Source organism: Trichosurus vulpecula, chromosome 8 (genome assembly GCF_011100635.1).
Source record: "Trichosurus vulpecula isolate mTriVul1 chromosome 8, mTriVul1.pri, whole genome shotgun sequence".
NCBI classification, from domain to species: Eukaryota; Metazoa; Chordata; class Mammalia; order Diprotodontia; family Phalangeridae; genus Trichosurus; species Trichosurus vulpecula.
The window spans coordinates 46,752,864-46,824,952 of record NC_050580.1 but is presented as its reverse complement, the minus strand read 5'-3'; the positions used below and the strand labels follow the sequence as shown (position 1 = coordinate 46,824,952).

The window sequence follows — 72,089 nt, the reverse complement described above, 5'->3', positions numbered from 1 at the left end:
TTACTGAGTTGGGGGTGGAATGGGGGGTTGACAGGGTCAGATCAGCACTATAGAAAGATCAGTTTAACAGTTGAGTAGAGGGTGGACTGAAGTAGGGAGAGACTTGTGGCAGGGAAACCAACCAGCTGACTATTCCAATAGTCCAGGTGTGAGGTGATGAGGGCAAAAACTGTACATCATCTAGAGTTTGTATTTCCCCAAGGACCCAGCATAATCCAAGCTACATAGTAGGCACTTAGGTGTTTATTTGATTTAATTTAAAGACAAAGCAACCATTCGGGAAAGGAACTTATAATTATGTGGGAAATTGGTTAATTTCTTCTATTTTTTATCATGGGGCCTAGAGAGGTACCCTCGAAGTCAGGAAGAACTGCGTTCAAGTCACATCTCTGACATATCCTGGCTATGTGTCCCTCAACAAGTCACTTAACATCTCAGTTCTGGGAAACTCTAAGATTATAAATCATAGTGAAAGCACCACCCTGAAGTGGTAGCAGAACTTTCCTCAACTGAAAGTTCTCTATATTGATGCAGTCATAGGTCTCTGAATAAACAACGGCATGATATGGACAGAAGCCCATTGCTTGACTGCAAAGACATAATGAACTAGCATATGTATGATAAAGATGGAGAGCATCTTAATTGGCCAATTGATATCCAGAAAATTTTAATCAACAAGAGCACAGACACATACCTTTAGTCCTGAACTCTGGGATCAAAGGGGCAGACATTTGCTAAGAAAACTACTCTATTTGGGACCTTACTCCCCCAGTGGTTATGATAGCATCTCTCAACACTGCTTCCCATAATTCTTTCTGTTCCCTGTCACATGGAAATGGATTGGGTTGGAATATAGTCACCATGGCAATTAAGTGATTAGGTCAGAGGCTGAGATTAAAATTCACAGGGGTGAGATGGAACTCTATTCACTCTCACTTTTTTAAGACTGGCAGTCTCCCAAGAGAGGACAAGTACACAATTTTAAAATATCTTGGGTTGGGCTGAAGCTGAAATGTCCAAATATTCATTCTATTTTGACTCCTATCAATATTTCCAGTGGTATTGGTGGTGGGGGTGGAAATAGTGGGGAAGATTTATTATGAAGTTCAAAACCTCTTAGGAAAACATGGATTTTCTCTTTGATGGCATCTCAAATCTTTCGAGGTGCCAATTTGTTTAATTTTGATGAAATGCGGCTTGCCTTTTTCAAATAAAAAAAAAAAAGCTTCTTAGCCAGGAGCCATTTAGCCTCTTTTAGAAAACAACATGGGCCCTACCATCAGACATTTATGGAATTCATTTCCCTAGAAATAGACTGGGAGTTTTTTAAATTAAGAGGGGGAAAATGTTTGGAAGAAAAGCAGTTTAATATTTATCAAATGCAAATACCTCTCTGGGTGGTGGGCTTCATGTTTATAAAATTCTCCTCCTTTCCAGGTTTCATTGATCCTCACCAGCTTCTGCCTGGACCCATGGCATTATCACTTTCTGCTCATGTTTGGCTCATTAGTGTCCCACTGGACCCTGAATCAGCCTTGCTAGCTTTGTTGAGGAAGAACTTACTCTCAAGTTGTATGGGGTTCACACACTGTTTCGAGATGGCACAATAAAAAATGCTAGATTCAGAGTTAGAGGACCTAAGTTCAAATCTCAGTTCCCCTACTATATGTTTGACCTTGAGCCAGTCACTTAAGCCCTCATTGGCTTCAGCTTCCTTATCTGTAAAATGAAGGTGCAGTAAGTAGTTGGAGCACCAGGCCTGGAGTCAGGAACACTTATCTTCATGAGCTCAAATCTGCCTTCAGACACTTACTGTCTATGTGACTGTAGCAACAATTAGGCTAGCAGCTGTTGTGGAGATGAAAGACCAACCCAAGCCCAGCAACAAGAGCTTCCAGCCCAGGTTCTTTGATCTGCTTTACTAAGGAAAGGAACGTTAAGGGGTTAACAATCTAACTTTAATTCAACATACAAATGTCACTCACTCAGTTCAGGAGGAAAAGCCAGCAACCTGAACTTCAAAGCAAATACAAACAAATTACAAACGTACATAATATAAACAGACCAGATCGCAATTCATAGTTACCAGGAAAGCATCAACATCTGGGTTCACAAGCCAGAGGCTCTTAGAGCAGCTGCCCAGTCTCCACATCAACACTCCTCCAGGAGTGAGAGCCTCAAGCAATCAGCTCTGTTCTCTCTTTTTTTACAGTCTTTAGACATCATCAAAAGTCATCTGATAGACCCGAACTTAGGTGCATACCACTGGCTCTGGTCTCAGCCACTCCCCTTAAGGCCTGGGGGCTTCCCTGCCTCCCTCAAATTAGGGAACTAGTTTGCTAACCAGCCTGGGGCTTCACACGTAGTAAGACTCAATCAAAGACCCTTAATTAATTTAGCATAATAAAACAGTAAAAAGGTCCCACCTTAGTTCCCAATACAGTGACCCTTAAATCTCTGTGTGCCTCAGTTTCCTCATTTGTAAAATGAGCTGGAGAAGGAAATGGCATGTCTTCTATTCCATAATCTGTGCCACAGATTATGGGGTCACAAAAGAGTTGGACAGGACTGAAAAAGACCCAACAATGGCACAGCAGCAAAACAAAGAGATTCGACTTGATGAGTCTCAGAAATGCCTTCTCCCTCTAGATCTCCAATCCTTTCACTATACACATAATACAGACCCATTAGAATAATATACTAATAGTTTGAAGGTGCCTCCAAAGTCAGAGGTCATCTCATTTCATTCCTGGGCCAGAAATCCCTAACAAGCACTGGCCCAGCCTCAGCTTCCTTATCACCAAATGAAGCATAGTCATCATTCCCTAATGTTACACTTCGCCTCCTTAAATGGATTCTTGTACAATTTCGAGATATCTCTTGCCATTCTGGTCACCCACTCTCTAGATACAGTTCAAGCTGTCGATTTCTTCCCTAAAATGTAGAACTTGTAACTGAATGCAAGGCTCCAGTTGTAGTCTGACAAAGGTAGAATATGGTGGTATTATGACCTCCGTCATTCTACATGCTGTGCTTTTATTGATAGAGACCCCCATAGCTATCTATCACACTGCCAACTCATATATGCTGCCCATTAAAACTCACAGGTACTTTTTTTTATAAAAACTGTTATCAACACTTCTCTCATCCTATATTAGTTTAGTTTAATTTTTAAATTCAAAAGAATAACCATACTTACTAAATTGAATTAAAATTAATATATTTACTAAATTAAATCTAAGAGGCTGCTTAGCAAAATTGGACAGAGTGACAAGGTTGTTGCTGAGCAAACCTGGGTTCAGATTTTACTTCTGACACATAGTGGCTATATGACCCTTGGGCAAATCACTTAACTTCTTGGTGCTCTCAGCAACTCTAAGATTATCAGTTGCATAGAAGTTGATCATGTGCATTGGCAAAAGGTATTTTCTTGACCAGGAGTTCCCTCTACCATCATAGATCATAGATCTGCTCTCTATCCCTATCCTAAATTCAGTCTAAGAATTGGTCCATCATTCTAGATGGAGGATCTCTTTTTGAATCCCAATTTTGTCATTTTACCTATTGAGTATCCCCCTCTTTGAGTCATATGTAGATATGATAAGCATGCCATCTGTCCTCTTATCAAAGACATAGATGAATTAATGTTATAGCTACAGGGACAAGGAGAGAGGCTGGACTTACCAGAGGCACACATGCATTAGACAATTTCATTTAACATTTTTTTCTCTTTTCTTTTTAATGTAAGTACAATGGCAGTGGGGAAGGGAAGGGTGGGTATTAGAAAATGATTGTTTTATACGAATAAAACATTCATAAGTGTTAACAAAAAGATAACTGGCCATAGAATCATGGAATGTCATAGTAGCTGAGATCCTAAAAATTAATCTAGTTCAGTGGTGTCAAACACAAATAGAAATGGATTCTTGTAGCCAAATATTGACTTAGAAAACCACAAATTAGCATTACCTATGTTGTCTTGTATTTTTATTTATTTTGACAAACATTTTCCAGTTATATTTAAATCTGGTTCAGGTCATATCTGGGATTATGTGGCCATTTTGACACTTCTGACCTAGTTAATTTTACAGATGAAGTAAACAGACGAAAGAAGTGAAATGTTCCTCCCATCACACCCCCACAACCATCATATAATTTAAAGAAGAACACAAGACCAGAATCCAGATTTCTGGGTTCCCAGGTCAAGGCCCACATTTATTTAATAGTATCATCTTGACATGGTCTCAGTATACATACTTTCCCTCTCCCTAATGTACTTTCTAACCATTTCATGCATTTTCACAGTCTTTAGAACACCTGTCAGTTGCCTGAGGATAAATAAGCTATTCCTAGAGCCTACCAGTGAAAATAAGGAACCCAGAGATAAGAGGCTTTGCTCACGGCTCACCCATTTGGTTCTATTGATTCACTGTCAAGTGCTCTATCCATTAGTCTAGCTAGTCCCTATTTCCCACAATAGGGTCTCAAATATCTATGACATTTCCCAGAAACTTGAAATCACAGGATTACAGATGTAGAACTGGAAAAAACCTCATTCATTTCCTTTCAGCCTCTAGTCCAAGTGGTAAGGCCTAAGAGGCTGACACAAGGCAAGGAAATGGAAAGACTTCTTTAATATCTACAGAGTGTGAAGGGCTTAATAGAAGGATTTATTGCAGAATTTTTTGATGTATTCCATCAGACTGCTTTGCTATAGTATTAAGGGAGGATGAGGGGCCCACATGCAGGGGATCCAATATGTACTAGATTATATTCTAAATTTAAGACTGTCATTCTCACTTCAGCTTCCCATTATTAGATTGGGTTCAGTCGGTAAGTAACTACAATTCACCTTTTCATTTGTTCATTTGATGGTTAGCACCTACTACATGCAAAGTGCCATGGAGTCCTAATTGTAAAAAAGGGGCTAGAGATAAAGATAAGGTGTTGTGAGAAGAAAGGAGTGTTTGAGATAGAGTACTCTAGGAAAATTTGAGTAGGGAGAAAATGCTTTCCTCTGAGGAAAAGGGGTAAAGCTTCATGGAAAAGGTTGTTCCTCAGCTGAAATTTGTAAGACGAGGAGTGTGGGAGTTGAACATGAGAAAGAAGTACCTTTCAGTCAGGGGGCATGGCCTGCTCTGTGCAAATGTCTGAAGGTGGGAGATAACAACATGTCAAGTTTCGGTAATAGACAGTCATCCATTTTGACTGGAATATGGAGAACACAAAGGAGAGCAGTAGGAAGTAATGCAGAAAAGGTAGTTTGGAGCCAGATCAGCAAGAGACTTAAATGTTAGACTAGTCAATCAACAGCAAACTTTTATTAAGTGCCTACTGTGTCCCAGGTAATGTGCTAAGAGCAAGGAATACAAATACAAGTAGAAAGAAAGCCCCTGCCCTCCAGGAGCTTACACTCTAATAGAGGAAGACAATACATAAGAGGAAGCTGAAGGGGTAGGGAGAAAAATGTGCCCTGCAAGAGCATTTTAGAGAAAGTCCAGAGAGTAGTGTGGAGAGGAATGAGATAGAATTTGCCTAGGCCCCATCCTTAAGTGAAGATTCAGGGAGGAGCCAGCCAATGGGAGGGAGGGCCTGCAGGAGTGAAGGATAGAGCACTTCCAATGTGTGAATTCCACAGCTGCAGTGAGGGTTTGGGTTGAAGAGTTTGAGTTTATTATATAGAACTATGTTTTACATGACTTCATATGTATCATTTATATCATATTACTTACCTTCTCAATGGATGAGAAAAAGGCTGGAGGATGGGAGAAAATTTGGAATTCATTTTTTTAATGAATGTTATAGGCAGAGTACAGGGAGCTACCCAACTGAATTCTTCTAACATTCTCCTCTAAACAACTTTAAAATAATACCTCAAATCAAATTTTGGAGTGGCTGAGACAATAAAAGTCAAGGTGAGGCATTTTTCCAGTCTAAGATAATATAAAAGTTTGGCAAGAGAGGTCTGTGACACCAGGGTAGGGGTCATCTCAGGCACAAATGGCGCAGCACCACCAGTGGGTGTCTGGGGTGGCCTGTGATACCACCAGGAGCTCTCAGCCCAGAGATGGTAACTGGGTCAGATAACTGGTCAGAAAGAGACTATAGGAGAACTTTTGCTGGCACTGTATACAGCTGGTTCTGATTAGCCACTCTACTGCCATCTACAGTTTTGCCTCACAGTTCCTGGGTAGAGAGGAGTGCTTGTGGACAGGTTCAAGGGAGCAGGAGCTGCAGTCCCAGTTTCAAGGTAGAGAGAGACGCTAGCACTTGTCACAGGAGAGCAGTAGACCTGGTCGCACTTCCAGGGCCAAGTGGAGTGCTATCACTTGGAGATGCATAGGAGCAAGAGTCCTTCCTGTGTTAAAAAAAAAAGGAGCACAGACCAAGAAAGCAGTGGCCACACTTCTCCCAGGATCACACCACCTTGGAAACATTGAAAACTTGTAGACCCAAAGAATTAGCTCTGAAAATAGCAGCACAAAGAAGACTTGAAACTTGGGACAGTGCCTCCCCACTCCCAGGTGAGCAGAGCCTAACCTTAACATAAAGTTTAAAGTCAAGAAACAGGTTGGAATTGAGCAAACAACAACAAAGAATTTGACCATAAAAATATACTATGGTGGCAGGAAATAAAAAGACATAAACTCGGAAAAAAAGCAACAATGTGAAAACAACTACAAGCAAGACTTCAAAGAAAAATTCTGATTAGACCCAATCCCAACAAAAATTCCTGGAAGAGTTGTTTTTATTTTTTAACAAAAAAGAAAGAGATAACAGTTGTAGAGGAAAAATTGGGGAAAGAAATGAATGATGCAAGAAGATTATGAAAAGAGAATTAAGACCTTCATAAAAGAGGCACAAAAAATAGTGAACAAAATAAGAAAAAACAGCAAAAGAGCAAAAAAGTTCAGTGAAGAAAAGAACTCCTTAAAAAGCATCCCTATTTAGGTCTGGGGCAGCTAGGTGGAGTAGCGAGTAGAGCACTGGCCCTGGGGTCAGGAGGACCTGAGTTCATATCTGGCCTCAGATACTTGACACACTTACTAGCTGTGTGACCTTGGGCAAGTCACTTAACCCCAATTGCCCTGCCTTCCCCCCTCCAAAAAGAAAAAAAAACTATTTAAAAAAAGCAAAATATGTCAAATGGGGAGAGAGGTAAGAAAGTTCACTCAAGAAAATAATTCCTTAAAAGTTAGAAGTGGGCAAATGATAGCTAATGAAACCATGAGACATCAAGAAACAATAAAACAAAGTAAAAAGAATGAAAACACAGAAGAAAAAATGTGAAATATCTTATAAAAAAGCAACCCGACCTGGAAAATAGCTTGAGGAGAAATAATTTAATTATACTATCAGAAATCCATAATAACAATAATAATATAATAATAATAATAATAATAATAATAATGAAGAACTAGACATCATTAAGAAAATATCATCATCAAGAAATATCAAAGAAAACTATCCCAAAAGCTTAGATTAAAGGGGTAAAATAGATATTGAAAGAATCTAACCATCATCTCCTAAAAGAGATCTCAAAATGAAAATTCGCAGGAATATTATAACCAAATCCCAGAGCTCCCAGGTCAAGTAGGAAACATTGTAAAGAACTAGAAAGAAACAATTCAAATATTGCATAGCCTTAGTCAGGATCACACAAGATTTAGCAGATTCTACATTAAAGGAACAGAAGGCAAAGAAGCTAGGATTACAACTGAGAATAATTTACCCAGCAAAACTGAACACAATTCTTAAGGAGGAAAATGAGTATTTAATGAAACAAAGGAATTTCAAGCATTCCTGATGACCAGAGCTAAGTAGAAAATTAAATATTCAAATGCCAAATTCAAGAGAAATATAAAAAGGTAAATATGAAAGAGTACTCGTAGAAGACTCAATAAAGTTAAACTGTTCATATTCTTACACGGGAAGATGATGCACACAACTCCTAAGATCTTTATATTATTAGAACAGTTAGAAGTCATCTACATAGAATGGAGGCATAAGTGGGAGCCCATTATGTTGGGATGATCTGAAAAAGAAAATGGAGCAAGAAAGTGGGATGTACTGGGAGAAGGAGAAAAGGAGAGATATAATGGGGAAATTTTTCTCATCTGAAAGAGGCACACAAGGATGAGCTTTTATGATGGAGGGAAAATGGGGTACACACACAAGGATATATAAATTATTTTACCCAATAAGGAAATAAGAGGGGAGGGAGATAAGAGATATGGGAGGAGGGGAGGAAATAAAAGGGAGGCCATGGTAAGGGCGGCAGTGGACAGATGCAAAACAAACTTGGAGGACAGACAGGGAGAGAGAGAGAAAGAGAGAAGAAGAAGAAGAAGAAGAAGAAGAAGAAGAAGAAGAAGAAGAAGAAGAAGAAGAAGAAGAAGAAGAAGAAGGAGAAGCAGAAGAAGAAGAAGAAGAAGAAGGAGAAGAAGGAGAAGAAGAAGCAGAAGCAGAAGAAGAAGAAGAAGAAGAAGAAGAAGAAGAAGAAGAAGAAGAAGAAGAAGAAGAAGAAGAAGAAGAAGGAGAAGAAGGAGGAGGAGGAGAGGAGGAGGAGGAGAGAAGGAGGAGGAGGAAGAAGACAAATAGAAGAAAATAAGATGGAGAGAAATACACAGGAAATCATACCTGTAAATACGAATGGGATGAGCTCACCCAAGCCCATAACAGAATGGATTAGAAAGCAGAGTCCAACAATATGTTGTTTACAAGAGACATTTAAAACAGAAAGATGCATAGAGTTTTTAAAAAGGGCTGGAATTAATTATGGTTTCACTGAAGTAAAAAAGGCAGGGATAGTAATCATGATCTCAGAAAAAGCTAATGCAAAAATATGCATAGTTTTAAAAGGTAATCAAAAAAACTACATTTCCCTAAATGGGTAGGAGATAGCTGGGTGGCTCAGTAGCTAGAGTGCTGGTCCTGGGGTCAGGAAGATCTGAATTCAAATCCAGACTCAGACTCACTTGCTATGTGACCCTGAGCATGTCACTTAACCTCTGTTTGCCTTAATCCACTATAGAAGGAAATGACAAAGCATTCTAGTATCTTTACCAAGAAAGCCTCATATGGGGTCATGAAGAGTTGGAAACAACTGAACCACAACCCTAAGCAATGAAGTAATAACAAAAAAATTTAAAACAAGTTTCTCTGATAAAAGCCTAATTTTTCAAATATATATGGAACTGAGTCATATTTAGAAAAATACGAGCCATTTCCCAATTGATAAATGGTTAAAGATAAGAATGGGCAGATTTCAAAAAATCAAAGCTATCTGCAATCACATGAAAAAATTCTCCAAGTTACTATTGATTAGAGAAATGCAAATTAAAGCAATCGTGAGGACCACTTCACACCTTTCAGTAATGAGAAATGCTGGAGGGGATGAGGGAAGAAAAGATATGCTAATAAATTGTTGATGGAATAGTGAACTGGTACAAGCATTTTGCAGAACGTTTTGGAACTATGCCCAAAGACCTATAAAACTTTGCATGCCCTTTGACTCAGCCATACCACTACTAAGTCTGTACTCTAAAGAGCTCAAATAAAAAAGAAAAAGACCTATATGTACAAAAATATTTGTACTAGCTTGGTTGGGTGGCAAAGAATTGGAAATTTAGAAAATGCTTATTAATTAAGGAATGACTGAACAAGTTGTGGCATATGTTTGTAATAGAATACTATTGTGCTATAAAAATGACCAGCAGTGTGGTTTCAGAAAAAATAGCAAGACATATATGAACTGATGCAAAGTTAAGTGAGAAAAATTGGGAGACCACTGTGCGCAGTAACAGCAATGTCGTAATGATTAAACTGAAAGATTTGACTACTCTAATCAATACAATGATCTGAGACAATTCCGATGGACTCATGATGAAAAATGGTGTCCACTACCAGAGAGAGAACTGATGAACTCCGGGTACAAATTGAAATAAATAATATATATATATGTATATATATATATATATATATATATATATATATATATATATATATACACATATATTTCCTTTTTTTGGTTGGGTTTTTTTTTTTGCAACATAGCTAATATGGAAATGTTTTGCATGATTTTACATGTATACTTGGTATCATTTTGCTTGCCTTCTCAGTGTATGGGAAAATGAGAGGGAGGGAGAGAATTTGGAAATCAAAATTTAAAAAGAAAAGAATGTTAAAAATGGATATTTTTTTAAAAAAATAAAGAATATTTAAAAAGTGAATGTCATAAATAGATCATCATGTTTAGCATACGTTAAGAGCTTAGTAAATGTATGTTGATTGATTAATGTAATATGAAAAACTATGAAAACTATGCGTTTATTCAATAAATATTTATTTTGCACTTACAGGCAGCATGATATAGTGAAAGGGTTATTAGGAGTTGAAGGTCCTGGGTTCAAAACCCAGCTCTGCTTCCTTAGAAAGGCAGTGTTCCACTGGGGAAAGGTTGCCACTGGACTTAGAATCAGTAGAAACCTCAGTTCAAACCCAGAATTACAAGATTGTTATGAGAAAAGTGTTTTGTAACCCTTAAAGTGCTATGATAACAATAATAGTAATAGTAACAATATTGGTGGTGGTGGTGTTCAATTGTGTCTGATTCTTTGTGATCCTGTGAACCATAACACACCAGTACTGTCCAAGGGGTTTTCTCTGCAAAGATACTACATTGGTTTGCCATTTCTTTCTCCAGTAGATTAAGACAGGTGGAAGTTAAGTGATTTGCCCAGGGTCACACAAGTAGGTAAATGTTTGAGGCAGGATTAGAACTCAGGACTTCCTGATTTCAAGTCCAAAACTATCCACTGAGCCACCTATCTACAAATGTGAGGTGCTGCTCCTTTCTGAAAGCCCAGAATTCATGTCCACAGAGTTCTAGGTCAATTCAGGTAGGTCTGTTCACTCTTTGTCTGTTAAAGGGTGTCTATCTACTTTTCCCTGTGAGGATTAGTTTCTATGGAGCTGAGGATTCACCACCCAAAATTATCCAGTCTCAGCATCACCTCCCATTTATACTGCATATATCTTGAATGTACATAGTTGTTCACATGTTGTCTCTTTCATTAGAATGTGAGCTCCTTGAGGGCAGGCACTACTTTTTTTTTGTCTTTCTTTGTATCCTCAGTGCTTAGCACAGTGACTGGCCCATAGTGTTTAATAAATTTTTGGTGACTGACCGACTGACTGACTAATGGGAATCTCATGTCATCTGTACTGATTCCTTATAAGGCTCCATTAATTACTATAGCCAGATAGATGAATGCTACCTTAAATAGCAATAAAATTCAGATGAAAAATACCTGGCAGCATTAGCATTCATGGATGAAACATCTACCCTTCTTTTCTTTTAACAAATGCTAAAATTATGAGGTTGCTAAGACAATGTCTTCCTCCACAAAACAACAATAAAAACAACATGGGGTCATTCATGTATTTCTAGAAGTAAGAAGGCTGGCCACAGGGGACTTACCCTCTTAGGAATTGGATGATTTGCCCTCTGAAATCTTTCTCTGTTCTAAGTCAGGGTCTGGCATAGCACATAGAGGGCTCAATGATGCAGAATCTCAGGACAGCTGAGAATATTGATTGTAGACTCCCATGACCAGCCTGCAAGCCCCCATGAGGAACCTGAATAAAACTGTATGTTCTCCAGATAATCCACAAGACAAGAGATTCCCATCAGATTCTTAGACCAAAGGCTTTTCTAAATGTGAATGAGTAGTCTAAATGAATACAGAGAGAGAGAGAGACAGACAGAGACAGAGACAGAGAGACATAGAGAGAGACTGAGACAGAGATAGAGAGACAGAGAGATACAGAGAGTGACAGAGAGACAGAGAGAGGGAGAGAGAGAGACAGAGAGACAGAGAGACAGCGACAGAGAGAGAGAGAGAGAGAGAGACAGAGAGACAGAGAGACAGAGAGATAGTGGGTAAAGATTCTCTAGCTTCAACTCAAAGACTTCCTTGTGATAGAATATCTATAACCTCCTGAGATGGCCTATTCCATTTTTGGCCAGCTCTAATAGAAAGTTCTTTCTTACGTTGAGCATAAATATGCTTTCTTTGCAATTTCTACTTATTGTTTTTAGTTCTGTCCTTTGTAACCAAACAAAACAATTTGCACACCCCCATCAACATAGTCCCCCAAGTGCATGAAGGAAAATATCATGTCCATCCTTTAAGAATTCTTTTCTGTAGACCTAGAAGTCTTTACAAGGCATGATCTCTAGCCCTCAGACAGTCTGCCTGCCCTCTTCCACATGTCCCCCAGGTTGTCTATGACCTTCATAAAATGTGGCACCCAGCAATGAATGAAATATGCCAGAATGGATCTGACCAGGCTGGTTGGATCATCACCTCCCTTATTCTGATCTGACCAGGCTAGTTGGACAATCAGCTCCCTTATTCTGGAGACTATCTGCATTAATGCAGTCTGTGACATGGGTTTCTGGACAGCTGTTGTTGTGGCATATGTGCTTGGTTTTGGTTGTTGTTGTTTACTATTGTTATTTTGTGGATGAAGGCATTGTCTTGGTAACCTTATAATTTTAGTGTTTGTTAAAAGAAAGGAGGGTTAGATATTTTATGCATGAATGCCAATGCTGCCCAGTATTTTTCATTTGAATTTTATTGCTATTTAAGGTAGCATTCGTTTATTTGGCTATAGTAATTAAGTTATTCTTTTATTTCTTATTTGTTCACTCTGCTTTAAATCATACACATCTGATATTTCTTTGAATTCTTCCAATTCAGAATTCCTTACAGTCCATTTATAGTGATCAACCAAACTTTGTTCAAACACTACCCATTTGTTGGGCATGTGGTTTCTTTCTAATTTTTTGCCAAGCCAAATGGTGCCTCTGTGCATATACTTGTATGGATAGGTCTCTTATCATCAATTATCTCCTTGGGATATAAACTCAATATTTTGAATAAGCAAAGGGTATGTCTAAGTTTGTACCTTTTCTTTCAGGATTCCAAATTGTTTTCCAAAAGAGTTGGACTAATTACAGCTCCACCAGCAGTAAATGAATGTCTGTGTGCCCACATTTCCATTGATATTTACTTGTTCCATCTTTTATCCTATTTTCAAGTCCTGTCTATTTATACCCAAAGACTTACTAGCATTAATAATGTCATCCCCTAGAGATTAGTGTGCATATCTCCTTTTCTACATTTGTCTCAGTGTATACATCTTAGCAGTTTCTGCTAATACTCCTGAAGAACAACAACACACTACAATATGCAATTACCTCCCTTGGCACTTAAACGAGACAGTTAAATTAGATAGTTTCCCAAGTCCCCTTCATTTTTTTTAAGTTTATGATTCTATTTTACTGTAATTCTAATAATTACGGATTTACTCATTCCTTTCTTTTAAGAAAAAGTGGTTATTTGGAGAGGGAAAAAGCAAGGAAATTGAGGTTATGTGACTTGCCCAAGGTCACACAGCTAGTAAGCATGTCAAGTGTCTGAGGTCAGATTTGAACTTAGATCCTCCTGACTCCAAGGCTGATGTTCTACTCACTGCACCACCTAGCTGCCCCACATCTAAGTATTTTTTGAGCCCAGGTAGGAGACTTAAATTTATCCATGCTAAGTTGCATCTAGTTTAATTCCATGCATCATTCTAGCCTGTTGAGATATTTTTGCCATCCGTGTTAGTTGTTGCTTTTAACTTTGAGTCACCCGTGAATCTGATAAGCCCCATCTGCCACCATCCAAGTCACTGATAAAAATAGTTAAATGAACAGGGCCAAGGACATATCCCTGAGCAACTCTTTATGAGAATGCTATGCAGGTTCATATCAATTCACTAATCATTAGCTTTGGGTTTGGTCATTCAACCAACAAAATGGTTACAAAGAAATTGGAACTCAACATAAGTGAAGAGAAATTGAGAGCATCTGGCTACCTACCCTCACTGAAGGAATGACTGGGCATATATTAAGGCTTTACTAGATACCAGGCACTGTGCAAAGTGCTGGAAATATAGCTACCAGAGAGTCCCTGTCCTCAAGGAGATGACTTTCTAACAGAGAGGAGACACATAGGGAAAAGGCGTTCAGAGAAGAGTGTCTTGGTTTGGGGAGTCACAGGGATGGTGGATAGACCAATAGGGTAGTCAAGTGACACCCCCTTTTTCATAAGTAATGTAAATATTAATTTGCTTCTAGTTCCCAGAGTAAGAGAAAGAAAAGGGATAGAGGGTGGGGGCATGGTGGAATAATATACTCAGGCAGCCTCAGGTGGGAAAATTACTGAGATAATAAAGTTTGATGCCTAGGGCCAACTCTTCCAGTGAGTTCTCAGCAACCAGGAGAGGAGTTCTAAAGCTTCTCCATGGAGCTCTCATTGGAATAACAGAGTATGTCTTGAAATTATTTGAAGTCACCATTCCCAGGTGAACTCTAGCCAAATAATGATAGTTTAGATCTTTTATTGATACCTAGAATTATATATAAGTTTCTGAAAGACTGCATCATCATCTTTAAATCCTCTCTTAGTGGCAAACACAAGAGCTTGCACATAGTAGTTACTCAGTATAGAGTTTTTGAATGAATGAACAAAAAGCGTGTAATAGTCACCTTGTACCAACCAAGGTCTAGGAAAGACTTCCTGTGGACTCCATTTCTCAGAGGCTTTTTGATGAAGTGTTTCATTCTTCTTTCCTACTCCTTCTCTACTCTGAACCTCCCTCCACACCAAGTGACATATCCTCCTGTGCTTGCTCTCATTTGTATATGTGGAAAACAAAATCTTGACCCCATCTGCTCTATACAGCTTCCAAAGCTATTGGAATAAACGCCAAACCACTACTTTGGAAGCAAATTACCTTGGGATTTAGTTCCTAATCATGTGCACTAAAATGTCATTTCAATGCTTTATCATGACTTGTTCCTACCAAGTGAAAAGGCTTTGATTATGAGCCTAGATCTGTGGCTCTGGCATTCAAGGACTTGACTCATCACATATGGAGAGGCTCATCACCAGAAAGCTGGCCACCAAATAATGATGTTACTGGCTGCCTCAGCCCAGGAAGACCACCTACTAAAGTAGAAGGGGTTATAATCTGTGTCGTTGAGTGGAGAAATGATGAAATCTTCAGTCTCAATTTTGAAAGCTTACCCTTAAAGGAGTAATAAGACATACTATTACATTTTTTGCACTATGATTTTTGCCTTTAGTGGAATATTCCACTTAATATCGCTTTCTTATACTGTTGTCATTGTTACTATCTTCCTCCTCCTCCTCCTCTTCATCTTTAACAAGCATTTATTAAGTGCTTACTGTATGTCAGGCATAAAGTGTAGCTAGGTGGTGCAGTGGATAGAGAACCAGGCTTGGAATCAGAAAAGGTCATTCTCGTGAGTTCAAATCCAGCCTCAAACACTTACTAGCTGTATGACCCTTGGCAAGTCACTTAACCCTGTTTGCCTCAGTTTCCTAATCTATAAAATGATCTGGAGAAGGAAATAGCAAACCACTCCAGTCTACTTGCCAAGAAAACCCCAAGTAGGGTGACAAAGAATAGGACAGAACTAAAAAGGGTGCCAAAGAATAGGACTCAACTGAAATGACTGAACGACAACAACAAAAGTGTCAGGCACTGTGCTAAGTGGGAAGGATTCAAAGAAAAGCAAAATTATGGTTTCTGCCCTTAAGAATCTCACAGTCTAATGGAGAAGCCACACATTAGGTGAAGCAACATTACAGGGGATCACTGCTCAAGTGTAAAGCTGGTGTAAGTACAGAACTCAAGTATGAAATAAAAATCAGCACAAAAATGTGGGAGCTACTGAGTGAATAGAACATGCCGAGACCAGGAAGAAAGCTCATCATATCCTGCTCTACACACTATTTGCTTCCCATTTATCAGACAATACTTGTCCATTGACTCTCACCTGATCATTTTACTTAGTATCTGTTTTTATGACTTTCTGACAGACTCATGTTTTCTTTTGGCTTTCCCCCTGTGGGCTTTGGTGTGGATTTGGTTTATCTGCAGCTACTCCCTGTCTCATATGACCCTGAGTTTTGGATTTATCCAGGCTGTATTTGTGAACTAAGAAAGTCAAGGGTTTCAAGCCCTAAGAGCACTTAATTCTCTAGGACTGGAAATGGGAAGAGCCAGAGTAAAAAGTTCAAGGAAGACTGAGAGGATGGTACCTTGGATTCTTGAAGGGCTTGGAGTATATAGTTGATTGCCTGTCCTCTTCTTGGCAGTGGTTTTCAGGATATATAGCAATCCTACCACCCTCTCTCTCTTTTTTTTTAACAAAATATTATTGCAACCTTTTGCCAGACTGGTAGTGAAATAATCTACACAGATAAGTTGTCTTTTTTAGCTCAAATGTATTCAAATAAAATTAAATTATTACAATTTAAATAACAAGCAAATCTCAGTGGTACAGTGGATAGAACACTGAGCCTGGAGTCAGTAAGACCTGAGTTTAAATCCAGCCTCAGATACTAACTGTGTGACCCTGGGCAAATCACTTTACCTGTTTGCCTCAATTTCTTCAACGGTAAAATGAGTATTATAAAGCACCTATCTTGAAGAGTTAATATTTGCAAAATGCCTAGCAGAGTGCTTGGCACATAGTAGGTACCATAGAAATATTTCATTATTGTTACTATTATAATTATTAAACATAGCCTACATAATTAAATACTGAGAGAATCTTTATAATTTTTATTTGTATAAGTTAACAAAAATAATAACCAAAGTCATAATATTGTTAGTATCTTTGTGCGCTGGGTTTTTATCTACAGCTTCTCAAAATGTGGCCACTCAGAATTCTTTTTTAACCACTTATCATGACTGTCATTTTGTCTTTTTAACAACTACAACAGAAAAAAAAACTCCCACAAAGAAGGTATTATGTAGGGTAGTAGTAAAATTTGTATCATTTTCTTTGATAAACCAGAAAACTGTATATACTTACAGCGAAAATTTAGTATTTTCAGATTCAAATGATTCTTCCAATATCCTATCACAAATAGAAGCTTATTAACCATTCATGTTCACATGGAGTAGGAGCAAAAGTTTGTCCATTTGTATTTAGAAGTATCTTGGCTTTAAAAATATAGTGGGAATTATTCTGATAGATGGGTCAAATGACTAATAAATGTCTTTACTTTTTTATGTTTTCAGGAAAGGATTTTTTTTAAATTAGGAAACGAATTTTTATTTTGTAAATTTATTATGAATTACTCTTTTTCACAAATGCAGTTATTAATTTTATCTTTCTGAACTACAACATGAACATTAGCAACATATACTGATTTTTCTTAAGAATAGTTTTTTAAATACCCACCAAATATGCTAATTACAGGGGAAGTTTTTAAAAAATAAAATGGATTTGCTGTACCTTGATAGCACAGTGCCTGGCACACATTGAGTGCTTAATAAATACTTTGTGGTTGCTGTTCAACCACGTCCAACTCTCTGTGACCCCATTTTGTTGTTTGTTTGGTTTTTGGCAAAGGTAACAGAGTGGTTTGCCATTCCTTCTTCAACTCATTTTACTGATGAAGAACTGAAGCAAACAGGGTTTAGTGACTTGACCAGGATGACACAGCTAGTTAAGTGTCTTAGGCCAGGTTTAAATTGAGGAAGAAGAGTTTTCCTAATTCTAAACCCTGTCCTTTGCCACCTTAATAAGTGCGCTTACTGAGGGATTTATTACTATCTCTAAGAAAACGACCATTTTTCTTTAAACTGGAACACTCTTTGAAGTGCTTGTTATGAGAAAGTCAGGATTTTTGCAATAACATAGAAGCACCCTGTACTCTGCTCCCATATCACACAATTTATACTTTCCTGGTTCTCCTTTATCTTAATGTCTTTTCTCTGCTGATTATCTCCAGTTTTTATATCTACCTATCTCTCTCTCTTTCTCTCTCTCTCTCTCTCTCTCTCTCTCTCTCTCTCTTTCTCTCTCTCTATGTGAATGTGTATATAAAATCATTCTATACATAATTCTAGTTATCAGTTCTTTCTCTGGATGCAAATAGTGTCTTCCTTCATAGAACCTTTCTAGTTAATTTGGGGATTTATAATAGTCAAAATGAACTAGTTGCTCAAAGTTGTTATTAAAACTATATTGCTGTTACGGTATACAATATTTTCTTGGTTCTGCTCATTTCAATTTTAATTGTTTTTGCAGGTCTATCTGTGTTTTTCTAAAATCAATGTGCTCATAATTTCTTATAGCACAGTGGTATTCCATTATAATCACATATCACAATTTGTTCCTCCATTCCCCAATTGACAGATATTTCCACAATTTCCAGTTCTTTGCCAGCACAAAGAAAGTTGCTATAAATATTTTAGAAATATAGGTTCTTTTCCTCTTTCCCTAATCATCTTTGGAAATAGACCTTGTAATGGAATTGCAGGTCAAAGGGTATAGGCAATTTAATAACTCTTTGGGCATAAATCTAGAGTGCTCTCCAAAATGGTTGGATCAGTCCACAGTTCCACCAACAGTGAATTAGTGTCCCAATTTTTCCACATCCTCTTCAACGTTTATCACTTTCCCCTTCAATTATTTTAGCCAATCTTATAGGTGTAAAATGATTGCTCAAGGTTGTTTTAATTTGCATTTCTCTGACCAATAATGGTTGAGACTGCTTTTTTAAAAAGTATTAAAGGCTTAATCAGGGGATAAGTATTCATTATTTGGTAAAACTTGGTAAAACTGGAAAGCACTCTGGCAGACTGGGCATAGACAAATATCTTATACCATTTACCAAGATAAGGTCAAAGTGCATCCATGACCAAGATACAAAGACAGATATTACAAGAAAATTTGGAAAACATGGAACATGTTACCTATCAGACTTAAAGATAGGTGAACAATTTATGAATAAAGAAGAGATTGAGTAGTATAAGGTGTAAAATGGATAATTTTGATTACATTAAATTGAAAAGTTTTTTTCTATAGAAGTAAGAGAAATATAGCCAAGATCAGAAGTAAAGCAGAAAATTGGTGAAAAATTATAGATAGTTTCTCAGGTAAAGGGCTCATATTTCAAATATATAAAGAACTTTGTCAAATCTATAAGAATACAAGTCATTCCCCAATTGATAAATGGTCAAAGGATATAGGATTTTTCTGATGAAGAAATTGTGTGTGACTATTAATTATCCTTTGTTTATTTTAATTTTCAAAAGTTGCAGTATTTGTGGAAATGAATTTATTGAATCATAATATTCAAAATACATAATGATGAAGAATATAACACATTATGCTACATAAACTTTGTGTTCTTATCCTGTGAACAATGCAATCACCAAACTCATCTGTGTCATGAGCCTATACTGATTGATAGAAATAGTGATAGAACATGCCCTCATTGAGATTTTACAAGCATCAGCTCCAATTTGACTTTATTTATGTATGCTAGATTAAACAGTAGCTTCACTGTATCCATTGTCAATTGGAATGAATTTACCATGTTCATCTCACTTTTATTGACTTTGACTTGAATTTTGTTTTCTTTGAAAAAAAGCAGGTATTTCATGTAACATTTATACCCAAAATTATCCATATATTTTGGTCATTGACGTAAGTCCCTTTCTGACCTCCCCAACAAAGGCTAATCCTCTCCGCATCTCCTACTTTGGAAAACGCTCTCCTTAGGAGTGACAGTATTTGATGTGAAACTCATCATCTGATCACTTGTAGAATTTATTAGAATAAACTTCTCTGAGTCTCAGTTTCCTCATCTGTAAAATGACAAGGCTTAGGCAGATAACCTCAGAAATCCTTTCGAGCTCTAAATCTATGACTGTATAGTTGCAGAAATTTAATGCAATGTTAAAATTGCAAATGAAACTAAAGAAAAATTCTCTGAATAACATCCACTTGGCACCACTGTACATGTATATATGTTGCTATTTATTCAAATCATAAAAACATGCCCCACGCCCCAAACCTCTGGGCATATGTACAAGAACATTGCAATGATTAAAATAAATAAATAAATAACGTGACTGCTATGCTGCAATGTCTTTCAGGATAAAAGGAACCTTAACCAAAGAAAGAAGAAACACACTTGCACTTCATTGCAGCATCATGGGGAAAAAATTTCAGAGACAGGATTCTAGAACACCCAGCCACCAAAGAATCTCCTAATGGGAAAGAAATGAGCTGCAAAGGAACCCAGAATGAATCCATGAAGAATCGTGATTTTTAATAAACAGCATAAACCTACAAGGGGGACATCTGACAAGGTCATTTTGGTCACATCCTCTGCCTCCAAGCAGTACCATATGAGGATATAAGTTAGCGTATATCCTACTTTAAAACTGCCAGGCCAGCCCATGCAAATATTAATACACTTATGATTGAAGTGTTTTCTCATTTTTTCTCTCTATCTGTGTCTCTCTGTGTCTCTGTTTCTCTCTGTCTCTCTCTGTCTCTGTCTCTTTCTGACTCTGTCTCTCTGTCTGTCTCTCTGTCTCTGTCTCTATCTCTGTCTCTGTCTCTGTCTCTCTCTCTTTCTCTCTTTCTGACTCTGTCTCTCTGTCTGTCTCTTTGTCTCTGTCTCTCTGTCTCTCTCTCTCTCACTTTCTCTCTCTCTCAATTTCACTTTATTCTGTTCAATCAGTTCAATTTATCCAGTACTGACTATGCCCCTACTACGTACTCAGTGCTACGTGAGGTATTGCGCAACATCCAATGTTATAGTGGTTAGATTACTGACCTTGGAGCCAGAAAGACCTGTAATCAAATCCTGCCTCAGACACTTACTGGCTATATGACCCTAAGCAAGTCACTGAACCTTATTTTCCTCATCTATATGATGGGGATAATAATGACCCAGTATTGTGTCCCTCGCCGTATTGTTGTGAAGATCAAATGACACAATATACCTACAACATTATACAAATATCAGACCTTCTCTAGGTGGCACGGGGAAGGGGGAGGGGAACAAGCACTTATTAAATGCTTGCCAGGCATTGTGCTCAGAGTTTTTAAAATATCATATTATCTCATTTGACATTCACAATACCCCTAGCAAGTAGATGCTGTTATTATCCTCATTCTACAGTTGAAGAAACTGAGACAGATGGAGATTAAATGATTTACCCAGGGTCATGCTGCTAGTAAACATCTGAGGCCAAATTTGAACTTCAGTCCTTCTGACTCCAGAAGTCTCCAGACTCTTCACTGCACCATCTATTACAGATAGAACTCAGGACTAGTAATTAGAGACATCTGGATTCAAAACACTTACTAGCTTTAGCACAACCTCTCTCAGCTTCAGTTTGCTCACCCACAAAATGTTGTTATGACATAGCACCTATTTCATAGGGTTATTGTGGGGATGAAATGAGATAGTATTTGTAAAGCACTTTGCAAGCCTTAACAAAATTATAGAAATGTGTGCTACTATGTATGAAATAATAAAAGAAGTATGAGATATAATCACTGCCCTGAAGGAAATGGCTAGTAAATGGCTCTAATTCTTCCTATCTGGAACTTCTGAGAAGAGAGGAGATGACTGACTGGTCCCTCCATACCCTCTGTAATGTTTCTGAAAGACATCTCTTGGATTTCTTCTTGCTAGATTGAAACACCACCAGTATCTTTAACTTTCCATCACAAATCTAATTTTTCATCCCTTAAGGCATGTTTATAGCATTGCCTCCCCAAACCTCTCCAGGCCCCTCTCAAGTTGCACTGACCCCAGAGGGGCATTGATTTCATTGGGGTTCAATGAACTTTCATGTTTGCATTTCCAAAGGTTGGGGGATTTGTCGGTGTGGGGAGATTGCTTTCCATGTGAACATGTAATGGAGAAACTTCCAAAGATCCAGGATCCAGGTCCAGAATTTTTCCCAAAGGTCCAGAAGCTATTCTGTGGCTCATCTAACTATTTTACTTTTGCTCAGTCCTCAAGGCAGGATTTCTTCCACGGATCTTCAGTTTCTGCTTCTGTTCCAAGCTCAAACCTGGAAAGAATAATCTTTCTCACTTTGGAGCTGACTGAAATTCAAAGGTGCAAACATGTCAGTAAAAATGATGGGGAAATAGCATCTCCATGCTGCAGAACCTCCCCAAAAGGCTCAGTTCCAGTTTGACTCAAGAAATGACTCATGGCGTGAGTGGGAGGTATTCTTTTCCAAGCTATTTTGTACTGTTCTGATTTATACATTTTTTTTAGTTGAGTGACCCCCCTCTTGGGAGCTTGCTGGTGGAGGGTTCTGTCTATCTTCTCTTTTCTTTATTTGTGCACTTTTTTTCAGTGAAGACATAGGTTGGTGTTGGGCAGCCAGGAGATGAGAGAACATGTGGCTGGAAGAAAGAAATCCCTTCCCAGTTCTATTGGAGTAAGGAGGTGCTGGGACCCCCTAGCTAGAAAACTGTCAGAATGGATTTGCCAGAACTTGAGCAATTGGGAAGGCTAAAAGCTGGACAATTGAACTCCCATGAACACATTTGTTCAAAACTGGAGATTGTAGTTCTTGGACAATCAGCAAAACTTAGCAAACTCCAAAGGAAGAAATGGTTTAAGTTCACAAATAGAGAAACACAAATATTCTCCAATCAAGGATTTAAGAAAACAAAGTTAATCAGATTTACTAGATTAACCGTAAAAGACATTTCCTGAGGCCATTTCTTCCAGTCCATTGTTTGCATGTGTTCAAAATGAGTAGTTAAACTATTGTAAAGATCTCTGAAGATGTAGAGTACACAATCCCTCTTGCTGAAACTGTTCTATCATTCAATCATTCTTTTCAAAAAGTAGTTCTTTCAGATATCTGAAAAGATTTTACTGCTCTTACTTCTTTTTTTGTTCTGTTTTCTGCTGACATGCAGCATAACTGTCTTAAAGCCCCCCTTATAATAAAACACTATTTACATGAGACTATTCCTATTAATGTAGTTCATGAGCCCCTACCAGTGTATTAGCCATTAACAATCCTGATAGTGGATTCAGTTAGTTATAGCAAAGGCATTTGCTAAAATGATACAGTAAGAACAGTTGATCCAAAGATTTCCCTCAAAACCTGTGTTGTACTCTCCCATAAATATGGAAGTATTTATGGGGAGACTGGAATCTAACTTACAATACAATGCAGTGAAGCATAGATGTAGAATGTAAGTGTGGCAAAGGGTAACACAATTCTTAGTACTAGAATTCCTCCCTCCCCTCCCCTCTTCTCTTCTCTTCTCTTCTCTTCTCTTCTCTTCTCTTCTCTTCTCTTCTCTTCTCTTCTCTTCTCTTCTCTTCTCTTCTCTTCTTCTTCTTCTTCTTCTTCTTCTTCTTCTTCTTCTTCTTCTTCTTCTCCTTCTTCTCCTTCTTCTCCTTCTTCTTCTTCTTCTTCTTCTTCTTCTTCTTCTTCTTCTTCTTCTTCTTCTTCTTCTCCTTCTCCTTCTTCTTCTTCTTCTCCTTCTCCTTCTTCTCCTTCTTCTTCTTCTTCTTCTTCTTCTTCTTCTTCTTCTTCTTCTTCTTCTTCTTCTTCTTCTTCTTCTCCTTCTCCTTCTTCTTCTTCTCCTTCTCCTTCTCCTTCTTCTCCTTCTTCTTCTTCTTCTTCTTCTTCTTCTTCTTCTTCTTCTTCTTCTTCTTCTTCTTCTTCTTCTTCTTCTTCTTCTTCTTCTTCTTCCTCTCTCTCATGAAGTCCTCACATGGCAACTTTTAAGATCATTATCTCTGCTAGTCATGTCACTAAGCTCTAGTTTTAAGGTCTACTCCTTTCTTGGGCCTATAAGACTCTTCTCAGCCATGAGCCCTAGAGTTGCATCCTTCCTAAGTATCTCTCTGTATGCATGTCTGTCTTTGGGTATGTGTCTCTGCTTCTGAATGGGTGTATTTTTGCCTATTAGTCAAGTAGTCACAGTGATATGGTCAACGTGGGTAAAGTGAAGATTGAGAGAAGAAAAAGCCCCCCTACCTCCTGGCCCTCTGGACCAGGTGAATGGGTCTGCCTCATAAAAAGCTCTCATATTTAGACCTTTCAACCATTGGTTTTACCAACCACTGGTTCCCATGACTCCACCTATAATATGTTTCTTTCATATAGTGGCCTTAGGGGTATAGGCCTATAGGGGTTTTTTAGGCAATCAGAAGACATTTTCTATATGCTGTCACTTTTATTCACCCAAATGGCCAAGTCCCTATAATCCTCTCAAATTGATCAAGTACTTGGACATATTGTTTTGAGGTTAAAGATAAGTCACTTAACACCAACTTTACACTTTTTCATTATATTTTTCACTTTCCTTGACTCCATAAATTGAGGCAAAGAGAGAACTCTCTCCCTTACAGTAGATTTAAAAAATCAATCAGCAAGCCATTATTAAGCAATTGCTATGTACAGGCACTATGTACAGACACTGTGCTAGCCTCTGATGATACAAGGGCAAAAATGAAACATGCTTCTGCCCTTAACAAGCTTAAATTTGATAAAAGGAGAGAAAATGTATATTAATAAGTATATACAAGATAAATACAACATAAAAAATTTTTGAAGGGGAGGACATAAGTAACAGCTGAGGGAAATCAGGAAAGACTTCATTCATATAGAAGATATCATAAGTAATTTTGAAGGAATCAAGGAATTCTAAAATGTGGAAGAGTGAGTATTTAGTAAAAGGATATGTTCTGTGGAGTTTGGATTCAGTCAAAGGGCTGTACTTGAGGACCTAACGGGCCACATGTGTCCTCAAAGCTGTAGGTTTCCCACCCCTGGGCTAGAATTTGGGGTGGAATCTAACAAGATGAATTTTTAAAGGGAAAAAATACGTATAAAGTATCGACTTGGGTCTAAAAATATCACCTTTCTAATCCAAGATGGGGGAGTCATGCCTTGATAACATTTCCTCTGAAAAATGTCTGGGGTTATAGTACACTTCAGGCTTGAAATGAGTCAATAGTTTGATATCACCAAAACCAAAACAAAATAAAACAAAACAACCAAAATTATTTCAGTCTTGCCTGTCTTAAAGAGACATAAAGTCCAGGACTAGGAAAATAACAGGACCTCTATACTCTTCGTTGGACAGGCCATATATAACTAGAATATTGTTCTCATTGCTAGATACCATATTTTAGGAAGGATAGTGACAAGTTGGAATGCATCTGGAAAGAGGTTCTAAGGAAGACAAAGAACTTTGAGATTAGGCCATATGATGGTTGGTTGAAGGAATTGAATGTTTAGCCTGGAGATTTGGCTTGTTCTACTTGGCCTAGAGGGTAGAACTAGAGGAAATGGGTAAAATTTGGAGAGGGATGGGGATAGGAATAGGAATAGTGACTAGAACCATGACCCCATTTGTATAGGGAACTCTCCAGTGAAAATATACCTTCTGCAAAAGCAAGTCAGCACTTTCTCTGCCACTTACAGTCTGAGAAAGTTTCATAGAGCACTGAGAAGTCAAATGACTTGCCCAGGGTCAATCAATCAGTAAACATTTACTAAGCGCGAATTATGGGCCAGGCACAGTGGTAAGAGTTGATCACACAGTCTATGTGAGACAGAACTTAAACCCAGGTAATTTTGGTTTAGAGTCAGGTTAGAGTTAGGTTATGCCAGTGTAAGGGCAAGCAAAGTGGGACTTTTCACTGTTTTTTCTTTTGGAGTGCTTCTCAGCACTCAGGATATCAAGTGCCTTTGATTGAGTCTTGCCTTTGTTTCAATCAAGAGTCATTGATTGAATCAAGAGTCTTTGATGACCTGCTTAAGTCCCAAGAAAACCTAAGTCACATGAGTTTGAGTCAAAGGTTGTGATGCCCTCTGACCCTGAAGAAGTGTATATATATATATGTATTCTGAGGTTAGCATTTTGCTTAGGGGCTCACTCATTGGAGGAGTGTTCACGTGATTTGGCCAGATGAGACTCTGGGTAGCTGTTAAGGAGTCCCCTGACTTTGAAAACTCAGATGTTGGTGCTTCTCTCTCTGATAACTATGCATGTATTTTCTTGGACAGACAGTTAGAAGCCCTGTCTGCTGATTTGTATTATTTTGCTCTGTTTATATAATTTCTGCTTGTAATTTCTGTTTGTGTTTTCTCTGAAGTTCAGGATGCTGACTTTTTCCTCTGAACTAAGTGAATGATATATGCATGTTTAATTAAAGTGAGATTGTAGTCCCCTTAAAGTTTCTTTCCTTAGAAAAGCAGATCAAAGAACCTGTGCTAGCAGCCCTCCTGTGTGTTGGTGTTATTGACCTTACACCTCCACAGCAGCTGCAAGCAGCATTGTTGTTACAGCCAGGGCTGGAAAGATGTACATTTAGGTTTGATGGAAGGGGGGAAAATGAACTCATATAACAAGTAGGATTGTCCAAAGGTAGAAAGGAGGTATTAGGTTTTCTTTAATTAGAGGTCTCTGTGCAAAGGTTAAATGACTATTTGTCAAGTTAAATGTAGAAAGTCCTTATTTCTCACATAATTTGAACAAGATGGACTCAGCAGTCTTTTCTGAACCTGAGATTCTATGATCTCTAAAGATCATACGATATTGCATAGAACCTTTCACATTATACAGAGTAGGCAGTTACATACTCCACTTTTTAAATAAGGTACTATATTTTTCTGTTAACACATCAGAAACTGAGGGAATGGAAGCACATTGGAATGGATTACCTTAGAACTTAGAACCATGCATAGAACCCCCAAATATTTCTAAAGCTGCTAAATGTGACTCCTCACGACTATGCCAATAAATATTGGTGTCAAACTCAAATAGAGAGAGATCCCTGCCAGCTTCATATTGACTTAGAAAACTACAAATTAGCATTATCTATGTTCCATTGTATTTTTATTCACTTTAGTAATCATTAACTAATTACATTTCACTCTGGAGTTTTGTGGGTCACAAGCTTTGAGTTTGATACCTCTGCCTCTGAAGGTATTCCTCCACTTTAAACAAAGTTTACCCTTGAAATCCAGACTTACACAATAAAAAAAAATGGATCGAAGAGTGTTTCTTCACTTAAAAATAATTTTTTGCATTTCTTTCAATAAAAAAGATCAATAATAACCATTCATATAGCATTATAATCTTTGCAAATTATTTTACTTATGCTAATCTTATATGTAGGCATTATCTCCATTTAACATATAAGGAAATTGTGGCTTAAAGAGGTTAATTGACTTGTCTACCTCATACAGCTAAAAATGCCAGAATTAGGGTTAAAACCCAAATCTTTTTCCTTCAAGTGTCCTTTCCACCATACTGCATTACTTCTTTCAGTATATTTGAAATCTGGTCCAATTAATAAAACTTTCTTTTCCACCCAATTGTTTAGCAACATACCTAAAGCATTTTATGTACATTTAGGAATATATATAAAGCAAAGTACTCCTACCCACATAAATATTGACATTCACTCCCAAGTTTGGTCTTGCTGGCTTTGTTGAGATTTTTAGCCTGGCGCCTGCATAGAACAGCCAGCCTAGAACATTTGTCCACCATCGGGACTCTCTAGTCTAATAGGATCTATTAATTTGTAGGCTTGAAACTGGGAGGCAGTATGGTCCAATGGAAAGAGGGCTGGATTTGGAGTCAGAGGACCTGGGTTCAAATCCTGGTTCTGCTATTTATTACTTGCTACTTAACCTCTCTAAGCTTCAGTTTCCTCATCTGTAAAATGATGCCATTGGACTAGATGACCTCTGAGGTTCCTTTGACTCCAGATCTATAATCCTAAAACAGGTAATGCTTTCAATAGTCCAGCCAGAGAAAAGGGAATAGAAATGGCCAACACTCTCTTTTATCCAAGAGTTCATTAATCATGATATGTAAATCATCAGCTCTTCCCCCGAGCTGCACCCACACCCATCGCCTCTGGACCCTATCAAAAACACGTGTTCGGGTTCATTTATTTCTTTCCCCAAGATCCCCTTTACTGTCTCATTTCCTTGATGGTCTGAGCCTGATGAGGACCCAAGGGGAAACCTCAGAATGGGATATAGTTCTAAGCCAAGCCTGGACAATGTTCTTGGTAAACTGTACTAGGGCCAAGAGTAGGAGAGAAAATGCTTAGGGTTGGGGCTGGGAAGAGAAAAGCCAGGGGGACCAGACTCGTCTGGCAGAGAGTGCCATGGTGCCTCTGTCCAGGCATCCACTAAATTGTTGTTTCTGTCAGTAAGCATTTATTAAGTGCCTACCACGTGCTAGGCACTGTTCTAAGCACAAAGAAAGGCAAAAGACCATCCCTGCTCTTCAGGAACTCATGTCTAATGAAGCAAACAACTATGTATAAACAAGCTCTATACAAGATAAATGGGAGATAATCAACAGAGGGAAGTCACTAGAATCAATGGGGATCAGTAAAAGTGTCTACATTGTGTTTATTTTTAGATTTTATTTCAAATCAGAGTTTGTATTGTTAGAAAGGAGGCTTCAGTTTCTATCATTCAGATGTCCTTTCCAAGGGACCTCTAGCCTAGAAGAGAAGGCTCTTCACTCCCCTCCTCTCTTCCCTACTTCCAGGCTAAGAAGAGCAGCCAGAGCTTCACCCATTTTTAACTTCAGTCTGAACTTTTGAATGGTGATAATAGTACTCAGTCTTGGTCATTTTCCATTCTTGTCCAGGAACTCAGTGGTGGCCCACCAATGATCATCATTTGATTATCCAACAATCTAATCCAACAATCATTTATCAAACACAAAACACTGCTCTGGAGATGCATGAGACAAAATGAAAAAACCCTCCCTTGAGAAGCTCACATTCCATTGGAAGCACTGGAACAATATATCACTTGCATAAACAGATAAGTGTAGACACAAAAAATGAAGAGGTAGGGCATTAATAAACTTCTCCAAGGAGATAATACATGTACTGAAGCTTGTAAGAAATGACCTATCCTAAGGGACTAAAGCAAGGAGGGAATGTTTGCTAGGCTTAGTAGTACCAAGGGTAGGAAACACAATGATGAGTTCTGGAGAACATCGAGTAAGACAGTGGGACAAGTGAAAGGGAATCAAACTATAAAAGTAGGTTGGAATCAGGCTGTGGAAGGATTTAAATGCCACTTTGAAGAGTTTGATGGAAATCTTGGAGGCAGGAGGGAGCCATCGAAGTTCCTTGAGTGGGATAAGGAGGAACATGACATGGTGACTCTTGAACATTAAGAAGGTAATTTGGGCAGCTGTCTGGAGGATGGGTTGAATATGGTAGACTCTGGAAGCCAGGCTTCTAATTAGCAGGTTGATGCGATAGTACAGGGAAGAAGTGATAAAAGAACCTGAACCCAAGAAGTGGCCATGGATATGAGAAGAGAGAAGGGGATGAATTCAAGAGATTCTATGGTGGCAGAATCAATAAGATACTCTCTTCTTCTGCAAAAAGGACCATCAAGAGAGCAGCCCAAATTGTGCCCTTATATATCTCTGGCCTTTTCTAACTCTTCTCCTTCAAATGATTCACTAGTTCAACAGATGTGAACACTGAGTAACTCATTACCCACTGAAATACAGAACTTGATTATGGCCTTAATTTCCTATCAGTTACTTGTGAGCACTCATCTGAAAAAATAAAACAAGACAGAACAGAAGCCAGGCCTGGCTCTCCGTCCAGCTCCTTTAGCAACTAACCCAAGTTTCAGAGGTCCAGGAAGAGCCTCCTTGGCTTTCCAGGAGAGGAAGCAGAGAAAGATGGGCCCCCTTTCCAAAGCCTCACTGAACTGACACAGATTCCCCATTGCTGCTGATTAGTGCTAGAAGGGTGTCAAAAGAGTCCCTGCAGGCATTTTGGCAAGTGGAGTTTGGCTTGGAAATGATATGAATGGCGATTTCCTAATGGGGCCCCCAGGCTCGGTGGATGTGAACTCATAGTCTCAAAGAGGACATTGAAGAAAAATGACAGAGAGACAAAGTTGAGGGCTAAGTTGTGGCTCCATAGGACAATTCTAACTTTCCCCAGATATTTCTCTCCTCTGATTATTTTAATTCTGCAGACACAACAAATAGCCAGGTCTACATTCTGGTGCAGTAGGACCAAATGGTTCCCAGGGCTGCTGATTACCTGCCACTGGCCCCTTGCCCTCAGGCCTAATCACATACATGTGCAGATACCCTTGAGTTTCTGGTTCAAGTTTAACTCAGACTCTAAGGATTTATGACAAAATTTACCTTCCTTGGTATTAGCACTGGTTCAGGAGGCTAGTCTGTGCCTTAACTTTCAGAACAGGGTAGGAATCTTAGGAGAAATCTTGGTTTAGGTATAGAACAAATTCAGCTATGATGCATTCTTTCCTTTCAACAATATAAATATTGGATGAATAATTCAGGTTAATGGCGAATGGTAACTTAAATTTATATAGTGTTTTTGTAATGCTTTTGTATATATATGTATATATATAGATGCATATATATATACATATATATATAGTGTTTTTGTAATGTTTTTGTAAAGGGTATAGGACTTGAAACCAAATCTTAGATTACACATTCAGACTTCTTTCTATTTTTCAGAAATCTTGGACATGAGACCCTTAAAGTTGAGAAAAGAGGGGAGAGGGACATATACCGTGTGTCCAGAGCAGCACAATAATCATCTCTACCTCAAACTTACCATGGTAAATGTACCTTCTTTAATGAGTGCTCAATCTCATGTTATTTGGCAGGTGTAGTGTGTGTGTGTGTGTGTGCATGCGCGCGCGCACGCACGCTGCTGTATGTGTTTATGAGTGTGTTTTGTATACACGTGTGTATGTGTGTGTAGAGGGGGAAAGATGATACTGGGGATGGATGTGGAATTTTTCACCAGAGTGCAAGATGTTGCTCAAATCATACCTATAAAGTAAAGGACCAAGTTTTGACCATATTCCAACTTGATTTAGTGTATAGAACTCTAGACTTGGAATAAGGAAGACCTGGATTCAAATTCTACTTCTTCCTTTTTTTTAAACATATATTTATTTTATTCTGAACTTAAGAAATAAAACAAGCATTTCCCTAAGACTCATTTGCTGAGTGACCATAAACAAATCACTTATATCTCTGAGTCTCAGTTTCTTCTGTAAGATGAGGATAATGATACTTCACAGCACTGTTGCAAGTCCTATGAAAGAAAATATGTATGTGTGTGTGTATACAAATATGTATTATATATTTATATGTGTATGTGTGTGTATGCACACACATACACATACACACAACAAAATAGCATTTGTTATTGCTGTTGGTAGTTGCTGTGGTTGTATTTACTACCCCATAATAAATTCTGCTCTTGCTGCTGTGCTTATCATGGAGTTGTCCTGTGTGGGAGCTGAAGGAAGGACTCAGGAATCAGTCAGTCAACAAGCATTTATTAAGTTCTTACTTTGTGCCAAACACTATGCTGTCTATATGATAAGAGGGCCCCATTCCATTCTCGTGCAGCTTTAAATCTTTCACCCTTTAAAATCTACCTGTTGGTTCTTGATTTGACCACTGGAGGCCTATAGATAGACTCAATCAATTGACCAGAGTGGGAGATGTAGCTCAAATCATACCTATAAAGTAAAGGACCAAGTTTTGACCATAGTCCTACTTGGTTTAGTCTATAGGGCCCTAGACCTGGAGTCAGGGAGACCTGGATTCAAATCCTAATTCTATTTTTACATATATACATATACTTATTTTATTCTGAACTTAAGGAATAAAAAAAGCATTTCCATATGACTTATTTGCTAAGTGACCATGCACTGACATGACCTGTGTCTTCCTCGTTTAGCTAGGGGGAGGATCTTTCCAGAATATTCACCCCCTCCACTGGATTAGATGGAGGCCAAATGTGGGAAATTTATTTTACTTTTGCTTTGCATACTTGTTACAAAATTTTTTTTGTTTTTGTGCCTCCCCCATGAGGAGGGGGAAGGAAAACATGTTTTTGATAGGTGCAAAAAAAATAAAATTTAAAAGAAAAAACAATGGTTGCGGCATGTATTAAGAACTCACTCAGTTTATTAGCAGAGAGGTTGCCCCAATAAGAATCTTCCACCAGCACAGTACGAATTGTGTCAACAAGTGAGTAAAGTACCATATTTGAGAGGACAAAAGGGGAACTTCTTCAACCTTGAGGAGGACCTTGGCAGCTTGGCTACATGCCAGCTGAGAGAAGTCAGAGGCCACTGGCCTGTGTTACACCTGCCTTGTGTTCAGCGCATATACCTCTGGAGAGAGGCAAACTGGAGTCTAGAGGTATTATTGAGGGATCTTAGCTGAAGGACCATGCACAAAGCCATCAGTCCTGATACGAAGGCACTCATCTTACAAGCTGCATGAGTGGTGTACTTGTTTTACTGCTCTACCTTTCCAGTGCCATGGAAGAGATCTATCTATGACTTCTCACTGCCACGCTAGAGGTCTATGGCTTTTTAACGCTACACAAGAAGTCTGTGATTTTCCACTCTAAGCAATAGGCCTACGGCTTTTCAAAACCACACTGGGAGTATCTTCGTTTCATTTCCACAGCTTTTTGAACTCTTAGCGAATGCTTTTGTGATTAGAAAGCTAGACAGTCCAATACTTTTGATATGAGAAACCTAAATGAATTAAAGAACAGAGGCATTTCCTTCCTCTGGATATAATCCAGCTTGTCAATGGCCTTCCTAAAATGTGGGCCTCACAACTGAACACAAGGCAGTATTCCAGATGTGGTCTAACCAGGAAAGAACACAATGGGACTATCACCTTCCTTCTTCTATTAATTCCTTCTAAGATCACAGTCCACCACTAATATTAGACTCTATTAGCTCATTATGTCATAAAATGACCCTGTATCTTCGAAGCCTACGCTAGTGGTACACAGGCTCTGGGTTCAATTATCACCTTTATGGAGATGACTGCAGATCTATATATGCAGCCCTCTTGAACTCTAATCCCGCAATACCAATTTCCTTTTGGATAGCTCCACCTGGATGTCAGATAGGCATCTCAAAGTCAAAATGCCTCAAATGGAACTCATCACATTCTTCCTCCCATAAACATTCTAATTCCTGTTGAAGTCACCACCATCTATCCAGTTACTGAGGTCCACAACCCCATAATCATAGGTTCACAAATTTATTGTGGGAAGAAACCTTAGAGGCCATAGAGTCCAACTCCCCATATTTTACAAAAGAAGAAACTGAGGCACAGGAAGGTTAATTGACTTCGAGGTCACACAGCTTATATTTAAAGCATGATTTAAAGTCAGGTCTTTCTAACTCCAAGCCAGCACTCTATTCATTATGTTATCATCCTTGACTCTTTCTTCTCTTTCATCCTCTTCTTCCTTTTTGAACCAGTTACCAAAGTTGATTTCCCATGATCATATCCACTCCTACTTTCTACTCATACAATCCTGACCTGAATTCAACTCCTTATTCACTCTCACCTGGACCACTACAATAGTTTTTGAGTTGTTTTTCTTTTTTTCTACATCAAGGTTCTCCCTCATTCCAACCCATCCTCCACTCAGCTGCCAAAGAGATATTCTTAAATGATAGATCTGACCATGTCTCCTCCATATTATAAAGATCGTTTGGTATTCCATGTTATCACATCCTGACATTTAAAGACCTGCACAATCTGTCTCTGGATAACCTTTCCAGTATGATGTTGTATTAATCCCCTTCCCATTCCCTAATGCAGTCAAATCAAACTCTTGGCTATTCACTCTATTTGACATCTCATCTTCCTCTTCTATGCCTTTGCATGGGAAGTCTCCCAATCCTGGAATGTTCTTCTTACTCATCCCCATTTCCTAGAATACCAAGCACCACTTCCTACCATACAAGGCTATTCCTGATTCCCTCCACTGTTCTTCCCCTCCTAAATTGCTTCCTTATCTATGTACACATTTCCTCCTCCCAGGAGTTTGTAAACTCCTTGACAGTTTATTTTTGTATCCCTACTACTTAGCATAGCCCCTTGCAAATGGTAAGTGGTTAATAAATGTTTGCTGAATTGAATTTAATTACCAGATCTTACTAAGTTGGAAAGGTCTCTAGGACAGACCTAGTAATGTACTCTGTGTCTGAGAATAAATTGTGAATCTACTTAACTGGAGTCCCCTTCAGTCCAAATCTCTCCATCTTGACTCTCAATACTTTGTTAAATGTATCATTTCAATGCAAAGTTATCAAGCTCTGTACATTTCCTTGTCTAGCAATTCAGTGATTCCCCCAGCTGCTAGTACCTTCACTCACTAAGTTATGATGTATTTATTTTGAATATATTTCATATATCCAAATACATATACCGTATTTCATATATTCATTTATATGGTCATCCAGGTGCTGGTCCCTTCCCCCCAAAGTTATGTTGTATTTATTTTGAATGTATTTCATGTGTCCAAATACAAATATCATATTTCATATATTCATATACATGATCATCCAGGTGCTAGTACCTTCCTTCTCAAAGTTATGTTGTATTTATTTTGAATGTATTTCATATATACTTATTAAGTGTACAGATTTTCTTCCCAGTAGAAGGTATGCTCCATGAGGATAAAGACTTTCCTGTTTTCCTTTGTATCACCAGCGTAGACGCTGGCACATAATAGAAGCTTACTAATTATTTTTCAGTTTATTAATTGATTTATTGAAAAAGGAAAATGAATTTAGTCTGGTATGACTTGTTCTCAGTGAACCCATGGTAGTGCCTAGTGAACATTGCTCTTATAAGGTCTTACAAACTACCCACTTAATAATTAGTTCTATAATTTTCATGTTTTTCCATACCATCTCTTTAATAAGAAAACACATATATGGCCCCAACATACAATAGATTCAGTTATTCATTTGACCAAGAAAAGCACATATAAACTTTTCTTTGTGTTCCTTATATTACAATGTTCTTTATTACACATGTAATACAAAGGCTAATGATGTTGTTAGCCAAGGAATTGCATTCCCTGTGGTAGAGTAGTTCATCCCCACCTTTTCTGAGGCCCCAGATAGCCTATGTCTTCAAGACATTCCCATTATAACTAAAGGGTTGGACTAGGTAACTTCTAAGCAATTACATCCTGGAGCTAGCTTCTATTAGCTTATGAGTAGCAAATATTAAATTTTCAGTGTGAGTTTTTAAACTTCAGAAAATTGGAAAATGCTACAGATCAGGGATTGACTTATTATTTTGATGATTTTTTAGATTTAAAAAAGTGGTGGAGAAAATGTTGGTAATCATGATTAAACTTAAATGTGTGTGTGTGTGTGTTTGGGTTTTTTGGGTTTTGGTTTTTTTTTTGGTCTGGAGAGCTCATTTACCAGCACATCCCTGCCTCTAAGATTCCTTCCAAATGGAAATGAGCCTATGACATTAAACCATTCACCTTCTACCTGGGCTTGGAGAGTATGGGTGGGGGTAGGGGGCAGAGCTGTGGTGAAAAGCCACATGTGCCTAAGGCAGGACATTTTTCATTTGTTGGAATTCCTTCTCTTCTGTTTACTTATGTTATTTTCTTTCAAGTGGAAAAGCAAAATTGATTGTCACATGTGTATAGAGTCCTGAGAAGCTGAAGAATCTTCCAGCAATTCAGAGCACAGGCATTAACTCACCCGGTACTGAATCATGAGTCATAAAGCCCATGAACACATAGTCCACCTGAGGGATGGAATCCCCCTTTACGTACAACTCGTCTGAGTGTGAGACAATTCTTCATTCTCTGCTCCTCCTTTAATTGGGAGGAAAGTGTCATCTCTTTGCTTTCTCTTTAACAACAGGTATCTAATGGGGATGTAAATGAGTTCAAAAGAAACCACTTTTAACACCTCATTATACTTAATGCTGGGCAAGTCAGTGGGGGCATGTAAGTCTTTATCTAAGGGGGAAAAATTGGGTGGCTAAAAAAACCATATGTATCTGTTAGACCCTGACGGGGAAATAAAATAGATGAATGAACCTGGAAAAATGTTTTTGGTGTCCATTTATCTAAATATCCAGGCAAGCATAGGCTGTGTATACATTTATAGATATACACTTATATGTAGCATATACCTTTCATCCCTAATGGGTCTTAATGGTTATCCATTACTCTTTGGCAGGCAGGGAGAATACGATTCAGTGTCAATGTTTTAAAAGTACATTCCAAACATAGCCTGTGTGCAAATGTTTTAAACTAAGGGAATTAATGGTAAACATGGCTATTGATTTTTTTTTTCTTTAAAGTGTTGCCCTATTTTGTAGGGTCCAACAGATTTCTAACATCTAGAGCAGACCTGCACAACTTGGCAGTGAGTAGGGGCCAAAATTATAATAGGCTAAATTTCTTCAGGTCACAGAGAGGTTAGACTAGAGACCCATGGTTGGTGCCATGGGTCACATGACAAACAGAGGAGTGTGCAGTGTCAGCCCTACATTTTTCTTGGGCCACCTGAAATCCTTTGGGGGGCCATATGTTATGCAGGCCTGATCTGCCGTAACTGCTTCTGGACCCAACAAGGCAGATGGGTATATAGCTTGGTTGATTAGATTATGAACTTCTCAAAGGCAGTGACACTTTTTTGGCTTTCATTGTATCCCCAGTGCTTAGCACAGTGCCTGGCACATAGTAGGCACTTAATAAATGCCTATCGGCTGGCTGATGTTCAGACAACATTCAGTCCATGTGAAGTAATAGAAGCAGCATGGTACAACGGGGTGAGGGATGAACTTTGAGCCCTGGGAACCAAGCTCATATCCTAGCTCTGCCAATTACTTCCTGGGTCACCCTGGACAAGTCACTTGTGTTGGTAAGCAAAATGGACTCTTAGCACTTAGTTCAACAAGTGTGCTTGAAAAGTTTGGTTTGTTTCCTTTGAATAATTCAGTGTATTTCACTGAGCCTTACTAGGTGCTAAGCCCCAGGCCCAAACCCCTATTAGGTGTAAAACCTATGTGGGTGTGGGTTGGTAACTAAGGTGGGGCCCAAAGTAGGGCTAACTCAGGGGAGGGTCTAGTTTACAAATGAGTTTGAGTGACAGGTTTGGGACATCAGAGGATCTTAGACCACGTGGGTTTAAGTCGTCTCTTTGTGACAATTTTAGGTCACGTGGGTGAGTTGCATGTGTGACTCACCCCTGATGCTGAAAAAGATATAAAACCAGGGGTTGGCCTTCTGTTCTTTGGAGCTCTTTCCGACAGCAGTGGTGGTGCAAGTGACTCTGGGCCAGCCCATGTTATGAGCTCCTGGGCTGAACCCAGATGTTGGTAACTGTGAATTTTATTAGGTCTGTCTGTTTGTGATTTGATTAGGGCTCTCACTCGTGATGGTGCTGATGCAGACTCCCGGCAGCTGTAGCTAAGGAGCCCTTCAGCTTGTAACCCGGATGCTGGGACTTTGTTAAACTCTGGTAACTATGTATTGGGATTTGAATCAGACAAGGTCTGTCTGTTGATGTTTGTACTTTGTTTGTATTTTGTTCTGAAGTTCAGGGTGCTGGATTTTTCCGCCTGAACTAAGTGAATGATATTTGTATGCTTAATTAAAGTAAGCTTGTCAATCCCTTAATGTAGCTTTCCTTAGTTAAGCAGATCAAAAGAACTTGTGCTTTTGCAGCGTGCTTGTTGTTGGGGTTGTGTTGGTCTTACACTCCCACAACAGCTGCTAGCTGGATTGTTGAAACATCACTTTACTTCTTAGGGCCTCCATTTCTAAATCGGTAAAATGAGAGATGCCAGAGGATTTTCTGTCCTTTTGGAGCACTGTCCAATATTTTTTAACAATAAGTCGGATGAAGATATTGATATCAGTTCATGGATCAGAAGAAAAGAAGCTGGGAGACGCAGTTAATGTTTTTGGTGGCAGAATTTCCTACTTCTCTAGTTGTTCGTAATCAAGCTGGTGACACATTACTGACCCCTCACACACTCAGCGCTCCAACCAAGCTGACCTCCTGCTGTTTCCTGGTCAGGACATCCCATCTGCTGCTTCAGAGATCCTGATGCCTAGGAGGTTCTCCATCCCCACTCAGGGACCCCTAGCTCCTTTGAAGGCTCAAGTGCTATCTTCCTTATTCTGGTTGTTAGGTTCTCCCTGTAAGAAGGACCTCAGTAGCTTCACTGACCCTGCTAAATGAAGAAGCCCTAGGAAACCTCGAATCCCCTGGGTTACTCTGCCATGCAAGGCCTGCAATCAAGGGTAAAAGCCCTCTTCCCATTTTTAGGAGTTAGAATATCGACTAGCCACGCATTCCCCAAACATCCCCCAACTCCTCTTACCAGCATAAATCAGCACCAATTCCTCAACCTTGATCTGCACATCAGCTTTAGGCTCCTGCTTCCTTCCTTCTTACACCCCCTGCCCCCCACCTCCTCCTGCTTAACCTACATAAAAATTATCTATCTATCTATCTATCTATCTATCTATCTATCTATCTATCTATCTGTATGTATATATGTATGTATATGTATGTGTATATGTACATATACACACATGCATACATGTATATATACATATATGTAGATATACATATGTGCGCATATGTATATCTAAATATGCACACCTGTATGTATGTGTGTAGATGCACATATATACATACATATACAAATATGTATGTGTATTATATATACACACACATACATATTAATATGTAGGTATATGCAAAATATATATCTGTTGTTGCTCTTAAGTTATTTTCTGCCTTGTCTGACTCTTTGTGACCCCATTTGGGTTTTCTTGGCAAAGATACTGAGGTGGTTTGCCATTTCCTTCTCCAGCTCATTTTACAGATGAGGAACTGAGCCAAACAGGGTTAAATGACTTACCCAGGGTTACACAGCTAATAAGTGTCTGAGGCCAGATTTGAACTCAGGAAGATGAGCACTCTATCCGCTGTACCACCTAGCTGCCTGATTTATGTGTATTGGTTTTATTTTGTGTGCATATATATGCATATGAATACATATGCAATATATGAATTTATGTGTATCTGTATATATTTAATTATCTATAACTTCACGTGCATGTATAGTATATACACACACATATATAGACATACCAGTATGTATACAACACGTATAAATCTATAATACCTAACATATATACACATACATATGTGCATATACACATCCATACACATACGCACACACACAAACCCACTGGAATTTACCAGTTTAGACACCCAGTTGCTCCACATTAGTGGACCTGACTTGTTCCCATTGTCCCCAGCTATCCTTCTTATTATGGATATTTCCCCTCAATAACATAGACTTGCTTCCTTGCACTCTGCTGAGTCCTGACTCATGCTGTCTTGTTTCTCCCAGTTCTGCACTTTGGAATCATGAACCTCACTCATAACTGTATTAAGACATCTTAAATTTGTACCAAAACCAAACAGAACACCACAACACTCAACAACCTTACTTTTTAAAGTCTCACCTAGATGATTTTACCCTTTTCCCTTACTGGTGTCTGCCTCCTACAATTTCTCCTTTGCACAGCCAACATTCCATTCATTCAGACCTAATATTCAAAAATCTCCCAGGGTTCTCCATTGCCTAGGGGCAGGCATCTTCAATCTCTCCTTTTCTCCAGCCTCCTTCTCCTTTGACTTCAAATATTTCAGGGCTCCTTTATTCTGCAAAAATCTTGTCTTTCTCATTACTTCTTCAAGCCAAACTACTAGAAAGAGTTGTCTACACTTACTGCCTCTACATTGAATCGCCACCCACTCACCCCTATGTAAAAACTATTTTCTGCTCCCAAGTCTTCAAATGAATCAGCTCTCTTCAATATCATGAATGACCCATTCATCTCTATTTCCAACTGAGTATTTTTGCATCTTCATCTTCTGTGGCTTCTCTGGAGTATTTGACCTTTGATCACCCCCTCCTTCTGGCTACCCTCTTCTGCCTTGTCCTCTCATGGTTCTCTTGCTTTTCTCTGATTACTCCCCTTCTGCCTCTTGCTGGGTTGTTTTTTTTTTCTTAATCTCCTTCCCATAGCTTAAATGTGTGTATACTCCAAAATTCTGCATTAAGAACCCATCCTTTCTAGCTACAGTCTCTTTCTAGATGCTTTCAACTGCTTCCAGGGTTTCAAAAATTACGTCTTTCTATACAGAAGACTCTGACAAATGGATCTAGATTTTAATTGAATATCCAATCCAATCCAATAAACATTTATTAAAATACCCACTATGTGCCAGGCACTGTGATAAGTACTGGGGATACAATTAATAAAAAAGACTCCCCGTTCCCTTAAGAAACTTACATTCTAATGAGGAGAGACTATGCACAATGGGAGGCCAGAAGCAGGGATGGAGGGGTGGGGGAGGGGGGAGACTAAGAGGCATCTCATTCCATGGAGATGAAACCAAGCAGGGCAGCAGATGTGCCAATTCCTGCCCCCTCTAAAGGAAGGCATTGGGTGAAGTTTGGTACTCTAGTCTCTAATCTTCCAATCAGAAGGGAGAGGAAACTGAGGGTGAAGTATCAGTCAAGGCCTGTGTTAGTGGCATGGGGATCAGATAAGAAGTGATAAGTATAACCTGGGAGGGGCATCTTGTTCCATTGGAGTAGGATATAGGATATAGGATAATGAATACACAAACTACTTAGTCTAGTTTTGGGGGTTTTCCATATTTGAGTGTGGTGATGTGGACAAAGACAAATGGGAAATTTTGAATCAGAATAGAGAAAATTAAACCAACTTCTATAAAAATTGCCAGATATGTTTAAAAGTAGATATTTTTTAAAATGACCTTTAAAAAGTTTGGGATGATGTTTTATATTTTACAAAGACAAGAAAAATAAGTAAATGAACTATCCTTTTGCTAAAATGGTTAGCAATTGATTACAAATTAAAAGGGGAAAATAACACTAGTATCATATATTTCTCATGAAACCTCTTTTTGCATAATATAAAACAGATTGTGTCAAATAGCCCATGGACCACATATGGCTTGCTAACACTCCAAAGTATGGCCCAAACCAGATTAAAATATAATTGGAAAATATTTAACAAAATAAATAAAAATATAACAAAACAGAGATAATATTACATTTTAAAACTTAAGTCAGTAGTTTGTGGCTCACTGGAATTCTTATATATGAATTAATGGTTCCTCATTTCTATTTAAATTTTATACCACTGATATAGAATACCAGGGTTTCAAGGGACAAAGGTTGAGAAACCCTCAGCTAAGTTATTGTGAAGCATTAGAAGGGCCCTAAAAATATTTAGACATTTACTAGCTGTGTGACCCTGGCTAGTCATTTAACCCTGTTTGCCTCAGTTTCCTCATCTGTAAAATGAAATGGAGAAGGAAATGGCAAACCATTCCAATATCCTTGCCAAGAAAATCCCAAATGGGGTCACAAAGAATCAGATAGGACTGAAAAAGACTGAACAATATATCCAAAGCATAAATCCTTTGTACAATATTCCTGGTTGTTCAGCTTCCACCTGGGGACATCTAATGATCATTGTTCCCAGTATGTCCCCCTAAATGGCCATCTGGTCTCCACTTAAAGAACTCCAGTGACAGGGAACTCAATATCTCCTAGGGGAGTCTATTCCATTTTAGGGTAGCAATAATTATTAGAAAATTTCCCTCACATTGACCTGTAGTCTGTCTCTCTTTAACTTTTACCCACTGGTTCTAATTGTGTCCTCTGGGGCCAAGTAAAACAAAAGTCTAAATTTTCTTCTTCTTCTTGATAGTCTTTCAAGTATTTAAAGACTGACATCAGAGACACTCCAAGCCAGAAAGCGTCCCAGAAGTCATGCAGTCTGTCCCCTAACTGAACAGCCATCCTATCCATGACTTTCTCAGCGAGGGTTCTTGTAGTCTCTACTTGACCTCCAGTGAGAAGGCACTGTTCCTTCTAAGTCATGTGCCCTTTAGGTTGCCCTAAATGAGACAGAACATCTACATAGTACAATGTCTGTAATATACTAGGCAATTAATAATCTGGTTACAGAAGACTAAGATAATCTTTTAGAATAGACTCAACTCAAACCAAGTTAAGAGCCCTAATTCCTGTTGAGAATCTTTTGATATGATGAGGGTCATAATGCAATAGACATTCATGTATGTATGTCTGTATGTATGTATCTACATATATCTATGTTTACAATTAATTAACCAGGTTGTCCCCATCCCCAAACACCAGCTCCAGCTATACATAACTTGTCATCATTTAATATGTATTGGACTTAGGTGGGAAAAATTAAAGGAAATCTGGGGCGAAAAAAAAATCAAATTTGAGGAATACCAACTTCAGACCAATGAACATTATGTTTGAATATAGATCTTTATTAGGAAAATGATAAGTGCATATACATCCATCAAAGACATGAATGTGATGAAAACATGTTTTTCTTTCTCAAAAGGAGTTACTTTTTTAAGAAAAAGAAGCATGATGTATACACTACAGCTGCCTTCTAGAGGAAATTTTTTTCACATTATATGGGAGATTTGCTTTTTTAAAAATACAAAATACAGTATTTATCACATTTGAACAACTACTACAACAACACAACAATACTGTTATCATTGATCAGGGACTGAGATTTTATGAAAATTATTTCTAGGCAAATGATTCCTCCTGGGCCCTTGATAGTGCCACTGAGTTGGTTGTGTCTAGAACCTAGAAATTTCTAACCAGAAAAATAAATAAAGCTATCATTCTGGTAAGAGGAATTTCTCAGGTGTGTTTTCCCTGTCCAACATGTATCAATGAAGGATTTCAAAGGGAGTAAGGTCCAAAGCTCCCAAAGAAGTGATGATACTGACTTTTTGTTGATTACAGAAATCAAATTACATTAAGAGGACTTGAGTAGTGACAATGTAGAAGTATAGACATTCACAAAACACCAAGGAAACCAGTTAGTTCCACCTCCAGCTGTATTCTCAGATTCAAATGTCACCATCTCCTACTACAGGATCATCACAATTAAAAAAAAAAAGAATTCAGCATCCTGCATTTGGAATTGAAGCTGTGAAAACATACTGTTGGCCAAGGTCACAACTCCAGATATGATTCACTTTCCTGGCTCTCATTCCCTCCCTGCTGGAGAGTGTGTGTGGTTTTCCACAATAGATAAGAGTGACATTTACTGAAAATATGCTTCTTGTTCTGTCTACATACTTTTAATCCTCTCCTGCTTACAGATGCTATTAGTAGCTATGCAGGACTTTACTCAAAAATGATTCCTGCCTCTAAATTCATCTTTGGTGAAGTTTTATCTTTGGTAAAGTTTGGTGAAGAGCTGAATTCTCTTCTACTCAGTCTCAGCATCCTAGTAGGGATATCTCTCAACTGGTCCACCTAAAGTCGGCACACTCACACAACAATGGGATGTAATTCAAACAACAGGACAAGATACTGGAGCCCAGTCACCTCTTTTTTTTAAACAGAAATAAACTGGCTTATAATATTACTTTCCTTCTTCAACATTTATGATTCAAAGGATGTAAGTGGGGAGCCTGGACTTCAATAGAAAAGATTCAGTATCAAGACAAATGCCCTTTTATTATTCCATGGGGTTGAATGGCCTCATGGTCTACAAAACACATATCTCTAAAATCAAGGAGCCCTTAGTGAATATTCATTTGCAAATGGGCTGTTTCAATGAATGCCTATCTTGGTCAACTTGGGGGTGGGGAGATTTGTTTCTTACACAATACCATTTTTCTTCCTGTCTCTTCTTCTATCCTCTAGGTGACAAAGATGTGAAAAATCTCCTAAAAAAACTTTAGCTTACTGAAATTTTAAAAATTTAAAAACAAAAATGTAGCTTTCTTCTCATTTGTATGACTTAGTAATTTTGGAATCTACATACAGGGCCATTGATTCAGGATTCCAAATATCTAAGAAACCAGGGTGGAAGATCTAAATCTTTTAGAACCTCAGATCTTTTGTAAAAACAAACAAAAAAAACCCCAACATGTTTCTACCAAAATTTCATTTTATAAGTGATTCACAAGTTAAGTTAGGGATATGACAAGTTAGTCTCAAGTCAAGGACCCAGTTGGAAAAATCTTGAAATTCATTGTGGTCTCCAGCTTTTTTAAAACAACAAAGGCAGTTGGGGAGTGATTTGAAATGTCTAAATTAGAATAAAGAAAAGGTTTCAGCTGACAGATTCAACTTCTTCCACTACTCAGATCCAATTTAAAGAAATCAACATAGAAATGTTTAAATTTTTAACAGATGCTATTGATAATCCCTCAGATTATTAAATTGAAAAAAAACTTAAATCCAATTTTTCTTTCATTATGTATACACATAATTTATTTGTTGCCTATTGCTTATCTTGGCCTGTCAACTTGTCTTCATATTTTCTTGTTGAGTTCACAGATTGAGAGAGGATGTAAACTGAGACAAGGGAAATAGCAGTGGGCCTAGCATATAGTAGGCACTCTGTTGAATTAATACATGTGACATTTTGATCACTCAGCTCAAGGGGAAAAAAAAAGACTCATAATTCTCAGGAACTAAAAAGACCCCTAAAAGACAGGGTAGGAACAGGCAGAAGCAACATGGGAACAAACTGAAAGTATAGATGGTGGATACCTCCTGCCTGATCTATTTCAAGACTATGCCAAATAACTCCTTTCCAAAAAGAATTAGAGAAGGGACAATGCTGAAAAAGGAGTGGGTCAGGTTCCCTTTGTGAGCACAGAGAGAGGTATGATTTCTAGATTAGTGCAGGTGTAAAACCACGTCAGATTCCTATTTTGGAGATATATTCATGTTCCAGTGTCTCATTTTTTTTTTTAAAAAAAATGTCTACTATTCACAACACAGGAGGAAGAGTCTTTCCAGGACATTCTGATTTCTAAGTTTCCTACTCCTCGCTGCTGCAGAGTGAAGCTCCCCACATAATTTCTGAAATGTTTGGTCCCCATGACAAGGTGCACAGCCTGCAGCAGAGTGAGTGTCCTAAAAGGCTAGCTCAGTGACTAACCTGAACACTATGCTCTGCTGAGGCAAAGGAACATTGTTTATCCCCTGATCATTGAGGCAATTAAAACAACCCCAAAATGAAGGGATATACATACACACACACACACACATTGACAAATTGGCAGTAGGGTCAAGAGACATCATGGTACCCATGTTCAATCCCAGCCTTTGCATTCCAACAGAACATACAGCATTTTACATTGGGTATACTGTTTGACATCAATGCTACACGAAAACACAGCATTTGACATTTTGACAATATTCCATACAAGACACAGGGCACACACACCATTGGCAGTATACCTTTGGGACATAACAGATTTCCACTTATTTTTCAATGCTTAATTTAAATCAAAAGTTTAGTCTTGAGAGATTTCTTTTTCTGTGCCATGGACAAAGACAGTCTCAGATACACATGGTGATGGATGGAGGAAAAAAAATGAAAATGAGGAGAAAATGATGGGATGCAGGTGACAACATGGATGGTGTAGCCCTGCTCTGCCCTCACGTTTTTGACAATGGCCAATAATGGGCCAACCTTATGAGCATCTATGATCCTCCCAGATGACTTTCTCTTGACCTGAAAAGATGCTCTCTGTTCTCACATGAAGAGAAGGAATTAACTCAAGAGCAATATACTGATTAAAAAAAAAATCAGGCCACCCACCTAATACTGGGCCAACAATGGTAGCTGTTATTCTGGGCCCATATCCCTAAAAATGGCCATATCCTTCATATCAAAAAGTCATACTCTTCAGCTAAAGATCTTGGCACATATTGCAGCTCATGTCCTGCCATATATTTATACATAAAACCCAGTAACTTTTGGTGTGCCCCAAACAATGAGTGCAAGATAAACTAGGGCTCACAAAGGAAAAATGATAACATAAGTAAAAATAAAGGACTTAGTCTAATGAGTTCATATCTGTCACCAGTGACATTCAATAGAACAAACTTAATAAAAAATAAACACCATATATCTTGCTACATAATAATACAGTGAAAGCAAGCCGGGATTTGTGCAAAACAGAGCTTTTGAAATGCATTAGCCATCCCTAGAGCTGCCTGGTGACAGCCATGAGCATTCCTTCCCTAATACTTGTTATCTGCTTTCTGGTCCTACAGTAAGAAATCCTTCAGGCTTCAGTCTTACAATGCGTGCCTTTTACATCTTGAACCTCCTGTTAATGAAGAACAGAGTGAAATACCATTAAGGCAAATTCCGACTAAAGGCTTAGTCATCATTGGACCTTATTCAAAGACAGGTGGTCATTTCTCAAAGTTCAACCAAGGTTCAAACACCAATGCCTGCTTGAAATGCCCTTCATGTTGGCATTTCAAGAATTACTTCAAAATCTCATGTGATGTTCTTCCTTTTGGAAAAGACCCTGAAAACAAAGGGTCCCACATCACTATGACTAGGCAGTGAAGGCAGTTCAGAGTTAGTACAATGGTCAGTATTAAAGAGGTGAAGAGGAAGATGGAATACACAGCAAGGACTAAAGACATGGACAAATTGACAAGGAAACAGGACGAAGTCAAACAGAATAAAACAGAAATTGGCCTTTGGCAATAACCTCATTGTAAAGAATCAGTGCAGTGTGAATGAAGGACAAATGCATTCATTGACCTGAGATCATGAACAGGATGCACGGCAAATCATACTTACACAAACAGGCTCCCAGAAGGGGTAGAATTGGCCAGGTGATGAGAAAGCTGTTCATGGACTTCAGAGCACATGTGCTGATTGACATATGTCTCACTCTTTGGGTCTCCCAAGGACATGGATTCGTTTAACTCCCTTCCATCCAAGATCACCATAACGCACCACATGAACAGACTGTATTGCTATGCAAAGTCCATGACCTTTAATTGCAACCCAACCAGGCCACCTAGAAGCCGGCAATCCTGTATTTAAATGAAGCTCTGTCCTACTAAGCATCTAGTTCCCTCTAGCTGCCATATTTATGTCATTTTCATCTAACAAGGCAATGAAGATACAGGTGAGGCAAGGCATGAGTAAATAGCCCCAGAGAAGGAGTCTCAGAAAACCTCCTTAATTTATAATATGATCCTTAACAGGTATGATGTTATTATTCTGTATCTTATTGTCTTAGGTTAGATTTAAAGAGAACACAGCTCTTGAGGAAGAGTTCAGTAGATTATGCTAAAGATTTAAAACTCAAAAAGGTAGTGAAAATATTTGCTCTTTCCTGTTTTAGTTGGGCCAGATACTGCTCCACTGTCTCAAGTAAATTAGGATCAATGCTGCTGATGAATACTTTTACAAAAGCCACTTGGCAAGATAAAGTGCTGTAGAGATGGGTAGCAATTAGAAAGGAGGCAAAAGACCATGCTAATTAAGATCCAAATTATTTCACTTCCCCCTTTGACCTTGGCATGTTTCCCAAGCATACCCATGGAACCCACTTGGCACCTTTTTAGAAAGGCAAAAGAAGAGGAATGCTGAAGTCAGAAATCCACAGAAGACTCCACAGTGGCAGAACCAAAGAGCAGTTTTCCCTGCTGCAATATGGAAAGCGTAATTTTCCGTCATCACACAGTAAGCTTGGTTAACAAGTTTCACCCCCAATCTGTTGGTGCCAAGAAGCTAAATTGTTTTCCATCATGCTCTGGGGCCTGAGCCAACCTCATCATTTATACTCAAGCAGCTAAGCATTGTTTCTGCACTTTGATGGATTAATGAAAACCATTTTGTCATGAGCAAAGGTTTGGTTATGAAGCAGGGGTTTCCAGCATATCATGTGGCCGGCCATCTCAACCACTTCTTCTCCTGAGCAGAGCCCTCACTGGTTCTCCAAGGAATGTGACCATTCTGCCTGGTGTATCAGCAAACTGCCAGGTGTCTTTGGAGCTTGGAAGGGGAATGAGGACCATAAACCCAGCTCCTTGCAGTCCAGTCTCCAACAAGAGAGCTCTTTCCAAGGAATATAGTCCTCCACACCCAAAGGTTTATTAAACTGCTATCATCAGGGCTTTCCTCCCAATCAACTGTGCAGCAGCAGTCTGGCTGTTATCTCAGAGCAAATGGTGAGCAACTGAGAAACAAATGTTCTTTTGTGGCATTTTAGCTGGGTTCTCCAGACACTTTTTTTTTCCAATGAGGAGAATGAACAATTTAAGTTTGCCAAAAAATACAACAGAGGCATTCAAAGTGCTGAGAGGGTCTCGACACCACTTTGATCACCATGAATTTGGCATTCCTTTACGTCAGGGTGTCATTTTGTCTCATCTTTCCTTCCTCTTTTCCATCCCATCTCCCTCAACTCTATCCATCTGTCTTTCTGGAATGTATTAAAATGATAATCTGAGGGGGAAGGGGAGAAGATGAAGGAAAAGAACAGAGGAAAAGAATCAAGGAGTCACTTCTTCATTTTAAAATCTCCAAGGTACTAGGAGGTCTGTTATAAGGCAACGGACACACCTGCCATGCTCTCTTCTGGGCATTTATTTCATCTAAATAGAAGGCTGAACCACTTGGGCCATGAATCCATTGGGTTCTATTTTATAGCCAGAAGCATCCTCACTCAGTTCTCAAAGAGAGTGGAGACCAGGGCAAAGGGTCTACCTACCATGCCAAGGAACCCTCACAAAGGGAATATGTGAATATCATAATGGGGTTTCTTGACTCATATTATGGGTCTTCCCCACAGCTGGGAAGTGGCTTCCCATGCCCCCTCTTTCAATTGCAGAGATGATATTTGAAAGGCAGCATACACAACAGATTACCCAGAGAACACACAGTCCCAGTGCTGTTCAATAGGTGGATTCTCCCCAGGACACCTTGAACATAGGTGTTTCTCTGGGGCTCCTGCTTCTCAACAAGCACCAAGAACCTCTGACATAAACCATCACCACCTCCAAGCCAAGTTCTGAGGTAACACAGAAAAGGCTGAGCTCCAGGCTGGGAGGCATGGATATGGATGAAGATCATCAGGCACAACGGTTGAAAAAACAGCTATCGATTAATAGTGTGTCATCACTGCAATTGGAAACCAGGAGCTGGAGGACAGAGCATGCCATTATTAACTGCAACCAAGCACTGGGGCCAAGTTGTTTTTGATCAGTGCTTGGTGTCCTCCCTTAAAAACTGGAGAAAAGGAGAACACATTTTTTAATACCTATTCTCAGTTTGGTGTTGGTTTTTCTTTTTCCTCATGGCTGTTGTTCTGTTCCAAGCATGGGATCTTTTTGTATGGGAGAGCTGGGGCTCTGTGGTTCCCCCGCTCCCCCAAGTCAGCAGGTATGCAAAGTGAACTTGTATGAGTGCTTGGTGGGTCTCCTTAACTGGGCCATTTTAGGAGTGAGAGATGTCAGAGCCTGTTAGAAGGCTCTGGATAAGGAACTTCAGAGATGCAAGTTTAACATGGAGCCCTCAGTCAATTTTAGGGGGAAAAAGAGTCTTGGGGAAAGCTGGCCGGATCTTACAGATCATGACCCCCATTTCTGAAAGACAACTACCTTCTTCATAAGTTAACTGGGCCAAGAAAGGCCTCAAACAGAGAACACATACCATCAGAGCTCGAAAAGTTGCTCAGTCACTGGAAGGCAGATACAAGGTCAGCCGTAAGTGCCAGTCGGGCTGTTTCTTTCTTTACCAGAGGCAGCCTTGTGTGGGAGGTTAGAGCAAGCTTACAAAACGCCGAGGATAAATAGCAGAGCATATTGTGGGGGGAAGGGGGTCCATCTCTCCAGGGCAGCAATGAGCAACTAGTTTTTCTTTTTTTGAGCAGCCTTTCTTTTCTTCTCTCTCTTCTTTTTTCCTATCTTTTCTTTTTTCCCCACTCTTGCTTGTCTGCGCCCCCTTAGATAAAACCAGTAGAACCATTAATAATGTTGAAATGAACAGTTTGTCTTAATCTGTGCAAATTTAGCATTGCCATATAGATCAGTCCATCCCCCTTTTCACATTCTCAGGCCTGGAGGCCCCCAGAAAAGATTTCCCCCCCGAAAATGCATTAAAGCATGTACAACATTATAAATTCATATACTAAAACATATCATTGAATAAATTTCAAGTGAACTTCCATAAGCCCCTTAAATTGTAATCAATAAGATGCACCCATACTTGGCAAATTGCACAGGTTTTGTTAACCTTCAATTCCTGGGGGCCTTAGCAAGGCACTTATTGACCACCATCAAAAGTCTACTCCAAAATGATGCCCTCCAAAAGAGGAGGAGGCCATAGATTTCTATCCTTTTTGCTGCTTCCCCAAATCTCCAATTATATTATTCAAAGGTCACGAAGGACTTACATTGCTTAGATTAAACAAATCTAAACATTGGAGATAGTGATGAACGAGCTACAATATAAAACTAAGATCTCCGATAACCCCATGGCTCTTCAGTCTTATCTAAGTGGGTATTTCATCCACTATTGATAGAAATCCACTTAGGCCTGTCCATTCTGTAAGAGTCTTCCCCATGTTCACTTGACATCCCACGGAAATCAAGGAGAGCACACAGGCTGCTCATCCTTCATTCTAGAGATTTGAATGCCATATTTTTTTTTAATCATACATTGTCCTTTCCTAACCACTGATCTAAATTTTGTTTATAACTCATCAAGCAAACTTTTGACCAAAGCCCAGAAGAGGACAAGAAAGATTCCATCTTTTTCCTGTCTTCCTTACTTGCTGCCTGAATTCTTTTTGGTTATGACTGGGACTGTTCTGGAGAATAAGTTAGGTGGTTAGGAGGATTTAGAAGAGTGACTGGCCAAGTGACTGTAAAATTAAAATGATATGAGCTTAATGGTATTTAATGATTTATGTAATGAATGGCTTCTCTGGATAGTTCAATATTATGTCAACATCAGATCACTGGATATTACATGGGGGATGTTATGGATACTAAGGAAGAGAAGGTAAGATAAGCAAAATTAGTGAGATAGATGTCATCTTATTGGTTTCACTACAGGAAAGAAAGGGGAAAAATTCCATAAAAAAATCCTGCCTTTTCTTTGTGATCAAAATAAAAATTGAACTAGTCTGGGCAGCTTTGTACCATTTAAGGGAAGGCCTTTTAAGGCACTTGAACGCCAGTTCAGTTTTCTTTGCAAATTTAAGCAATTTACAAGAGCCCCATCTATAAAAAAAACTTATGAATTTTATTCCATATAAACAAATTCCCACATACAGGAGGTTTTTTTGTACCATGAAACAATTAGCCATTTTATTGCTAGTGCATATAATGTCACATTTGATACAATTTCAATACAAGTGAAAAAATATAGTATGGCTGATTGAGATTGATAAGCTACATTAACATCATATATATAATATATATTTTTTTACAAATTTTGTCAGTAGTTGGGTGTAATATAGAAATTTAAACTACTGACATTCATATGGCTCCAATTCAAATACATGAATTGTTGAGTGAACTATAAATATATTCTGAAATACATTTGTTTTCTGAAGAAAAGTTGAAAAAACAAAACAAAACATGTGCACAAAAATATATTGAAAGCATGCCTTGCCAAAAGCTGCAGCCACCGCCTGAACCATCTGCAAATAGCATTTATCCACGGAAATTTCATTCCTGCCAACATTTCTGATTGAAATATAGACCCCAAGTTGTGGTTGTTTAATGATCTAGGGTATTAGTGGGTAAATGCTCTGGTTTCAGAAATCTCAGAGGTTGTATGCCCCTTCATGGGCGACTTGGCCTTTCTTTGGAGCCAGTTTCAGGATGAAATACCTAAAAACTGGTGAACTTAAAACTCTATTAAATTTGGCCAACATTCTTTTCTGTTTCCAGGAAAATAGGGATATGAATCTGGTAGCCCTGAGGCATGAGGCAACTCAATTGTCCTGAAATGGAGCACATGGGGTGTTTTTAAACATTTTAAATCATTGTAAGCCTAGGGCAAGCTAAGAACCAAGAAGGGGAGGGTTCCTGGAGAGAGTTGGCAGTAGTCAAATGGAGGTGAACTTATATCTTACCACTACCACAGCTCTTTGGGTCAGATCTCCAGTACAGAAAAGATAAGTAGAAGCAAAATTAAAGCATGGCTTTTGGACAAGGGATGGGGGAAAGATAGAAGAAGACACTGGGTACACAGCTCCTAATGGAGTAATGGCTAGTGCTGAGGCCACGGCAGTCTATATCGTTGAACCAAAGAATAATTCGAGAATTTGCATTTATGTTTGTTTCTACTCAAGGAAGCTGGAGATTAGCCTTGGTCTTGAAGAGACCAGGGATCTGAATTTTACCTTCATTAACAATAGCCTCATTTCCAGCATATCAGCTTAGTAGGAAAGTTTTATAGACGTCTAAGACTGGGAAAATATGAATCTCTTAAAAGTAATTGGGACATTGCTGATCTTCTTGTGTATATAACATTCAGCAGAGTGTCCCAAATGACCCAATCAGAGAAATACAAACTAAGCTGCTTCATACCAATGGGATTCCAGATTGGCCAGCAAATTAGAGAATCCCCTTTTTCTCTTCTTCTTGAGGGCAAGGAATGGAGTTTGGTTCAAGTTTCAGCTTCCATTTGACTATCATGTTTTTACTGATCCCATTTGACCACCATTAAGCTGACTGTGTACCCAGGCTCACAATAGAAGAACAGAAAGCTCCAGAGTGAGTTGGATTTTGAAGTAATCATGGATTAAAAAAAGTAAAAACAAAGAATGCATTTGGCTGGTAAGAAATGCTATTTTTGTAAAGATGATGAATCTAGAAAAACCCCAGTTATAGAGATCAGACTTGCAAGAGCACAGCCGGATCTGCCTATTTTATTCTCTGTTACAATAATGTACCGGTGCGCTATGGACTGCTTAATTATGTACATATTTGATAAACTCCCAAGCTTGCAATAGATTTGTGCCTTATCCCATATGAACACTTCAGTCTTTTTGAATAAGGACCCCTCCCCCACCCAAATCATTACCCTTTACATTGGTAAGCTGTGTTTGCACTTCCCAGCTTGGATTAGCTGAAAGTCCTTTTGTCATTGTCTTGCTTACTTGTTTAAAGCTTTTTCCAGGTATTCTTGAATCCATTTTAATTTAGGATCAATGCATACTTGTCTGCTGCTGCTCTTCAGCTTTGCCCTGCCAGAAGATAAAAACCACCAGAGGGAAAATCAATTTTTGTTAGTTAAAATAATTATTTAAAAAAGGAGAAAGATGAAAATGACCAACAATGAAATTGAAGAGACACTGACTTCAGAGTGAGCATTTCAGAGTCATTTTTTTAAGCACAGCTATTAACTTAAGAAGCCATTTTTTTCCTTTAAACCCTATTCATGTATTCTCATCTCTGCTCAGTGATAGCATCCCCCTTGGATAAGGTGACATCCCTGGGGCACAGGACCAGCCAGCACAGTACAGAAGAAAAAGCAATAGATTGAGTCAAAGGACTTGGATTTGGAGGTCAGTTCTGTCTTTTGTTAGGTATATGACTTTTATAAATACATAAATTAACTATAAAGGACATATGAAGAAAGAAACTATCTGCATCCAGAGAAAGGAGTATGTATAGAACAATTTATATATATATATATATATATATATATATATGTTTGTGTGTGTGTATACAGATATACATGTATATACACACACATGTGTATATATACATACATGCACACACATATACATACATGTATATATGTATACACGGTATGTATATACATATATACGCATATACATGCCTGTGTTTATATACATACATGCATATATACATATATATATATATATACACACACATATACCTATTTGTGTCTAATGGTAGCCATCTCTAGAGCAGTCAGAAAAAAAGAGAAAAATAAATTTACATGATAATTTTATTGTATATTTGAAAGGAATAGCAAGTTGTGCATAGTAGATTTGCAATTTCACGTGTAATCATCTTTTTTATCGTACTATGTTATAGAAAAGCTCCTTTTATTCCACCAATTAGAAATTTTTTTTAAAAAAGTAGTCATCTAATATCTCTGGGTCTTAATTTCTGTCATCTGCAAAATGAGGGAATTGGAATAAATAACTTCTAAACTCTCTTCTAGCTCCAAATACATGATCCTATCATCCCAGCCTACATCTAGAAGTTATTGGTTGTAGGATTTTTATGGCAGCTTTCCAAGTTAAACACTGAAGGGCCAGGAACCCCACTGCCTACCTGGGGAAAGAATAAGAGGACCTGAAGATCAAATATATGATAAACCCCAAAAGTACAGGACAGTTCAGTCTACACCAGATCTGTGCAATCTAATTCAGGCTGTCTAGTTGGCTTAAGCAAAGAGAACCCAGCAAGGATTATATTGCAAATGACTCAACAAGGTACTTGTGTATTATAACATAAAGTCAGTTCAATGCAGCCTACATAGGCCAATATATTCTAAGAGAAAAGCCCTCAGAGAATTAGAGGAATTGAAATGATGAGTTTTTCCTAAAGCTGTGGTATCATACTCCAAATCTTGGGTAAATCAAGATTTTTTTCCCCCTCCAAACTGTGCTATGGATAGTTTTTAACCTAAAGCTCAAAGCAGAAAGGGCAAACTAGAGGCATTACATGTGGAGGGAAACAAAAGTAATTGTCTTATGAAATCTTTATAAAATAAAGCAGATTATATTTTTTTCTTTGAAAAACTGTACTCTATTTTTGAGAGAAAATAAGCAAACTGGAGAATCAAAAATATATCAGTTACAGTGTTCTCCAAAACTAAGGCTTTGGAAAAAACACATAGTCTTTAAAAACAATAAAATATATTTTATATGGCTCTTCATCAGTGGGGAAATTGACTAGATGATGATTTCGGGAATTATCTTTTGGAGCAATATGTTTTTTCCCTAAAACAAAACTAAGGGTTCTTTGGGGATTCCTAATGCAACTAAACTTCACAAAGAAGGGATTTAGCTTTTAACAAACACAAAAAAAACCCACAGGAAAACAGACCAAATATATTTGGATTGTCTCTGGATTCAGGGAAAATTGTTCTAAATGATATGCTTTGGGATTTGGGAGGAATAGCTAGGTTTTAAAAAGTGTCCCTTCTCAGGTTTATAGAGGAACTTCTCATATTTTTTCAAAAGAAGAGTTTAAGATGGAACAAATATTGATAAGGGCTAAGCCATAAATACCAGCAAAAGAACAAGAATGAAGGTAAAGAAAATGAATTGCAAATGGTAGACAAATGATTTCTGGATTTTCTTTCACAAATGCTAGGAACTCAGATGCTGAGGATGAAGGATGTCGTTCTGGCCACAAAGATTTTCTTCAGTAGCTTGTTGCCACATTCACTACAGCTCCAGATTCCTTTTCTTTCTGTAACATCTTATTTTCTGAAATAGCTTAGTTTTAAAAGAGAGCTAAGTGAGGGGAAGAGAGAAAAGACATACTATTTTCTGAAATGTCAAATACGAAGTGTTTTAAGTGTCACATGTATCTTCACGTCCCTTTGATTTAACAAAATAATCTGCTTCCATGAATTTCCAATGCTTGTTATTTGCATTTTATTTTTTATAACCAATCAATAAACGGTTTGATGGTTAATTTTGTTTGTTTATTTTCATTGATCACATTTTCCAGGAATGATTTATTTGGAGAGGCATTTAATTCAGGTAGCATTCCTTCCACTGAGCTATCAAGTCTTAATTGTGTTTCATGATTTGTAGAAAGCCTTATATTGCTTTTGTTTGGCAGGATTCATTTGAAATTGAAATCAACCAAAATAATTAGAAGTTAAGTCCATAGGTCCATAGCAGATTGGAGTTTGACTTCCTATGGAAATGGGAAGAAGAAAGGGGAAAGCATCTATTAAACACCTACTATGTGCCAAGCACTGTGCTAACTGCTCTTTCCTTTGGCCTTTTATTTGTCAGGGGGTGGGAAAAGCACATAATGATCACCCTAGTAATCATTCACTGCATTTCAGGGGATCCTCCCAAAGGGGCAGAGGCTCAGAGGCAAGAGTAGGGTCTTATCTTGCAAGTGACAAAAAGCCATCGGCCAGTGCCTGGCACTCCTTCCCAGGCTGCACAATGAAAGACAATTCCCCAGGGAACTTACACGATCTGGAGAGCACAGTTGGGTGTGTTGAGGATTTTGAGATGCTTGATGTTGGCTTTGGCTACGTTGCTCTCTGTGAATCGGCAGGGACATCTGTAACTCAGACTGACCGGTTTTCCTAGAAAGAGCAGTGAGAAAGAGGTTTCACATTATGCTCTTACTCCCATTAGAAGCAAACAGGGTCTAAAGCTGATATGAGAGGTTAAGGACCAGAGACAAAAAGGGTACAGCGTATAACCAGCACAAAGCGAGAAAGGCACAAACTTCTCATTCCCAGGTGAGAGTCTAAGGGTCTTAAGTTCAGCCTTTGCAATTTAAACAGACAAAAGAACAGGTGGGAATTTGGAACCTAAGAAGAGAGAAGAGATTTAAAATAAGGAGGCACCCAATTGTCTGCCCCCCAGTGCTATTGGCAATTAAAGAAGATAAAGACTACCATCAGGGGTACTTTTCTGGGCTACTTTTTTCCTATGTTTTCCTTTGTAAAATTATTTTGCCTTTAGGGTAAATGAGAAAGGAGATAAAGAGAGAAAGCAAGGGAGAATTAATTCCAGAACTTCCCAAGGAAAATAAGTCTCATCCAGGTTTCAAGCTGGCACTTTCCAACTTCCAGAGCACCCTGGTGCATCTCCAAGTTTTAGGAACCTAGATCTAGAGTTGGAATGGACCTTAAGGTCATCTAGTCCCACTGCTTCATCTTACAAATGAGGAAACTGAGGCATGGGCGGGGAGGTAAGTAACTTCCCTAAAGCCACAAAAATTGGAAGCCTCAAAAGTGGGATTTAAATTTAGGTTCTTGAAAGTTTTAATTCCAAAGAGGAAAGAGGTTACACAAGAATAATCTTCAAACCTTTGAATTCATAGTAAAAGTCAATCACTTTGCTGCTTCCTACCCAAAGGGAGGCACCACGAGTACCATGCCCTAGGCTCTAGGCTGAGAAACCCAGGACCTCTGGCCCAAAGCCAGATGTGGTACTCTTTCTTCAGCCAAAGCCCAAAGAATTCAGCAGCCTCCTGGGTTCTCTTATTACGTTCATTTGCCAATTTACCAATCTGCAAAATACTATAATTGACATTCATTAGTGCAAATTAGCAAGGGGCTTCTGTGACATCCATCACTCATCCCCAGTGTCTATAACTGGAAGGCCCTGGAGGGGCTAGAAATTTGTGGGTTCCCCTCCTTCCTTCAAATTTTCATCCAAATGCTCCTTAATACTCCAGGCTATTTGTATTCTTGGATTCTTTCATCAGGGATTAGACCAGCATCTGAAATTATTTACAAGTCCAAAAAAAAATGTTTGTATGTTTAAAGAATTGCAAGAGGCTTGCAGAGAATACTTCAAATCCAGCATCTTCAAAATGAGTAAGCTGGGGTCAAAGCTGCAGTTAGCATCTACAGTCTTGGGTGGGGGGGTGGGGTGCAGGACATTTACTCCTTTCTTTCCAAAGCCTAGTGTTGTTCATTTTGATTGATTGTCTGATTTGGGGAGAATAGTTTATTTCAATTCCAAGGTTTGGAATAAACAGAAAATGCTATTCTCCAAGGTCAGACAAGCCCTGACTGATAACCAAGAAGAGGAAAGCTTGTTTTTACGCCTGGCCCATTTCTGTTTTCAGTTGAGATGAGTCTAGTATCCAAGGGATAATCTCTCTGAATGCGTCTGACCTGAAAGTTACTGTCAGCACCCAAAATGGGAATGTAAAATGGGAAGTCCAGGGAAGAAGGTCAATTTTTCATAAAATCACATGATGATTAAGAAGTGGAAGGGACATTTGAGGTCATTGAGTCCAACTCATTTTATAGATGAAGTGTCTTGGTGACGGTCACACAGCTAAGTAAGTGCCTGTGGCTGGTTTCACACTCAGGCCTGGAGTCTATGCTTTATTCTCTTTACTATGCTGCTTCTCAGAGAGCAATTCTTCCTCTTCAAGGGATGCCCAGTCAACAAGGAGGCATGTTCTGCTTGTCTTCTGAACTACTCCCTCCATCTTTGCTACTTCTTAGTAGGGAAGGCTATCAACCCTTTCTTTTATCAATAGAATAAATTGATAGATAGACTGACAGATAAGATAGATGATAGATCGATCGATAGCTAGATATCTAGATAGATAGATAAGACAGATAAATAAATCAGAGCTTAACTAGGGGTAGGCAAGTGTTGCTACCAGTGAGAAAATGAGATCTTTATCTCAAGGAAAGCAGTAGAAAATGAGATCTTTATCTCAAGGAAAGCAGTGCAGCTGTTTACCAACCTGGCCTAGTAATCTTTACAGCAAACACAGAGAAAAAAGATTTAGTTAGTCCCATCCAGTGACAAGGTCACAAATAAGATTTTTTTTTCCTTTCTCAAATTTGGAGTTTTAAGAGCCTGGATTCAAATCCTGCCTTGAAGTTATTTACTAGCTGTGTGACAATGGCAAAATTCATTAATCTCTCTGGTCATCATTTTCCTCATCTGTAAAAATTAAAGACCTGGATGAGTTAGTCTCAAAATGGTCTTCTGGTTCTAAAACTATGATCTATTTTGTTCTCAACACAGGGCCACTGGCCATCTGGTGACTAAAGTTATGAAGACTGTCAAGTTGCTGTTTTACTTCATTCTGTCCAGAAGCCTTGAGCCTCTTGCCAAATGGGAGACTTTAAAATTTTGAATCCAGCTGGTGGCAGTGTTGTTTAGTACATTAACCCCCACACTTAGAATCAGGAAGACCTGGGTTCAAATCTCACCTCACGTGTTTTCTGGCTGCATGGCCCTGGGCCAATCATTTAACCTCTCTCAGGCTCAGTTTCCCCATCTGTAAAGTCCTAATAGGAGCACCTACTTCACAGGGTTGTTGAGGCTCAAATGAGATAATGTATAAATGTGCTATATAAAAGTCAATCATTAGTCTATTTAAAAAATACAAAACAATCTACTGCCTAGATGTTTACTGAACTGAGTTTGATCTGCAGTTTGGCACTGGGTAGGTGGTACATTTAATTTAGCTTAGCTATTTATACCCATTAGGAAGTTTCCATCTCAGTTGTCTCATCTCTAAATATATAATGTCCAAGTGTCCCAGACACTTGGGACATTGATCCTCCACAGAAAGAAGGTAAGAGAAGGAGCCAATCAGTCATCAAAAGGGAAATGATGGTTGTCAGGCTCCAGTGGAAAGAGTTCCCCACCTCACAAGCAGGAGGCAATGGGTCAAACACCCTGGCCCCAGCCCCAGCTGCATGCTCTGGGTCACCCCAAGGCCTGGGTAACCACAAAGTTTAACCTCCATGAGTCAAAGGTGTCCAAGGCCGCAGATGTATGTTCTGCACAAGGAATACTTCAAATCAACTCAGGAAGCCCAGGTGATCTCTGCCCTACAGCTGTCTGGGATCATTTCTGCCCCATCACAGAAAGATCAGGGTGGGTCTCACCCAGCAAAACACAGGGTGACCTTGATTTGCCTTCCCCTGTAAATAGGATCATAGACTATTAGAACTCAAAGGAACCTTAGAGACTCTCTGGTGCATGCTGAGCCCCACTTTACAGACAAGGAAACAGTCCCAGGAAAATTAAGTTACTTCTTCAAAGATAGAAAACAAGTTAGGTGTAGAGAATCCTCCTAGCATGGAGATCATTCCACTCATTATCAGAGTAACCTTTGTCATAAGTTAAAATAAGAGGAAAATGGGAGGAAAAAAATCACTATTTTAATTTCAAAATAAGAGTAAATATATATATGCATACACACACACATACATACATACATACATACATGCAAATATATGTGCTGCTTTTTACCATAGTGGTGGTAAATACCACCACCAAATAAGAAGAGGAGAGTGGGAGAAAAAAAGAAAAAAATCACTATTTTAATATTAAAATGAGTAAATCAACTCACATATATGCACATATTTGTTCTGCTTTTTACCGTGGTGCTGTTGACACATTTGTTGCAATTATTTTCATTTAAATTCCTAAAATAGTAGGTAGCCAGAGAACGAAGACTTTAAACACATAATCCCAATTTGCTTCTCTTGTATAAAAAAAAATCAATAAATCAATCAGGAGATCTGGGTCCGATTTCAGAACCTTTCATTAACTGGCTTGGCTTTCAAGCAGTCACTAAAGTGCTCTGAGCCTAATTTTCTTCGGCTTTCCTGACACTTACCAACCTTAAATATGCTCCCAGATTATTTTACAAGCATCTCAACACAATAACTCTGTTAGTACTTCAGGTACAATTATCCTTATTTTATAAGAAACTAAAATAACATTAAATAACACTCCCTGAGTACTTCACCAGCATCTCAACACAACAGCTCTGTTAGTGCTTCAGCTATTATTATCCTTATAGCATAGGAAATTAAATCACTTAACTCTTGTCCACACAATTGATAAGTGACACAGGGCGAAATTCAAACCTAAGTCTCTCCTGACTCAGGTTTGTTCCACTGGGCTACTTGGTGGGGAGGGGCACCGGGTTAGGGTAGAGATAGATGTCCAGATCCCCTAGGTCTCCACTAATTTAACTCTGAATCTAAATCTTAATTGAACATCTGTCTTGTATAAGACAAGGTGCTGGGGTGGGGTGTGCTTGCGAGAGGGGAGGAAGCAAGGGATGAGGGGGGGCGATATTTGTATAGCGCATCTTATTTTAAGAGTTGCAAACCTCCTACCTGAGAACTAACTTATGAACCAGGGTCTCCCGACTCCACCATTCAGGACTGAGAATCATGAGACTACTGCTGGGTATATATGAGATAACAAAATTCCTCAGTCCCATATGGAGCAGGGCAACGCCCTAACACCCCCAGGAGAGACTTTCTTGTACCGTAGGAAGACAGAGCTTTCGTCAAATGCGCAAGAAAGAGCTGGTGACTCTACTACGGGGCAGAAAATCTGAGCCAACTTAGACAAAGTATAAGCGTATTTAAATCTCCAGGCTCTAAGCATTTGTAGGAGTGTGTGCAACTCCGAATCGAACTATTTGCGATTTGCGAGAAGGAAAAGGATAAGTGGCATGGAGAAAGAAAGTTTTTGCAGACATCATTCTTATGGATGGCGAGGATCGGTCCCTTGTCCCACCCTTCCCCCCAAAATCTGAATAACCCTAAACTATGCATAAGCAATCATTGCTATCTCAAATGTCAAGATGAATTACAGAAGCCAGTGCCTGGCACATAGTAGGCGTTTAATAAATTCACGTTGATTGATCAAATTTTGGAGCAGTTAGGATGGGGAGAGGGGTAACTTCGGAGTAAATTTATGACAACTTTTCAAACTATGTTTTTCTTCATTTAAAACTAAGACTGGTGCCCATCAGCCAGTGGTCCTACATTTCTGGAATCAACAAATGGACCAACAAAGTATTTATAGAACTAGAGGTACGTGCGTAGAACTAAAAATTCGCACCCCCCCCCCCCCAATTCTCTTGGGAGGTGAGAAGAAATGATAACGGAACGAAGACTTGACTCGGACATTCCTTCTCTTGTGTGGTCGTTTTGCATAAGATCAGTAACTAGCCAGGGTAGTCCTGGTAGTTTGAACTTGTCAGTTACCTTCTCCAGCTGGTTTCACCAACTCTTGCCTCTTTGGGGGGCACAAGTTTACCGCGACCAGAAAGATTCCCGTAGTGGTGGGGGTGGGGTGGGGACAAAACAAACCAAAAACAAAACAATCAGAGCCCCCGCCTAATTATACGCTTTCGAATCTAGAGGCACTCCACTGACGTATCAAGATGAAAGAGAAGTAAGTATTTTAACAACTTTTGAGTTCATTGTTTCTAAGATTTTTTTTTTTTTTTTTTAGAGAACTGACAAGCTGAGCGGTGAACGCTCAGGGTACTTTGGTTCATCCAATTGAGTTTTCTCTGAATTCAGTCAGAGAAAGGCAATCCAATCTCTCCCTCCCGCCTCTCGGTTTCCCCTCTTTTCTCTTTTCCCTGCTCTCTCTTTCTCCCTTTACACACTATGAAACCGGACACCGAGGTTTTCAATTGCCGAATGTCTCGGAGATTAAACTTTCAAGTGACACCCATTAAAAATAACCAGGGAGCTTTTGCCTCCATTACAAAAGAGGCTGTATCCGCAGGTGTGTTTCTGCCTGAGGGTGGGGGTGTGGGGGATGGAGAAGGTGGAAGAGTGCTCTCGGACTTTTTGGAGCCCCGGCTTTGCCTGGGACGCCTTCGGCCGCTCACGGGGATTACTGGAATAGTCGGTGCATACAGTGTCAGGCTTTTACTAAGGGCGCGCGCGCTCGCTGGAGCGTTTTCCTTGGCAGCTCATCACAGCGCTCCTCCTCATTTACAGACGCGGAGCTGGGGACGCCAAAGGAAGGAAATCATCCTTCAGTGAAAGCTGGCGCTTCCACAGCGTGGTGCAATTTAGGGAGTATCGCTAAGTACTACATTGGGAGCTGGAAGGGCCATCCAACGGCATCTAGTTCAATCCCCCTTGTTTTACAGGATGGGGAAACTGAGGCCTAGAGAGATGAAGTAATTTACTAAAAGTCACACAGGTAGTAAAGAACAGAACCAGGGGTCCTCTGAATCCAAATCTATCCTTCTTTGCTACTACACCTCTAAGTCAGTGGGCTTCGGTTCGAAGCCTGACTCCGCTACTTAGGATAGTTCGGTGACTTTGGGAAAGGTACTCAGCCTCCCGGGGCCTCACTTTCCCTAATTGTAAAATATCCCAAGCCTAGGTCCATGTCTTTTGAGACAGCATAATCCAATCCTGAGATTCCGAGACAATGCAGATTTAGCTAGGGAAGGCTAGCGGGGTATGTTTTGCTCTCCAGCTCAAAGGTTGTGCAATCCTAACAGCTGTGCAGTCCAGGCTCTCGCCTCCATTGTTTCCCTAGGGTCACGAAAGGGGGGCGGGGAGGGAGGGAGAGAAGTGAAAGCGAGACCCAGAGCGCTTGGTTTGGATTAAATCACCTCAGCACCGAGCAGGTCCTTCTATCGAGACAGCTATAGCTCGTTTCTGGCAGGTTTCCCTAGCTGGGGAAAGTGTGCTAGAGAGTCTAAGGGAAGACGCACTTTCTGGTCCCCCTCTCCCAGTTGCCTCGGGACCTCGCCAGTCCCCAAGAGCCCTAATCCTAGGCTGAGTTATTTTTAACGCATTTCTTCTTTCGTCCCTAAATCTCTGCAGATCACTTGCCCTAGCCTGTTGTCCCGGGGCTCCCAAAGAGAAACGAGAAGTGTCTGTGAAGCAAAGTCCTATTATACGGGGAACCCCTGGACACAGCTGAGCCTCTGATAGATAGAACCTCTGATCTCAGCTGAATCCCGCGCAGAGGGAACTCCTGGGCGAAGTAGAACGGAGTGGAGAGAATTGCTGGGCACAACTCTGCAGGGCAAGGACTCTGGGGCTGCGAGCAGAGCCCGCAGCTGGAGCCGCAGGCAGCAGCTGGGCAAAGCCCGCACATGTGCAGCCTGATGTTATTTTAAACTAGAAAGTGAAAAAAAAAATCCCTGCGGTCGGAGGAGGGGGGTGAGAGAGAAGGAGAAGAGGGAAGGTCACTGTTTTTAATTACAGTATGCTTAGTTTTGTTCTCTTTTTCCTTTGGAGAAAATAAAACTAGTAAATGGGGCTCGAGGTTTCTTTTTCCTTGCCCAACTCAACGGCTTTCCCCCTCTCGGATTACTGATGCGTTTACATAGCTAAGTAAATTCCTAGCCCTACCATCGTGAAAAGATGTGGAAGGAGCTAGACCCTCTGAAAGGAATGGTAGTCTCCAGCTAGAGGGGAGAAAAATTTCCCCTCGTCTCCTGGCCGGTCTCTTCGGCAAAGGAGAGAGGCTATGGCTTTAAATTGAAAGTCGCTTGCCCTCCGCAGCCTAATTTAAGGCATCCTCATGCCAATCGTTGAGTTGAAAACAGGGAAAAGGTAAATTCTGTCTTTCCCCGGTTTCTGCGGATCTGGGTGCTCAGGCTTACCCAACTGCAAGCGAAACTAGCCCGGTGGAGACACGGCAGCAGGCGGGAAGAAGAGGAGGGCAGCTCCTCAGCTTGCCTGGAAAAGTGAACAATTCTCCCTGGTATTCTCCCCTGACCAATTCAGGCTTATATCCTGCAGCTCCCTGCGAGCGAGAAGCGCAGAAAAATCCCCACTCGGAAGGGACCGACTCTCCCCAAAGGTGTAGTACAACGCTAGCGTTCACCTGGGTTTGGAAGCAAGAATTCTACCTTAATTGGGCCATTTAAACTTGTCAGGAACCAGAGGGGAAGAGAGTACCTACTTACGGCTGGGGCTCGAGGCGTCTGTCCCCCAAGTCAGGGAGATGCCTCCGAGTGCCCCCGTGAGGTCCGAGCGCAGGGCTCACACTTACCCTCGGAGAGCACAAGTGTTGCCACCAGCAAGGTCACCAGGGCGACCACTTTCATGTCCATGGTCCCGGGTTGGGGAGCCGAGGGCGAAGCTGCGAGGTGTTCAGGGGGTAGCAGGAGAGAGAAGAGTGAAAGTCCAGCAGCAGTGTGCGCCTCTACACGCTCCCTCCTCTCCTCTATAGAGGGGGCGAGCTGGGGGTTGGGAGAAGAGAGGGGAGGGGAGAGGGGCGGGGGGCTGGGTGGTGGGGAGGGCCCAGAGGAGGGGGAGGGGAGCAGCTAACGATGATTTATTGCCCGTGGCATGTTATTACATCCTTCCTCTATTAACATTGTTGGACCGTACCCAGAAGACCAAAACTCTCTCCGCCACAGCCGGCCCAAAGATTGGCGAGTTTAGCCAACTTTGGACGGAGGAAAAGGAGAGTAAATAAATACTCAAAACCGAGCAGCAAATGTCGCGAAATGGCCAGAGCTGCTCTGAGAGAATCAAGAGCGACCTGAGGGAGGCGGGGAGCCGGTTTCGGAGCCTGGGGCGCTTCAGTCCGTGAGGGGGTGGGGCAGGATGGGGAGCAGTGAGGAGGGGGCGTAGTTTCTGGGTCCCACGTTGCACGTTTAAAGGTGTTTGCTTGTGACGGAGAGAGAGTCTAGGGTAGGGGAGAGAGAAAGATGTGACCATTCCACCCCTACTTCACAGATTCGCCCTAAACTGTTGCATTGGGGTGGGTGAGGGGTGGGGGGGGGCGTCGTTTCTGGGATCTTGACTTTCTCCTGACAAGCTCTCCCCTTAGATAAAGGGTTCTTATCTGTTTATGTATCATGGATTCCTTTGACAGGGTGGGGAAGCCCAAGGACCCTTGAAGAATAACATTCTTAAGTATATGAAACAAACGCAGGATTACAAAAGCCAATTATACTGAAATAAAGTTCATACATATCATCTATATAATCCTTATCAATCTATATCTATTGATAGATGTGTGTGTTCATTTACATATACATATATACATGTATATGTACATCGTTCAGGGACCACAGGTCAAGAATTCCTGCTACAGGATTCTATTATAGCCAGAGACAGAAGGGGACCTATTCTTCCCCAGCGGTAGATAGATGCTCTATGCTGGAGGTCGAAGGTTCTGTTCCTGGGGGAAAGTTCACTGTTCCTGATACTGGTTCTTCTGTATACTCCCTGTATGACAGGGGACTGGTCTTCTCCCCCTGTCTGGCCTCAGCCATCTACATTTTAACCATCTGCTCTAATTAGATGATTTCTAGGCATCTATCCAGTAGCACCTTATGGAATGCAGAGGACATAGCTCAGTATCACAGGTTTTTGGGGGGAGTGGGTAAAAAGCAGCCCTCAGCCAGTTGGACTTTGGGAGAAGGATGGGAATGGGAGAGTGGGTTTCCAATACTTGGGTGGGCTTGGTTCTGGCCAATCTGGAGGCCAGCAAACAGTAAAACTTTATTTTGAGCAGTGCAGCAAGGAGAGGGAGCCTGGTCTTCTGAAGGTTCTCTTTGGATGTGGACCCCATGCTGCCTCAGGCCCCACTTATCCCCACCTCCCCTTACTCTGAGTGTGATTAATCTATTTCTCTCCAGTTCTGTTCATGGGGGCTTGTGAAAAGAGCCCATTGAGGATATTCAAAAGTTGGCAAGTGGAGTTGGGGCTAGGGTTGAGGAGTAGGGAGAGACAGGGGCAGAAAGCTTGAGGAGGGCCAGAGAAGAAAAGGCAGTGCGGTGTCTTGGAAAGGACTGTGAATTAGAGACAAGACACAATTGTGTCTTTGTAGGCATTCTGCCGGATCATGGGCGTTGTGGAAGAGTTAAAGTACTGGATTTGGAGTCAGAGGAATCCCCATATTTCCATGTGGTTTCAGACAAAGCACTTCACCTTCCTAGATCTATATTTCTATATCCACATATTGATGAGGGGAATAGGTGATCTCTGAGGTCTCTACACGTCCTAATATTTTATGATTCTGTCACTTCCCTTTTCTGGGCCTCAGTTTCCCCATATGTAAAACAAGAGCATTGGCACTTGTGGTTTTTAAGGTCCTTCTGTTCAATGAATGTTGGAGCTACGAAGGACCTTGGCTAGCATTCTAGTTCAACTCCTTCATTTTATAGATGAGGACACTAAATCCTAGACCAGGGGAAGCGATTATCTAAGACTACATGACTAAGAAAGCAGAAAGACCAGAGCCTTGAGACTTTAGAGCACTTTCATTAGAGCAGCTTCCCTTCCTTTTAAGGTCCCTTAACTCATCCCAGGGAGCTGTTCCTATCCCGGTGGTGTCTGTGGACTTTAGTCAAAAGAGCCCAATGCAGCCAACATCTCACTAGACCAGCGATCCCCACATCTCCTCCTCACCATCACCCCTCAGTCTCTTAGAAACCAGTTGCATCAGTCCCAGGGAAAGGGCTGCTTTGTTCTCAGACCAGAGTGAGGCCCATGCTCTGCTGTTTTTTGGTTTGTTTTGCTTTTTGTCCTGTTGCTTTACAAGTTGGGCCAGGATGGGTAAGCACCTGTGCAGGGGGTGATCTTCCCTACTCCCTTTCTGTGCTGTTGCTCTATCTGGGTCAGCAGACCAGAGATCCAGACATTGTGAAAGGAATCTCTCATCCTTCTCCATTCAGACAGAAACAACCAACTAGCCAGTTGAAATCACTGTCTCCTCAAATTTCCCAAGGACCTATTATGAAGCTTAATCTCCCAACCCCGCCCCCTCCCCCAACTAGAAGACCTACATTGGAAAGAGCACTGGATCTAGAAGACTTGGCTTATTACCTTGTACAAACCAATTGGCCTTTCTGAGTCTCAGTTTCTCAGTATAAAAATGAGGGGGGTAGGGTAGATTATATGGTTTCTGTTAAAAGTAACCTAATGAACATATCTATGATCTTAATTCGGAGCCAGTTTGACTCGTAGGTGCTCGGACTCCAAATTTTGGACTCTAACCAAAAGTTGACCACCACTCCATCTCGGCCCCCACCTCCATATATGCGTTTCAATCAGTGGTCACATTTAGATGGAAATTTTCCACTAATTTCCCAGAAACCCAAAGCCAACACGTGCACTTGGGCACCCTCTAGCGATCAACATGCAGAGAAGCAGTCCTGAAAACATCCTGTGATTTCTTTCCAAGCCCCTGCCCCCTACCCCCATATTTTTCATTTTTTTCTCTTTCTCATCAAGAAGCATGTGCCCACATGTGTTATATAATGATTTACTATTGCAGAAGGGTAATTCGACCCAGTTTCCCAATTAACAAGGAAGCATCATAAAACTGTAGTGAGCCGAGTTATAAATCAGGACCAGGGAGGGCTGCACTCCCACCTCTACACCCTCCCCTCCCCCTGAATTTTCCTGGATCCAAACTCTCTACTGCTGCTGGATTGGAGTGGGGGGAAACAGCCGAGATTTCACGCGGCAGCAGCACTAGGGAGACAGGTTTGTATAGGGGCAAAACCTATCAGGGTATTTCAGTCAAACTCTGAAAGAGATTGCCATGCCTACTTCTTTTGCAATATAATAGGTTGAGCAGCAGAAGATAAATCAAGGCTCCTCCTAAAGAGAGAAAGTCATCAAAGGGGACTATTCTGGTGAGGAGAGGAAACTCAGAAGACATTTCAAAAAGAGAAGAAAAGGATTCCTCCAGGTGTTATCTACCCCCTCCATCCCCTGTCTGTCTATACCATCTTTTTCTCATCTATAAAGTGGTCATAACAACACCTATAGCACTTACCTCACAGGTTCAAGTGAACATATGCATAAGATGCTTTGCCATGTCAATATCATATAGATTATTTTGAAAGAATCATCCAGTTAAACTGGAAGGGATCTCAACAGCTATGTAGTCAAACGTCTTCGTTTTACTGATGAGGATACTGAAGTCCGGGGAACCTAAGACACTTGGCCAAGGTCAAAACAGGGTGGAAAATTAAAGGTACTTCTTCTCAAAGAGTTTTTTCAGTTTAACTGTTTAGAGGATATCACTTTTGGCTGTGGGAGATTAGGGAAGGTTTTTAGAGTAAGAAACTGGGGGAACAGGTAAGTGATGGAAATGTTTCAGCTTCGTGATAAGGAAGCCCTGACCTTGAGAAGTGGCTGTGGGATTGGCGAGGGAGGGGGAGAGAGAGGCCAGAAAGATTGAAAAATCCACAGGCCTCACTTAGCAAAGGACTACACATATCTGTGCATGGTTATTTCTGAGGAAATGGAAGAGAAGGAGAAATTGAAAATGGCCATGAGGTGAAGTTTGGTGATTGGGAGGGTGGCAGGGATCCAGAAGAAAGAGAGAAAAGCAGGCTCTCACAAACTCTTGATTTATACCACCTAAATAGACCCCAGAGGTGTCCGCTGAGAATTATTCATTTGGGGGGCTGTCCAGGGTATTTAATTTTCCTGAGGAGGATGAAGAAAGAGAAAGAGAGCCTTAAAAGGTTGTGTCTAGGACTGGAGCAGGGCTTTCTTCACTAAATCTTGCTGATCTCATCTTGGGACATTTTAAAAATAAACAAGACCCCAAATGCTATAACATATGGAAGGAAGAACAAGCCTGCCTTGTTGTCTAGGTGAGGAGCAAAAGAATGATTACTCCTTTTGCAAGCAGAACAATAACCTCCAGAATAGTAAGAATACAAGGATGTTGAACATCACGGACGTAGACTGAGAGGCACCTCCTTGCTTATGAGGAGTCCTTTCCCTCCTATCCAACCACCCACAGGCTCCCTCCCTTGACCAATACCCCACTTCCCCAGTTTCAACTTGGGGATTATTTCAGGGATTGGGATGGTGTTTCCATCAGACTCTTAATAAGAATAATATTTCATATTTGTGCACTGCTTTAGAGTTTACAAAGAACTTTCCTCCCAACAAATCTATGAAATAAATAGTGGGGCAGTTACATGGTGCAGTACGTAGAACAATGAGCCAATATCCTAGAGACCTGGGCAAATCACTTAATCTCTGTTTACCTTGGTTTCCTCAACTATTTATTATTGAGTCATTTTTTGGTCATGTCCAGCTCTTCGTGACCCCTATTGGGATTTTTTTTTTGGAGGGGGAAAGGCAGGGTAATTGGGGTTAAGTGACTTGCCCAAGGTCACAGAGCTAGTAAGTGTGTCAAGTGTCTTGAGGCCAGATTTGAACTCATGTCCTCCTGACTCCAGGGCCGGTGCTCTGTTCACTGTGCTACCTAGCTGCCCTCATTGGGATTTTCTTGGCAAAGATCCTGGAGTGATTTGCCACTTCCTTCTCCAGCTCATTTTACAGATCAGGAAACTGAGACAAACAGGTTAAGTGACTTGTCCAGAGGCCAGATTTGAAATCAGCAAAAGGAGTCTTCCTAATCTAGGCCTGACACTCTATCTACTGAACCACCTAGTGCCCTCCTCAACTACAAAGTAGGGATAATAACAGCACCTGCCTTGCAGAGTTGCTGTGAGGCTCATGTGAAATAATAGTTGTAAAGCTCTGGGGACATAGTAGATACTTATCCCCTTCTCTTCCTCTAGTGTTAGGATTAGAAATTTAGACCTCAAAGGGACCTTAGGTATTGAATCCAACTTCTTTTTAATGTGTAGAACCCGGGACACCCCTCAATTTGAACTGTGTGTCCCCAAACAAAACTACCGCAAGTTCAAGGTATCTTATAGGACTGAATTCACTCAAAAACAATAGCTCATGAGCCCCCACCAATGTGTTTGCCATCACTAGTTATCCAGAGGATACAATAAATTCAAAACAAAGTCATTTGATAAAGAAATATAGTAAGATAAGAAGTAATATATTTCCCCCTATCAATCTGATTCATATTTTCCTGACAAATATCTGGGCATATAATAAGTCCTTAGTAAATGCTTGTTGATTGATTGAATGATATATGTATGCCATTAATGAGAAAAGAAGAAAGACAAAAGGCAATGTGCCTTTTGGGGCACCCAAATAGTGAATCCATGTGACCACGGCTCACATGTAGAAAGGTAAATCATGATTCTGGTGATTTCAGGCAGCTGAGGTACTCCTCTTCTTTACAGGAGAGAATGTTCTGCCATTCCTTTGGTTGCTTAAAGTGCAGAGGGTTGTTGTAGTAGTTTGAGGCTATAGCTCCATCTAAAACAGAACAGATTTTCTTTCCTTCCTCAAACCTTCCTCTCTTAACTTCCCTATTTCTGTTGCTGCTACTATTATCCTTCTCTTCACCCTAATTCACATCATGTCTAATAGTTGCCAAACCCTGTTGATTCTACCTCCGCAATATATTTTGCATCACCTCCCTTGTCTCCACTCAAAAGTGCACCACCTTGGTCCCGGCCCTCCTCGCCTCTTGCCTGAACTATAACAATAGTATTGCTATAGTTTTGCTATTGATTTTAATGTCTCTATTCTCTATTCTCCAGGCAATCTGCCACATAGCTTTCACCTCTGTCCTTTCCTATAAAAGAGAGAGAAAGAGAAAAAGAGACAGAGAAAAAGAGAGAGAGAGAGAGACAGAGAGAGACACAGAGAGAGACAGAGAGACAGAGAGAAGTAGAAAGAGACAGAGAGACAGGAGATTTCAACCATACTTTGCTACTCTTCTATTCAGCACAGGTTCTCGTTACCTTTTGAATGAATGGATAAGTGAAAAAAACATTTTTAAATACTTACTTCTAAGGCAAATACTATACTAGGTACTGGAGCGGGGTGCAATGAGAAGAATATAGACAGATCCTGCTCTCAAGGAGCTCACACTCTAATCGATGGAGACAATACATAAAGGAAAATTCAGCTTCAAGGAAGATGGAAAATCCCGAAGATTCTAAGAGTTCATACCAAAGGTCAAGGGTAACCTTAGGTTATGCCAGTGGGTCAGATGAGAGTACTGGAGCTCTGTAGAATATAGAGGACAGATGGTGAGTCCTGATGGTCCTCCATCTCCCCAGAAGGAGTTGAGTTGGTGATCCAAGTCTTCATCCAAGTCTTACAAGTAGTAAGGCAGACTGGATGAGTTCTAGGCTATTTTCTCGGCTATTGCAATCACGTCTTAGAAGATCTCTCTGACTCCATCAATCCCCACTCTCCTATCCTCCACACTACTATCAGGTTCATCTTCCTGACTCTTTACCTTTCATTCTTCTGCTCAAAACCTTTCAATAACTCTCTGTTTCTTAGTACATATATTTCATACTCTTTAGCCCGGCATTCAAGCCCCCCCCCCCCAAATCTGTTGCTACTCTATCTCTCCAGCCTTATCTCCTATTACTCCCTCCTTTTCTTCATGCACCAAATTCTTTAATGCCTGAGTGAACCACTTCCTCTGTGAAGGCTTTCCTAATTCATTAGCAGTCAGTAACTATTATAGCCCACTCCCCTCTTTGTTCTGTACTTCTCTAATGCACTTACCATGTCATTTATATTTCATGGTTGTCTGTGTAGGTCCTATTTCCATCTTGGGAGGTCAGGAGTCTACCAAAATGTCTTATTGACTTTAGATATCAACAATCTCCATGACAAAACTCTCAGACTAGTCATTACTGCTGAACATATGATCTCTAGCCTATATGGTGTACTATGTACCCAAGTCATCTCCATCCCCACATCAGGCCTGCCCTGAACTCCTTTACATCTGCCTGATTCCCTTCAAGCTAAAGTGTTCTCTGTCTCCCTTAAGAGTGCTTAGAAGGATGTGTCCACACCCTACAGAGCCACTTCCTCTATCCCTCAAGAGAAATAAGTGGTACTGAAGGATGGGATGCATCTGGCCCCCCTTCTGGGCACACCTTTGTAGGCACACCTTTCTAGGTACACCCTTCTAGGCACACCCATCTAGGAACTCTCTTCTAGGCACACTTAGGCTGCCACCTCTGGAACACTTTGTCCAGATTTCTCCTTTGCCCTCCTCGC

At 39.8% G+C, this 72,089-nt stretch overlaps 1 protein-coding gene and 1 long non-coding RNA gene across 2 annotated transcripts; one reads left to right on the top strand and one right to left on the bottom strand.

Annotated features, from left to right (window-relative positions):
• Positions 1-21,849: 21,849 nt before the first annotated feature.
• On the top strand, positions 21,850-37,230 carry LOC118829167. The gene is made up of 3 exons (XR_005008988.1): positions 21,850-22,144; positions 30,458-30,561; positions 37,190-37,230. It is a non-coding gene; the product is annotated as an uncharacterized LOC118829167 (long non-coding RNA).
• Positions 37,231-42,174: 4,944 nt separating this feature from the next.
• On the bottom strand, positions 42,175-64,375 carry CXCL12 (C-X-C motif chemokine ligand 12). Its single transcript, XM_036735555.1, has 4 exons — positions 64,201-64,375; positions 55,889-56,006; positions 52,849-52,935; positions 42,175-46,032 (listed from the first exon to the last, which is right to left on the bottom strand). The coding sequence occupies exons 1-4, from the start codon at positions 64,259-64,261 to the stop codon at positions 46,017-46,019; spliced, it is 282 nt and encodes a 93-aa protein (XP_036591450.1). The 5' UTR covers positions 64,262-64,375; the 3' UTR covers positions 42,175-46,016.
• Positions 64,376-72,089: the final 7,714 nt, after the last annotated feature.

Bases quoted from the DNA above. Each gene is read 5' to 3' on its own strand.
- CXCL12 (XM_036735555.1), bottom strand. From the start codon at position 64,261: ATGGACATGAAAGTGGTCGCCCTGGTGACCTTGCTGGTGGCAACACTT. The intron at 56,007-64,200 runs GTAAGTGTGAGC...TGCTCTTTCTAG, and splicing joins AACACTTGTGCTCTCCGAGG to GAAAACCGGTCAGTCTGAGT. The intron at 52,936-55,888 runs GTAAGTTCCCTG...ATCTTCTGGCAG, and splicing joins AACTGTGCTCTCCAGATCGT to GGCAAAGCTGAAGAGCAGCA.